Here is a 72089-nt window from a genome sequence, read left to right as displayed (position 1 = left end):
TGGCAACACATCATTGGATCATAACATGTGGCCTAAAGCACCATGTTCAAGTAGGGATTACAACGGGGTGCGGGAGAGCGGACCACATAAAAGAGACGAGGATCGTGATGATGATGGTGATGTTGATGAAGACGATCACCGCAGCGATGATTCCCCTCCCGATGGCACTTCGGCGCCACCGAGAGAGAGAGGAGGAAAGGTTCTCCCCCTTGTGCTTCCTCCTCCATGGCCTCCCCCCCTGGATGGGGAGAGGTTCTCCCTCTGGTCCTTGGCCTTCATAGTGATGATGGCCCCTCCGGGATCCTCCTCCATACCCTCTGGTGATGTTGGCCCCCTCCGACAGGGTGCCAGAGAGGGCCTAGATTGATTTCTCGTGGCTACAGAGGCTTGTGGCGGCAGAACTTCCAATCTAGGTTTCTTTCTGGAAGTTTGGGTATATATAAGTGGTATTGGAGTCGGGAACAAGTCAGGGGGTCCCCGAGGCGGCCACGAGATAGGGGGCGCGCCCCCACCCTCGTGGTGGCCTCGAGACTCCCCTGGTCCATCTCCGGTACTTCGTGGGCTTCTTCTGGTCCAAAAACAATCTCCGTGAATTTTTAGGTCAATTGGACTATGTTTGATTTTCCTTTTCTGTGATACTCAAAAACAAGGAAAAAAATAGAAACTGGCACTGGGCTCTAGGTTAATAGGTTAGTCCTAAAAATCATATAAAACAACATATAAAGGCCCATTAAACATCTAAGATGGATAATATAATAGCATGAATACTTCATAAATTATAGATACGTTGGAGACGTATCAGCATCCCCAAGCTCAATTCCTGCTCGTCCTCGAGTAGGTAAATGATAAAAGAAATAATTTATGAAGTGTGAATGCTAACAAGTGCATGAGTTTGATCAATGATAGTTCCAATCACTTTTTCTAGCATCATTATATATCATAACATTAGCTCAACTCATAAAACTTCTCATGATCAAATAACAAGCTATTCACATGTTAAAGTATAGATCATAAACTTTCTTGAAAACTAACAAACCATGCTCTTAGTCATCAAACAATTGCAATTCATCTTATTTTTGGGAAGGGTCTATGTAAGAGCTTTGGTTCAGCAAACTCCACATAGTCAACTATCATTTAGTCTTTCATAATTGCTAACACTCATGTGATATTTATGGGTTCAAAGTTTTAATCGGACACAGAGAAAGATAGGGTCTTATAGTTTCGCCTCCCAACCTTTTACCTCAAGGGTAATGTCAACAATAATAATTTATGAAAACCTACATCCAGGTGGATATATATATATATATATATATATATATATATATATATATACGGATCGCTCCAACACAAAGTGCTTGTCAAAGGAAAAAGTGTAAAAAGGAAAGGTGATGATCACCATGACTCTTGTATATAGTATAGGACAAAAATAAAAGATAGGCCCTTCGCAGAGGGAAGCAGAGGTTGTCATGTGTTTTTATGGTTGGACGCACAGAATCTTAGTGCAAAAGAACGTCACTTTACATTGCCACTTGTGATATGGACCTTTATTATGCAGTCCGTCGCTTTTATTTCTTCCACATCACAAGATCATATAAAGCTTATTTTCTCCACACTAATAGATCATACATATTTAGAGAGCAATTTTTATTGCTTGCAACAATGATAACTTACTTGAAGGATCTTACTAAATCCATAGGTAGATATGGTGGACTCTCATGGCAAAACTGAGTTTAAGGATATTCGGAAGCACAAGTAGTATCTCTACTTGGTGCAAAGAATTTGGCTAGCATGAGGGGGAAGGGCAAGCTCAACATGTTGGACGATCCAAGACAATATAACGTTTCGGATATAGGAAAACATAACCCATTAAGTTGTCTTCCTTTTCCAACATCAACTCTTTAGCATGTTATATTTTAATGAGTGCTCACAATTGCAAAAGATGTCCAAAATAGTATATTTATATGTGAAATCTCTCTTCCTTCAATATTCTTTCATGAATTTTTCAAGTGACCAATTATGCGTTTGCTAACTTTCAATGAGTTTACTACCTATACTTATTATGTGTGAAGTAATTACTCCGCATGTTATAAGCATATGAAACATATATAAATTCAGATTTATGATATTCAATTATTCAACCATTTACTCATAGGATATACATGAAGCGCGTGAGTAAATAACATACTACTCCAAAAAGATATAAGTGAAGAACGCTGAGTAGTCAAATAATTAGCTACCCATTTCACTCAAGATTTCAGATCCAATGATTTTATTCTAACAGCAAGTAAAATTTAAAATATGCTCCAAGCAAAACACATATCATGTGACGAATAAAAATATAGCTCCGAGTAAGGTATACCGATGGTTTTTGAAGACGAAAGAGGGGATGCCTTCCGGGGCATCCCCAAGCTTAGGCACTTGAGTCTTCCTTGAATATGACCTCGGGGTGCCTTGGGCATCCCCAAGCTTAGGGTCTTTCCACTTCTTATTCTCCTCATATCGATATCTCACCCAAAGCTTGAAAACTTCAATCACACAAAACTTAACGAAACTTTGTGAGATAGGTTAGTATGATAAAGAATAAACCATTCACTTTGGTACTGTAAAAGACAAGGTTCATAATTGTTATCACACAATGCCTACTTTACCATATCATTTATACAATTTATATTGAGAAATATAAGCCATAGAAAATAGAAAACAAGCAAACTATGTAATGAAACAGAACAATCTGTAATGATCTGAACACCAACCATACTTCTGCTACTCCAAAAATTGTGAAATAAATTGATGGACGTGAGGAATTTGTCTATTAATCTTCTTAAAAAATAATCAACTCAATCGCACCCTTCTGTAAAAAATGACAGCTAATCTCGTGAGCGCAAAGTTTCTGTTTTTTACAGCAAGATCACATTAACTTTCACCCAAGTCTTCCCAAAGGTCTTACTTGGCACTTTATTAAAACAAAAGCTATAAAACATGACTACTATAGTATCTTAATCATGTAAACACACAAAAATAGTAAGGGTAAATATTGGGTTGTCTCCCAACAAGCGCTTTTCTTTAATGCCTTTTAGCTAGACATGATGATTTCAATGATGCTCACATAAAAGATAAGAATTGAAACATAAAAAGAGCATCATGAAGAGTATGACTATCACATTTAAATCTAACCCACTTCCTATGCCTAGGGATTTTGTGAGCACATAATTTTTAGGAACAAGAATCAACTACATAAGAAGGAAAAACGAGTATAACTTCAAAACTTTAAGCATATAGAGAGGAAACTTGATATTATTGCAACTCCTACAAACATGTATTCCTCCCTCATAATAATTTTCTGTAGCATCACAAATGAGTTCAACAATATAACCATCACATAAAGCATTCTTTTCATGATCTACGAGCACAGAAATTTTACTACTCTCCACATAAGCAAAATTCTCCTAATTCGGAATAGTGGGAGCAAACTTCTTCTAAATCCACTTTAGATGATAGTATTATTCGTACTCCAAAAGATATAAGTGAATTTCATGGAGCATTCTACAATTAATATAGACTAACCAATATCCAAGCTCAAAATATATAAGTGAAGCACACGAAGCATTCTATAAAACCATACTCAAAAGATTTAAGTGAAGCACAAAGAGTAATTCTATAAGATCATACTTAAAAGATATAAGTGAAGCACATGAAGTATTATATAAATCAGTAAAGGGATATCTCATACTAGCATGGTTCTTAAAGGAAAAACAAAAACACAAAGGACACAAATTATGTGAACAAAACAAAAACCGAGGTATACCGATAATTGTTGAAGAAGAAGGATGGGATGCCAACCGGAGCATCCCCAAGCTTAGATGCTTGAGTATCCTTGAAATATATAATTGGGGTGACTTGGGCATCCCCAAGCTTGAGCTATTGCCTCTATTTATTCTTCTCATATCGATAGCTCCTCGATCTTCGAACACTTCATCCACACAAAACTTTAACAAAAATTTTGTGAGATCCGTTAGTGTAATAAAGCAAATCACTACCTTTAGGTATTGTTGCAAACTTATTAAAATTTAATATTAGAACTATATCTATTGTATTCCAACTTCACCATGGTTCATACCCTCCGATACTACCCATAGATTCATCAAAATAAGCGAACAACTCATAGAAAACAGAATCTGTCAAAAACAGGACAATCTGTAGTAATCTGGAAGTTTAGTAAACTTCTGTAGCTCCAAAAAATTATAAAAACATATGAAAATTTTAAAAAATTATACATAAGTAATGTGCAAAAAGTTTCATACCCATTTCACTTTCCAGTAAAAAATGTAAAATCACGCGCTACAGCCAAAGTTTCTGTTTTTGTACTGAACATAGTAAACAAGCAATCTAATCATCCTAAAACCAAAGCTTGGCACATTACTTTTATAATACAATGAATATATATATATAAGGGGATAATTATTTTCAGAGAAGCTTCCATGATTTTTTTTACATTATTTCCATGAGCATGAACACAAGTGCTCAAGGTCGACCCTCATTTCTTCAATGCATAATCTTCCAATCACTTCTCTTATTGAAAAACTTCTTAGGCATGAGAGGCAAGTAATTTTTTTGTATTTTCATTCTTTAAATTTTTTTGTACGTTTCACCCACAACTAAATAGAAACAAAAAAGGAAAAACAAAATCTACTTAGTGAAGAAAGCAAACAAGCACACACGAGAATATCAACCCCACGCTATTGCTCCCCGGCAACGGCGCATGAAAAGAGCTTGATAATCCCCAAGTGCAGGGAATCATCATAGCAATTCCCAAAGGTGGAAGTGATAAGTATGGAGTGTCGAACCCACAAGGATCTAAAGGTAGGATCAATATTCTCTCAAGTCCTATCTTCCACTGATACGACTCTACGTACACTGAACATTTGCTTCCAACTAGAAACGAGAAATAAAACTACATTGTGGGTATGACGAGGATAACTTTGCATGATATCGAAGAGCTAAAATATAAAAGTAGGTGTTGTTATCATAAAGTTAGAATATATTACTAAATATTGTAAATAGCGAGTGTGGAATAATGATGGGTCGGTGTGCGGAATTATGATATGCAATCGTTAACCAGACCGGTGGTCGTCATTGCAATTTCTTATGAGGGAGAGGCATAAGCTAACATACTTTCTCTTCTTGGGTCATATGCACTTATGATTGGAACTCTAGCAAGCATCCGCAACTACTAAAGATCATTAAGGTAAAACCCAACCATAGCATTAAAGCATCAAGTCCCCTTTATCGCATACGCAACAACCCCCTTACTCGGGTTTATGCTTCTGTTACTCAAGCAACCCACTATAAGCGAATCATGAATGTATTGCAACACCCTATAGCAAGAATCCCTCACGCTTGCACGACATGGAGGGCACAATAGGACAGCACCAAAATAAAACATACAACTCATACCAATCTAGATCATCAATCAACCCAAAGACAAAGACCAAGGACATCCACTCAAGACAACATAGGATGGTAACACATCATTGGATCATAATATGTGGCATAAATCAGCATGCTCAAGTAGGGATTACAGCAGGGTGCGGGAGAGTGGACCGCGTAAAAGAGATGAGGATGGTGATGATGATGGTGATGTTGATTAAGACGATCACCGCGGCGATGATTCCTCTCCCGATGGCACTCCGGCGCCACCGAGAGAGAGGAGGAAAGGTTCTCCCCCTTGTGCTTCCTCCTCCATGGCCTCCCCCCCTGGATGGGGAGAGGTTCTCCCTCTGGTCCTTGGCCTTCATGGTGATGATGGCCGGGATCCTCCTCCATAGCCTCCGGTGATGTTGGCCCCCTCCGGCAGGGTGCCAGAGAGGGCCTAGATTGATTTCTCGTGGCTACAGAGGCTTGCGGCGGCGGAACTTCCAATCTAGGTTTCTTTCTGGAAGTTTGGGTATATATAAGAGGTGTTGGAGTCGGGAAAAATTCAGGGTGGGTCCCCGAGGCGGCCATGAGATAGGGGGGCGCGCCCAGGGGGTAGGGCGCGCCCCACCCTCGTGGTGGCCTCGGGACTCCCCTGGTCCATCTCCGGTACTCTGTGGGCTTCTTGTGGTCCAAAAACAATCTCCGTGATTTTTTAGGTCAATTGGACTCCGTTTGATTTTCCTTTTCTGTGATACTCAAAAACAAGGAAAAACAGAAACTGGCACTGGGCTCTAAGTTAATAGGTTAGTCCCAAAAATCATATAAAATAGCATATAAAGACCCATTAAACATCTAAGATGGATAATATAATAGCATGAATACTTCATAAATTATAGATACGTTGGAGACGTATCCGTTTTCTTTTTCCTTTTGCATGTGTGAGTGAACACACACGGTTCACAGAGGCGACGGAGATGAATCATGTGCAATAGTAAATCACCGAGATTGAATGGGAATCCAATTTTCCTTTGTCCCTCATCCATGAGTTTTTTTCTATGATGAACATAAACCCTGCCAATCACCGTGTTCAAATTTGACACTTTTCCAGGTTCATTTACAATATTTAGGGGATTATGTGCATTTAGTAGGCATTAATGCACATAATTCAAATTCAAATAATTGGTGCTTGAAAAGGTGCACAAGAACGGTTTGAAAAACCATACTCGTGGTATTTAGTAATTTCTCAAGCCTTTTACAAGGAATGGGTAGAGATTTCAAGGGAATGCGTGGCAATAGTCAACCACAAACGTGTCATTTACTGGGTTATCAACTATAGAACAATGAAATACGTGCTTGAAAAAAGATGACGCCTGGCATGGTGCCATGGTATGGCCTCACCGTGCCCTGGTTAAAAGTTGAGAAGGTTTGATTTCTGTCGTCATGCACGCCCTTCATAAATCGAACCATCACTGATGAAGTTCAATGCTTTTGAGAGGGAAATCACCAAGATTGAAGGGGAATCCAAATTTCCATCCTAGTTTGTCATTCAATTTTTTTTCAACGATCAACATACCACCTCAAATGCAACGTGTTCAGATTTGACATTTTCCGGGATCATTTAACATATTTAGAGGATTATGTGCATTTTCTAGGTATTAATTATGCACATAATTCAAATTCAAACAATCGGTGCATGAAAAGGTGCACAAGAATGGTCTGGAAAACCATGCTCGTGCTATTTAGTACATTCTCATGCCTTTTACAAGGAATGGGTAGATATTTCAAGGAAATGTGTGGCAATAGTCAACCATAAACGCATCGTTTACTGGGTTAACAACTATACAAAAATGAAATACATGCTTGGAAAACATGACGCCTGGTGTGGTGCCATGGTATGGCCTCACCATTCCCTGGTAAAAATTCAAGAATGTTTTCCTTATGTCATCATGTACACCTTTCATAAATCGAACCATCACCGAGGAAGTTTCATGGTTTTGAGGGGGAAATCACCAAGATTGAAGGGGGATCCAAATTCCCTTTATCCTTTGTCCATGAGTTTTTTTTCTACGATGAACATACACCCTGCAAATTACCGTGTTCAAATTTGGCACTTTTCTGGGTTCATTTGCCATATTTAGGGGATTATGTGCATTTCCTAAGCATTAATGCACATAATTCAAGTTCAAACAATCGGTGCATGAAAGGGTGCATAAGAACGGCCTGGAAAACCATGCTCGTGCCATTTAGTAAATTCTCATGCCTTTTACAAGGAATGGACAAATATTTCGATGAAATGTGTGTCCATAGTCAACCACAAATGTTTGTTTGTTGGGTTTTCAACTATAGAAAAAAAATGAAATAAATGCTTGAAAAACATGACGCCTGGCATGGTGCCATGGTATGACCTCATCATGCCCTGGTAAAAATTTGAGGATGTTTGACTTATGTCGTCATGCACGCCCTTCATAAATCGAACCATCACCGAGGAAGTTCCATGCTTTCGAGAGGGAAATCACCAAGATTGAAGGGGAATCCAAATTTCCGTCCTAGTTTGTCATTTAGTTTTTTTCCAACGATCAACATACCGCCTCAAATGCAACATGTTAAAATTTGACATTTTTTTGGGCTCATTTACCATATTTATGGGATTATGTGCATTTTCTAGGCATTAATGCACACAATTCAAATTCGAACAATAGGTGCATGAAATTGTGCACAAGAATGGTCTAGAAAACCATGCTCGTGTTATTTAGTACATTCTCATGCCTTCTACAAGGAATGGGCAAATATTTCAAGGAAATGTGTGGCAATAGTCAACCATAAACGCGTCGTTTACTGGGTTACCAACTATGCAAAAAATGAAATACATGGTTGGAAAACATGATGCCTGGCGTGGTGCCATGGTATGGCCTCACTATGCCTTGGTAAAAATTGGAGAATGTTTTCCTTATGTCGTGATGCACGCCTTTCATAAATCGAACCATCATCGAGGAAGTTTCATGGTTTTGAGGGGGAAATCACCAAGATTGAAGGGGAATCCAAATTTCCTTTATCCTTTGTCCATGAATTTTTTATACGATGAACATACACCCTGCAAATTACTGTGTTCAAATTTGGCACTTTTCTGGGTTCATTTACCATATTTAGGGGATTATGTGCATTTCCTAGGCATTAATGCACATAATTCAAGTTCAAACAATCGGTGCATGAAAGGGTGCACAAGAATGGCCTAGAAAACCATGCTCGTGCCATTTAGTAAATTCTCATGCCTTTTACAAGGAATGGACAGATATTTGGATGAAATGTGTGGCAATAGTCAACCACAAACGTTTGTTTATTGGGTTTTCAACTATAGAAAAAATGAAATAAATGCTTGAAAAACATGACGCCTGGCATGGTGTGCCATGGTATGACCTCACCATGTCCTGGTAAAAAATCGAGAAGGTTTGGCTTATGTCGTCATGCACACCTTGCATAAATCGAATCATCACCAAAGAAGTTCCATGCTTTCGAGAGGGAAATCACCAAGATTGAAGGGGAATCCAAATTTTCTTCGTTCTTTGCCCTGGAATTCTTTTCTACGACGAACATACACCCTGCAAATCACCGTCTTCAAATTTGGCATTTTTCCGGGCTCATTTACCATATTTAGGGGATTATGTGCATTTTCTAGGCATTTAGCGCATATAAATCCAATCCAGCTACAGCTACACGGGTGTGATGTGAGGGACGTGGAATGCCATTCTATCATGGCGCATTCTACGGTGCACACGCGCGATCCGCGTGTCTGGGGTTCCGGCCAATCGTAACGCAACACACAATAGGCTCAGCTCACATTGTTTTCGGAAGCGACGGAGATGAACCGTGTGCGATAATGAACGAGCACAATTTTAAGGGAAGCCAAATTTCTGTTGTCGTTTGTTGTTGAGATCTTGAATACCACCGCACTGTACGGCTGCCCGGCCCCTCCGTCCCAGAGCTCTCTCTAGGCGTCGTCCATGGCACTGCGGCACAAAGTAACTGGTAAGAAAGCGATGGCATCCTGCCGCGCCGCGTTCCTCGCCGCCCGCGACCGCACACATGGTAAGGAAGCGATGGCATCTTGCCGCACCGAGTTCATCGCTGCCGGCGGGCACACAGTTACATGGGAGGACTTTGAGGCTGCCATGGCCGAATGGGTGGTGGATCTAGAGGCGGCCAAAGCCGCATAGAAGGAGCGGAAAAGGCAGAAAGCGGTCAAGAAAAGAGAGTCCTGCTGCCACAAGAAAGAAGAGGCTGCATGCCATGGTGAGGAGAGCTTGGCGGAGATCGAAGCACGGTGGGCTACCACCTACAAGGCCGGGAAGGAGAACGCCGGCATCTGGCCAGCATGCCTCGATGGCAGCATGTGAGAATTATTTTAAGTTTGTAGTATTAGAGCAAATTACCAGTAGTACTTTAAGTTTGTAGTATTAACGTATAATGTCGGTAAGAGCATCCTTTGAGGGCTTTTAGCGTTGATTAGCATGTGTGATCATGTGCGTTTTTTGCGTTAATCATTAGAAGATCACAAAACACATGGTTTCTATGTTGTACCCGTCTGCGTTTTTTTTGCGTTAATGATCCATAAGTCAGTTACCTGTGCGATGTTTCCTAATAAACCAGGCGCACCATTGACCGAAAAATCAACTACACGTGTACACTTTTTTGGAGACGGGATCTGCCAATTTTCTGTTTTCTCGCACACGACTATTTTACGCGCTTCGTCTGCGTTGTGTGTTTTCCTCAGTTTCAAGTTTTGCAGTGAAAATTTCATTAGGCACACGATTTTAGAATTTATTCCTCCAACCACATCCCCTCCCATCTAATTTACTCAGTATCTCCCCCCGCGCGCGCCTTCCCCAATCGGCATCACAAACTGCCGCCACCGCAACCACAACTTCAACCACATCTACGTTCTTCTCGGATCCAGTCAGGTAACCCACCGATATCTATCACGGCCCCGACCCGATTGCTTAAATGGCACTTGTGAAACATCCTCATGCCTCCAAATCCCCACCGCCAGGAGTTGATGGCGGTCCATGGCGCGATAGCCGTTGTGCGTGTTGACCCGGAGGAACACCTCGCCTCTGCTGCTGCCGACATGGTGCAGGCTGTGGCCCAGATGAAGTGCCGCAGCGACTACCCCCCAAGACTTAACATGTAAGATCTGACCAGCTAAATCTTACCAATACCACTTGCAACGACTATGATTTGTATGGTTGATGTATTAAGCATGTTTGTGCCTTATTTATTCCAGTACTGCACACTGTGTGATATTCAAATATTACCGTGTCCATCTCAATTTCACCAATATCAGCAACAAACTTACAATACATGAATCAGGATATCACTAGAGATGCTGCCCATTTTCTACTTTTAGTGATGCTAACCCTGTTGTACTTAACATGCATGTCCATGTACTTACGCAGGGTCATAACGGCAGAGCTGTTGTTTGCTGTCGAGGTTAGCTGCATCCCATGTCTTACAATATTTCACATCATTTGTGCAATTGCAATTTAACTTCTACCATTTACTGGTTGCCTATAGGTACACATGTTAGTGGCACTGATCCACGCTTCGACCCGGAGGAACAACTCGCCTCCGCCGTCGCGGACTTTGAGCGGGCTGTAGCCAAGATGAAGTGCCCCAGCAACTACGTCTCATGACTTACCAAGTATGTACTCACCAGTTCAATCTTACCAATACTAGTTGCAATTAATGGCTATGTTCCGTATGGTCGATGTATTAAGCATGTTGTAGTAAACATGTCTAACACGTTTTAGCTACTTTCCCTATCATTTTATAGACATCTGGGCCATTCTCTACTCTGGCAGCACCTGCCTTGTGATGTTTAACTATGCCAATTGCATTTTTATCAGTATCGGTTTCAATGGCTATTAAGCCTGTTGCAATTAACAGTTAAATCCATTTTTAAACAGTTGTATTTCAATGGCTACAAACTTACAAAACATGACTTAGGATGCTGTTAAGCCTGTTGCAATTAACATTTGTATCCATTTTTTAATCTGTCCATTTGCTACCATGCTACTCTCCGCAATGAAGATATACTGGAGATGCTGCCCATTTGCTATTTTTGGTGGATGCTAACCCTGTTGTACTTAACATGCCTATCCATGTACTTACGTAGGGTCATAACGGCCGATGCTGTTGTTTGCCGTCAAGGTTAGTTGCATCCCATGTCTTACAGTATTTCACATCATTTGTGCAATTGCAATTTAACTTCTACCATTTATTGGTTGCCTGTAGGTACACATGTCAGTGGCACTGATCCATGCTTCGACCCGAAGGAACAGCTCGCCTCTGCCACCGCTGACTTCGGGCGGGCTCTGGCTAAGATGAAGTGCCCCAACAACTACCTCTCAGGACTTACCAAGTATGTACTCACCAGTTCAATCTTACCAATACCAGTTGAAATTAATGGCTATGTTTTGTACGAACGATGTTGTTGGGGAACACAATAATTTCAAAAAAATTCCTACGCACATGCAAGATCATGGTGATGCATAGCAACGAGAGGGAAAAGTGTTATCCACGCACCCTCATAGATCGTAAGCGGAAGCGTTATGACAACGCGGTTGATGTGGTCGTACGTCTTCACATCGACCGATCCTAGCACCGAAGGTACGGCACCTCCGTGATCTGCACACGTTCGGCTCGGTGACGTCCCACGAACTCACGATCCAGTAGGGTGTCGAGGGAGAGCTTCCTCAGCACGACGGAGTGATGACGGTGATGATGATGCTACCGGAACAGGGCTTTGCCTAAGCACCGCTACGATATGACCAAGGTGGATTATGGTGGAGGGGGGCACCGCACACAGCTAAAAGATCAATGATCAACTTGCGTGTTCTAGGATGCCCCCTGCCCCCGTATATAAAGGAGCAAAGGGAGGGGGCCGGCGGCCTCATAGGATGCTCCCCAAGAGGGGAATCCTACTCATACTAGGAGTAGGTTCTCCCTTTCCTAGTCCAACTAGGAGGGGAAGGAAAGAGGGGGAGGGGAGAAGGAAAGAGGGGGCCGGCTCCCAAAGCCCTAAACCAATTCGGTTTGGGCCTAGGGGGGCGCACCCCACACTTCCTTTCTGCCCTCTCTCTCCACTAAGGCCCATGAAGGCCCATTGACCCCTCCGGCGAATTTCCATAACTCTCTGGTACTCCGAAAAATACCCGAATCATTCGGAACCTTTGCGATGTCTAAATATAGCCTTCCAATATATCGATCTTTACGTCTCGACCATTTCGAGACTCCTCGTCATGTCCGTGATCTCATCTGGGACTCCGAACAACCTTCGATACATCAAATCACATAAACTCATAATACCGATCGTCACCAAACGTTAAGCGTGCGGACCCTACGGGTTCGAGAACTATGTAGACATGACTGAGACTCATCTTCGGTCAATAACCAATAGTGGAAACTGGATACTCATATTGGTTCCTACATATTCTATGAAGATCTTTATTAGTCAAACCGCATAACAACATACTTTGTTCCCGTTGTCATCGGTATGTTACTTGCCCGAGATTCGATGGTCGGTATCATCATACCTAGTTCAATCTCGTTACCGGCAAAGTCTCTTTAGTCGTTCCATAATGCATCATCCCACAACTAACTCATTAGTCACATTGCTTGCAAGGCTTATAGTGATGTGTATTACCGAGAGGGCCCAGAGATACCTCTCCGATACTCGGAGTGACAAATCCTAATCTCGATCTATGCCAACTCAAAAAACACCATTGGAGACACCTATAGAGCGCCTTTATAATCACCCAATTACGTTGTGACGTTTGATAGCACACAAGGTGTTCCTTCGGTATTCGGGAGTTGCATAATCTCATAGTCAGAGGAACATGTATAAGTTATGAAGAAAGTAGTAGCAATAAAACTGAATGATCATTATGCTAAGCTAACGAATGGGTCTTGTCCATCACATCATTCTCTAATGATGTGATCCCGTTCATCAAATGACAACACATGTCCATGGCTAGGAAACTTAACCATCTTTGATTAACGAGCTAGTCGAGTAGAGGCATACTAGGGACACTCTGTTTGTCTATGTATTCACACATGTACTAAGTTTCCGGTTAATACAATTCTAGCATGAATAATAAACATTTATCATGATATAAGGAAATATAAATAACAACTTTATTGCCTCTAGGGCATATTTCCTTCAGTCTCCCACTTGCACTAGAGTGAATAATCTAGTTCACATCGTCATGTGATTTAACACCAATAGTTCACATATTTATGTGATTAGTTCACATCTCTATGCGACTAACACCCAAAGGGTTTACTAGAGTCAATAATCTAGTTCACATCGCTATATGATTAACACCCAAAGAGTGATCATGTTTTTCTTGTGAGAGAAATTTAGTCAACGGATCTGCCACATTCAGAGCCGTATGTATTTTGCAATTTTTCTATGTCTACAATGCTTTGCGCGGAGCTACTCTAGCTAATTGCTCCCACTTTCGATATGTATCTAGATTGAGACTTAGAGTCATCCAGATCGGTGTCAAAGCTTGCATCGACGTAACTCTTTATGACGAACTCTTTGTCACCTCCATAACCGAGAAACATTTCCTTATTCCACTAAGGATATTTTTTACCGTTGTCCAGTGATCCACTCCTGGATCACTATTGTACCCTCTTCCCAAACTTATGGTGAGGTACACAATAGGTCTGGTACATAGCATAGCATACTTTATAGAACCTATGACTGAGGCATAGGGAATGACTTTTCATTCTCTTTCTATTTTCTGCCGTGGTCGGGTTTTGAGTCTTTACTCAACTTCACACCTTGCAACACAGGCAAGAACTCCTTCTTTGACTTTTCCATTTTCAGCTACTTCAAAATCTTGTCAAGGTATGTACTCATTGCAAATATATCAAGCGTCTTGCTCTATCTCTATAGATCTTGATGCTCAATATGTAAGTAGCTTCATCGAGGTCTTTCTTTGAAAAACTCTTTGCAAACACTCCTTTATGCTTTTCAGAAAATTCTACATTATTTCCGATCAACAATATGTCATTCACATATACTTATCAGAAATGATGTAGTGCTCCCACTCACTTTCTTGTAAATACAAGCTTCACCGCAAGTGTGTATAAAACCATATGCTTTGATCACTTTATCACAACATATATTCCAACTCCGAGATGCTCGCACTAGTTCATAGATGGATCGTTGGAGCTTGCTCACTTTGTTAGCACCTTTAGGATTGACAAAACCTTCTGGTTGCATCATATACAACTCTTCTTTAAGAAATACATTAGGGAATACAGTTTTGGCATCCATTTGCTAGATTTCATAAAATGCGGCAACTGCTAACATGATTCGGACAGACTTTTAAGCATCGATACGAGTGAGAAAATCTCATCGTAGTCAACACCTTGATCTTGTCGAAAACGTTTTGTGACAATTCAATATTTATAGATAATAACACTACTATCATCGTCCGTCTTCCTCTTGAAGATCCATTTATTCTCAATGACTCACCGATCAACGGGCAAGTCAATCAAAGTCCATACTTTGTTCTCATACATGGACCCCCTCTCAGATTTCATGGCCTCAAGCCATTTTGCGGAATCTTGGCTCATCATCGCTTCCTCATCGTTCGTAGGTTCGTCATGGTCTAGTAACATGACTTCCAGAACAGGATTACCGTACTACTCTGGTGCGGACCGTACTCTCGTTGACCTACGAGGTTCAGTAGTAACTTGATGATCATCATCATTAGCTTCCTCACTAATTGGTGTAGGAATCACTGGGACTGATTTCTGTGATGAACCACTTTCCAATTCGGGAGAAGGTACAATTACCTCATCAAGTTCTACTTTCCTCCCACTCACTTCTTTCGAGAGAAACTTCTTCTCTAGAAAGGATCAACTCTTAGCAACAAAAGATCTTACCTTTCGGATCTGTGATAGAAGGTGGACCCAATAGTTTCTTATGGGTATCCTATGAAGATGCACTTTTCCATTTGGGTTTGAGCTTATCAGGCTGAAACATTTTCACATAAGCATCACAACCCCAAACTTTAAGAAACGACAGCTTAGGTTTCTTGCTAAACCACAGTTCATATGGTGTCGTCTCAACGGATTTAGATGGTGCCCTATTTAACGTGAATGCAGCTGTCTCTAATGCATAACCCCGAAACGATAGTGATAAATCGGTAAGAGACATCATAGATTGCACCATATCTAATAAAGTACGGTTATGACGTTCGGACACACCATTATGCTGTGGTGTTCTAGGTGGCGTGAGTTGTGAAACTATTCCGCATTGTTTCAAATGAAGACCAAACTCATAACTCAAATATTCTCCTCCACGATCAGATCGTAGAAACTTTACTTTCTTGTTACGATGATTTTCCACTTCACTCTGAAATTCTTTGAACTTTTCAAATGTTTCAGACTTATGTTTCATCAAGTAGATATACCCATATCTGCTCAAATCATCTGTGAAGAGCGGAAAATAATGATACCCGCCGCGAGCCTCAACACTCATCGAATTGCATACATTAGTATGTATTATTTCCAATAAGTTGGTTGCTTGCTCCATTGTTCCAGAGAACGGAGTTTTAGTCATCTTGCCCATGAGGCATGGTTCGCAAGCATTAAATGATTCATAATCCAGTGATTCCAAAAGCCCATCAGCATGGAGTTTCTTCATGCGCTTTACACCAATATGACCTAAACGGCAGTGCACATGTAAGTTGCACTATCATTATTAACTTTGCATCTTTTGGCTTCAATATTATTAATATGTGTATTTCTACGATCGAGATTCAATAAACCATTCACCTTGGGTGTATGACCTCAGAAGGTTTTATTCATGTAAACAGAATAACAATTATCCTTGACTTAAATGAATAACCGTATTGCAATAAACATGATCTAATCATATTATGCTTCACGCAAACACCAAATAACATTTATTTTAGGTTCAACACTAATCCCAAAGGTAAAGGGAGTGTGCGATGGTGATCTTATCAACCTTGGAATCACTTCCAACTCACATCATCACCTCGCCCTTAACTAGTCTCTGTTTATTTTGCAACTCCCGTTTCGAGTTACTATTCTTAGTAACTGAACCAGTATCAAATTCTGAGGTGTTGTTATAAACACTAGTAAGTACACATCAATAACATGTATATCAAATATATAATTTTGTTCACTTTGCCATCCTTCTTATCCGCCAAGTATCTAGGGCAGTTCCACTTCTAGTGACCATTTCCTTTGAAGTAGAAGCACTCAGTTCCAGGCTTGGGTCTAGCTTTGAGCTTCTTCATTGGAGTGGCAACTTGCTTGCCTTTCTTGTTTGAAGTTCCTCTTTTTTCCCTTAGCCCTTTTCTTGAAACTAGTGGTCTTGTTAACTATCAACACTTGATGCTATTTCTTGATTTCTACCTTCACCGATTTCAGCATCGCAAAGAGCTTGGGAATTACTTTCATCATCCCTTGCATATTATAGTTCATCACTAATGTGGCAACCCGACCCGAATGGATCAAGTCTACTGTGCTCCGGTGTCATCCCTGGATCAGTAATGCTGACACCACACAGTACATCGAAGGATTTATAGCAGAGTGGCAATCACACACTTATTACATCGTTGTCTCAAAGAGAACTTATTACAATAAATATGGCTTAAGGCCATCTAATAACGATAACAGCGGAAGACTCGGAAGATAAATGGGTCCATCAACTCCAACGGCATCACTGAGTATAGAACCACGACCTAAAAGCACCTTACTCGTCGTCTGAAAAGTCTGCAACATGAGAAGTTGCAGCCCGAAAATGGGTCAGCACATGGAATATGCTGGCAATGTAACACATAGAGAGTAATGGAATGAAACAGCTATACTATATGCATGTATGGCCGGTGGAAAGCTCTATGGTTTACAGTTTTGCGTAAAGCCAATTTTTCCCTACTGCAAAGGAATAAATTTATTTAACTATCATGTAGTTTTAAACATCGAGAATGGTTGACAGCATTCCGAATCCCAATTAAGTGAACAAGTTATAAACCCAACAACATTAATTAGAAGTAACATGATGAGATTCACATGATATTCAAGTACTAGATACTCAAGTTGTCCATAACCGGGGACACGGCTAATCATGATTAGTTTGTACACTCTGCAGAGGTTTGCGCACTTTTCCCCACAAGACTCGATCGCCTCCGTTTGGTTTCTCGCACTACAGGGTGTTTGAGAAGACGGATGACCGAGACACAGTCTTTCAGAAGCGCTAGCACCTTACATGTGGTAGACCGTACCACCTAACCCCTACATCTGCTAGTCTACCCGTTAAGAGTTCGCACGACTTAATCAACTATGCCAGAGCCCATAATGGCTTGTGGCTGCACATCGAAGTTTCTAGCATGAAAAGATCTTATGATCCCTTTGAGCCTGGGTGGCGGTCCAAAATAAAACAGGCAAGTCTTGATAGACATCAGGTGCCTCAATCCACCCAGATGTGTGTTTAAGTTGCCACCTTAGATAAACCATTAAAATTATCAACTCACATCTGTCATGGATATCACTCACCCAATCCACGTCTACTAGCATAGCATGGCATAATAAGCAAACGTAGAAGTAACTCCCAAAGGTTTCATAATAATACAGGTAATAGGTACTACCTCATCTACTTCCCATCCCACAATTTAATTAGATCCTAATCATGCAATGTGAGAGGATTGATCTAATGCAATAAAACTGGGTTGTAGAAAAGGTATGATCAAAGTGTTACTTGCCTTGCTGATGATCCGCGAGACCTAGAGATTCGCAGTAACAGGCGGTGCACTCCGGGTAATCTATCACAGACAAACAACAAGCATACAATAAGTACTCATCTAATGCACAGGTAAAACTCGAACAAGAAATCGAACCAGAAAGTTCAACTTAAGAACTCCGGTTGCAAAGAAAGAACGAACCGAACAAAGCAACGGAAAACAAACGGCGGAAGAAAACAACTCGGTTCTAGCAAGTTGAAACTAGGTCAAATTTTACTGTGGCAAAAACTTGTTTAAGTTGATTAGACGGAACGGCGGTTCGAACGAAAACTCCAGGCGCTTGAATCAACTGATTTCCGGATAAACGAGCGGAAGAAAGACTAGAACGAAGATCGGATCTGAGATCACGAATCGCCGGAAATAAATCGACAAAAAGGAAGAGACGAACGATTAAACGAACGACGTTCGTGAACCGGGAAAAACCGGTGATCATGTTCTTTAAGACGAACGGTCCGGCGGACGCTCGCTAAACAACTAAACCGAAGAAAACAAAAAGAAAACCGATCTAGGGTTTCGGGAAAGAAAACCGAAACAAAGAACCGGAAAAGAAAACGGAAAAGAAACGGAACGGTTCTTTTAAGAAAAACCGAACCGGGGCGAGGAGAAAGAGAGAGGCGCGACGCGGGGCTACCTCGACGAGGCTCCGGGGAGGGGCTCCGGCGGCGGCGGGATGCAAGGGCGGCGGCGGCAGCTAGGCGGCGGCTAGGGCGGCTAGGCGGCGGCAGCAGCTAGAGGCGGCGGGCCTAGCGCGCTGCTCGGGGCGGGAGGCGGCTGCGGCTTGGGAGGAGAGGGGGGGTGCTTGGGTATTTATACTAGGAAGGGGGGGGGGGTTTGCTTGGGGGAGGGGGCAAGCAAAAAGGAGGCGGCGGCGGCGGCCTAGAGTCCTTCTAGGACTCGGCCTGGGGCGGCGGGGCGGGCTGGCGCGCAAGGCGGCGGCGGCCGGGCCGGCCGGCTGGGCCTTGGCCCAGGCGGGCGCTGGCTCTTTTTTTTAAATAGTTCCGCGCGCAGAAAAACAAAACAAAAGAAAACTAAACGAACTCCAAAATTCCTAAAGTAAATTTTCCCCGACTCCTAAAAATGAGCCGAACAAAATGAACTTTTCTCCGGGCCTAAAATGCAATTTTTGAAAACGCGCATTTTTCCCTATCCAAAAAAAGCAAACAAAACTCCGGCCAAACCAAAATTTGATTTATTCATTAGATCTTCATTTTTCCTAAATTTGGGAAAGTCATATTATTCCCTCTCTTATTTTTGATATATTGGAAAAATAATTGAAGATGAAATAAATAAATCAAATGATCCTCTTTCCCAAAATTTGAGAGAACTCTCAAATATGAAAATGACGAAATCTCCAACTCTCTCCGAGGGTCCTTGAGTTGCGTGAAATTTCTAGGATCAACCAAAAATGCAAGAAAATATGCTATGCATGATGATCTAGTGTATAACATTCCAAATTGAAAATTTGGGATGTTACAAACCTACCCCCCTTAAGATGAATCTCGCCCTCGAGATTCGGGTTGGCTAGAAAATAGGTGAGGGTGGTCCTTGAGCAAATCTTCTTCCCTTTCCCAGGTGGCTTCATCCTCTGAGTGGTGGTTCCACTGAACTTTGCAAAACTTGATAACCTTGCTGCGGGTAACTCTGCTGGCATAATCGAGAATCTTGACTGGCTTCTCCTCATACGTTAAGTCGTCCTTCAACGGAATCGCATTAAGCGGTACTGTATCTCTTAGCGGTACCTCCGCCATCTCGGCGTGACATTTCTTCAGCTGAGAAACATGGAATACATCATGAACTCCTGACAGTCCCTCTGGTAATTCCAACTTATAAGCGACTTCTCCCATACGTTGCAAGATTTTATACGGTCCAACGAAACGCGGTGCTAATTTTCCCTTAACTCCAAAGCGCTTAACTCCTCGAAGTGGGGATACTCGAAGATAAACTCTGTCTCCGGTTTCGTAAACTGTCTCCTTGCGTTTAGAATCTGCGTAGCTCTTTTGCCTGGACTGGGCTACCCTGAGCCTATCACGAATCAACTTAACTTTCCATTCAGACTCCTTAATCAAATCTGGTCCAAAGAATTGACGGTCTCCAACTTCGTCCCATGACAACGGTGTCCTGCACCTCCTTCCGTATAAAGCTTCGAAAGGTGCCATCTTCAAACTGGTTTGGTAACTGTTGTTATAAGAAAACTCTGCATACGGCAAGTTATCGTCCCAACTAGATCCATAATCTAGTGCACAAGCTCTCAGCAAATCTTCCAAAATCTGATTGACTCTCTCGGTCTGTCCATCTGTCCGCGGATGAAAAGCTGTGCTGAACTCTAGTCTGGTTCCTAAAGTTTCATGCAACTGATTCCAAAACTTTGAGGTAAATTGGGTTCCTCTATCTGATACGATACTCCTCGGAACTCCATGCAAACAAATGATCCTAGTCATGTATATCTTCGCCAACTTAGCACTGGTGTAAGTGGTCTTAACTGGAATGAAATGTGCTACCTTCGTCAAACGATCAACTACTACCCATATTGAGTCATAGCCTGCTTTCGTCCTGGGTAGTCCTGTGATAAAATCCATGCCTATCTTATCCCACTTCCATTCGGGTATCGGCAATGGTTGTAACAATCCTGCTGGCTTCTGATGCTCTGCCTTTACTCTCTGACATACGTCACAAACTGCTACATATGCTGCAATATCCTTCTTCATTCCGGTCCACCAGAATGTTTCCTTCAAATCCAAATACATCTTGGTATTCCCTGGGTGAATCGAATACGGTGAATCATGTGCCTCTTGCAAAATCAACTTCCTGATCTCCGGGTCATTGGGCACATAAACACGGTCCTCAAACCATAGGGTATCGTGCTCATCCTCACGAAATCCCTTTGCTTTTCCTTGGCTCAATTTCTCCTTTATAGAAGCAATCTCCTTGTCAGATTTCTGAGCCTCTCTGATTTTATCCATCAATGTTGACTGAATCTCCAATGTTGCTACATAGCCTCTCGGAACTATTTCCAAACATAGCTCACGAAGGTTTTCTGCTAACTCCTTGGGTATTTTCCCCGTCATTAGAGTATTGACATGGCTCTTACGGCTCAATGCGTCAGCTACTACATTAGCTTTTCCGGGATGGTAATGCAATCTCATGTCATAATCCTTGATGAGCTCTAACCATCTCCTTTGTCTGAGGTTCAACTCCTTCTGCGTGAAAATGTACTTCAAACTCTTGTGATCCGTGTACACCTCACAATGATTTCCAATGAGGAAATGTCTCCATGTCTTCAGTGCATGCACTACGGCTGCTAACTCCAAATCATGTGTGGCATAATTCAACTCATGAGGCTTCAGTTGTTGTGAAGCATACGAAACAACTCTCCCTTCCTGCATAAGCACTGCTCCAAGTCCTCGACATGAAGCGTCGCAATACACCTCATAATCCTTGGTTTGATCTGGCAAAATCAATACTGGTGAGGTGACCAAGCGTTTCTTCAACTCCTGGAAACTAGCCTCACACTCCTCAGTCCATTTGAACTTAGTATCCTTCTTCAACAATTCAGTCATAGGCTTTGCAATCTTTGAAAAGTTCTCAATGAATCTCCGGTAGTATCCTGCGAGTCCAAGAAAACTCCGGATCTCTCCAACTGTCGTTGGTGATTCCCATTTGGTTACAGTCTCAACCTTAGTGGGGTCAACTGCTATACCTTCTCCGGATATAACGTGTCCGAGGAATCCAACTTCCTTCAACCAAAACTCACATTTGCTGAATTTGGCGTATAACTGATGTTCCCTTAGTTTCTCCAAAACCAAACGCAATTGTTCCTTATGCTCCTCTTCATCCTTTGAATAAACCAGGATGTCATCAATGAAAACCACGACAAACTTATCCAAAAACTCCATAAACACTTTGTTCATCAGGTTCATAAAATAGGCAGGTGCGTTAGTCAATCCAAATGACATAACGGTATACTCATACAGTCCATATCTCGTGGTGAATGCTGTCTTAGGTATGTCCTGCTCCCGAATCTTCAATTGATGGTACCCTGATCGCAAATCGATCTTGGAAAACACTTTAGCTCCTTGCAACCGATCAAACAGATCGTTGATCATTGGCAGTGGGTACTTGTTCTTGATGGTTACTTCATTCAATCCTCGATAATCTACAACCATCCTTAATGATCCATCCTTCTTTTCCACTAGAAGTACGGGTGATCCCCAAGGCGAAGAACTTGGGCGAATGTAACCTTTATCCAATAACTCCTTAATCTGATTCTTAATTTCTACCAAATCCTTTGCTGGCATCCGGTATGGTCGCTTCGATATTGGGCCGGTACCTGGCAAAAGCTCAATTAAGAACTCTATGTCTCTATCCGGTGGCATGCCTGGCAATTCCTCAGGAAATACATCAGGAAAATCCTTTACCACTGGTACTTCCTCCTTGCACAACTCCTATTAGGCAGTTTACTTGTGTCCTGTTTGGCACATGACGGGATACATACTTGATCCTTCTTCCTTCTGGTGTGGTAAGCAAAATTGTCTTACTGGCGCAATCGATGTTTCCTCCATACATCGACAGCCAATCCATACCAAGAATCACATCCAGACCTTGGGATTCCAATACTATTAGGTCTGAGGGAAACACATAGTTACCAATCCTTAATGGTAACCGATCACACCATTGTCTAGCCATAAACTCTGCTCCTGGCGAGCTTACTAGCATAGGCGTTTTAAGAATCCTAGTGGGCAGGCTATACTTTTCCACAAATCCCCTTGATATGTATGAATGCGATGCACCAGTATCAAAAAGAACGAGTGCGGTAAATGTCTTAACCAAAAACTTACCGATTACTGCATCAGGCTGATCTTCAACCTCCTCCATATTAACGTGGTTCACCTGTCCCCTATGGAAAGGGTTCGGCTTCTTCCCAGAGCTTCCATTGCCATTTCCATTCTGGCCTTCGGGACATTCATTGGCATAATGTCCGGTCTTGGAACACTTGAAACAAGTGACTTGACTCAGATCTCTCTTGGTTGGGGTCGATGAGGTGGTACGGTTCTGGCCGTTGCTTCCTCCATTCCCATTACCATTTTTGTGGCCATTATGGTTGTGCGAACTACCTCCTCCATGGGTATGCTGAAAATGCACTCCCAGTTTAGGGGTAAAACGGGGCTTCTGCTGGGCTCCAGAGTTATACTTCCCCTGTCCATACTTCCTCTTACGGTTCTCAATCTGCTGTTGCTTCCCTTCAATCATGATGGCACGATCTACCAACTCCTGGTAGTTGTTGAAACTTGCTACCATCAATTTCATGCTTAGCTCATCATTCAGTCCTTCCAGGAATTTCTCCTGCTTAGCTGCATCCGTAGCAACGTCATCTGGGGCATAACGTGCTAGCTTACTGAAATCATCAACGTACTAGCCAACTGTCCTTCCTCCTTGGCGTAAGTTGCGAAACTCACGCTTCTTCATGGCCATAGCTCCTGCTGAAACATGGGCAGTGCGGAAAGCTTGCTGAAACTGATCCCATGTGACAGTGTCAACTGGGTAAGTGGCTGTGAAATTCTCCCACCATGCTGCCGCGGGTCCGTCAAGCTGATGTGCGGCAAACTTCACTTTCTCACCATCCGTGCATCCTGCAGTGGTCAACTCCCTTCCTATCTTGCGGAGCCAATCGTCTGCTACTATTGGCTCGGTGCTACTGGAAAACACTGGCGGATTCAGTCTAAGGAAACGGGCTAAGTGGTCAACAGGTGGTGGTGGTGGTGGGTTGTTGTTGTTCTGCTGGTTCTGGACTAACATCTGCATCAATTGATTCTGCTGTTGGATCAACTGAGTGAGCTCCGGTGGGAATCCATTGTCACGTCTCGGAGGCATCTGAGGGTTTAGAAGAGACGAGAATTGAGAAGAGAGTGAGGTCTAAAGGGAAAACATTACCCCAATGCACATGAGCAAATGCACACAAAATCACTTCATTCAATCAAACAAGGGCTTACAAACGGTCTAACTATCGCAAAAGTGCTTGAACTATTGTGTTTACATGGGGGAAATACTACTACTATTTGGTGGTCATCTAGAAATTTGAACCGGTGGAAGACTCCATGATATCTGCTCCAGCTTCGTCTTCAAAGTCGGGTTCACTTGGATCTGAATCAGTGTCGTCGATGATGATGTAGTTGTCCGGACATGCGACGTACTCGTCTTCCTCCGTGGATGCTAACTTCCTCTTGAGTTCTTCAATCTCCTGCTTAAGATCGCCATTGTGCCTTGCTAGAGCTACGATCTCGTCCATGTAGTCCTTGCGTGTAGACTTCAGTTCTCCTTCTAGCTCGATGATCCTTGCCTTCGCATTCTTCAACTCTATCATATCATTGCACATTTGGTTCTCGTGGCGTCGAATATGCTGCTTTAACTCCTGGATGAAAGATGCAATGGATCTATCCTTCTTGGTGCTGACTAACTCCATTGTTCATCTCGGCATCCGCAAATCTGGTAGATAGTGTCCTTGAGGTCTTCTTGATAAACTTCTCCAATGCGTCCTATGGTGATATGAGCTGCCATGCTCCTTCCCAGACTCCAGGTTGGTGCATTGAAAACACTATCTATGGGCTTCGTGATTGGCGCGAATGTCCTTCCCGGAACGTGAGCTTGAATCTTCCAGCGCTCCTCTTCAGGCAGAGTGGCGTTGAAGGTTCCCGTGAAGCTTGGTAATCTAATGTTCAGGTACTTGGTGACTTCCTTCAGGTGAAATCCAAATGGTGTGCCTTCATCCGGTTGAGCGTACTTAATCTTCGCGTTCGTCATCCTAAAAGGGTAGAAAAGATGAGGAGTTAGAAAATGAGAAGAGAATGGTGATCTATGGTTTTAACTTAGTGGTCGTGTCCTACAGTCAGCGTGTGCTCTGATACCATCTCTGTGGCGACCCGACCCGAATGGATCAAGTCTACTGTGCTCCGGTGTCATCCCTGGATCAGTAATGCTGACACCACACGGTACATCGAAGGATTTATAGTAGAGTGGCAATCACACACTTATTACATCGTTGTCTCAAAGAGAACTTATTACAATAAATATGGCTTAAGGCCATCTAATAACGATAACAGCGGAAGACTCGGAAGATAAATGGGTCCATCAACTCCAACGACATCACTGAGTATAGAACCACGACCTAAAAGCACCTTACTCGTCGTCTGAAAAGTCTGCAACATGAGAAGTTGCAGCCCAAAAACGGGTCAGCACATGGAATATGCTGGCAATGTAACACATAGAGAGTAATGGAATGAAACAGCTATACTATATGCATGTATGGCCGGTGGAAAGCTCTATGGTTACAGTTTTGCGTAAAGCCAATTTTTCCCTACTGCAAAGGAATAAATTTATTTAACTATCATGGTAGTTGTTAAACATCGAGAATGGTTGACAGCATTCCGATCCCAATTAAGTGAACAATTATAACCCAACAACATTAATTAGAAGTAACGTGATGAGATTCACATGATATTCAAGTACTAGATACTCAAGTTGTCCATAACCGGGGACACGGCTAATCATGATTAGTTTGTACACTCTGCAGAGGTTTGCGCACTTTTCCCCACAAGACTCGATCGCCTCCGTTTGGTTTCTCGCACTACAGGGTGTTTGAGAAGACGGATGACCGAGACACAGTCTTTCAGAAGCGCTAGCACCTTACATGTGGGTAGACCGTACCACCTACAACCCATACATCTGCTAGTCTACCCGTAAGAGTTCGCATGACTTAATCAACTATGCCAGAGCCCATAATGGCTTGTGGCTGCACACGGAAGTTTCTAGCATGAAAGATCTTATGATCCCTTTGAGCCTGGGTGGCGGTCCGAAATAAAAACAGGCAAGTCCTGATAGACATCAGGTGCCTCAATCCACCCAGATGTGTGTTTAAGTTGCCACCTTAGATAAACCATTAAATTATCAATCTCACATCTGTCATGAATATCACTCACCCAATCCACGTCTACTAGCATAGCATGGCATAATAAGCAAACGTAGAAGTAACTCCCAAGGGTTTCATAATAATACAGGTAATAGGTACTACCTCATCTACTTCCCATCCCACAATTTAATTAGATCCTAATCATGCAATGTGAGAGGATTGATCTAATGCAATAAAACATGGGTTGTAGAAAAGGTATGATCAAAGTGTTACTTGCCTTGCTGATGATCCGCGAGACCTAGGGTTTCGACATAACAAGCGGCGCAATCCGGGTAATCTATCGCAGACAAACAACAAGCACACAATAAGTACTCATCTAATGCACAGGTAAAACTCGAACAAGAGAACGAACCAGAAATTTCAACTTAAGAACTCCGGTTGCAAAGAAAGAACGAACCGAACAAAGAAACGGAAAACAAACGGCGGAAGAAAACAACTCGGTTCTAGCAAGTTGAAACTAGATCAAATTTTACTGTAGCAAAGGCTTGTTCAAGTTGATTAGACGGAACGACGGTTTCGAAACGAAACTCCAGGCGCTTGAATCACCTGATTCCGATAAACGAGCGGGAAGAAAGACTAGAACGAAGATCGGATCTGAGATCACGATCGCGGAATAAATCCGACAAAAAGGAAGAGACGAACGATTAAACGAACGGACGTTCGTTAACCGGGAATAACCGGTGATCATGTTCTTTAAGACGAACGGTCCGGCGAACGCTCGCTAAACAACTAAACCGAAGAAAACAAAAAGAAAACCGATCTAGGGTTTCGGGAAAGAAAACCGAAACAAAGAACCGGAAAAGAAAACGGAAAAGAAACGGAACGGTTCTTTTAAGAAAAACCGAACCGGGGCGAGGAGAAAGAGAGAGGCGCGGTGCGGGGCTACCTCGACGAGGCTCCGGCGAGGGGCTCCGGCGGCGGCGGGATGCAAGGGCGGCGGCGGCAGCTAGGCGGCGGCGGCGGCGCTAGGGCGGCGGCTAGGGTGGCTAGGCGGCGGCGGCAGCAGCTAGAGGCGGCGGGGCTGGCGCGCTTCTCGGGGCGGGTGGCGGCTGCGGCTTGGGAGGAGAGGGGGGGTGCTTGGGTATTTATACTAGGAGGGGGGGGTTTGCTTGGGGGAGGGGGCAAGCAAAAAGGAGGCGGCGGCGGCGGCCTAGAGTCCTTCTAGGACTCGGCCTGGGGCGGTGGGGCAGGCTGGCGCGCAAGGCGGCGGCGGCCGGGCCGGCCGGCTGGGCCTTGGCCCAGGCGGGCGCTGGCTCTTTTTTTAAATAGTTCCGCGCGCAGAAAAACAAAAGAAAAGAAAACTAGACGAACTCCAAAATTCCTAAAGTAAATTTTCCCCGACTCCTAAAAATGAGCCGAACAAAATGAACTTTTCTCCGGGCCTAAAATGCAATTTTTGAAAACGCGCATTTTTCCCTATCCAAAAAAAGCAAACAAAACTCCGGCCAAACCAAAATTTGATTTATTCATTAGATCTTCATTTTTCCTAAATTTGGGAAAGTCATATTATTCCCTCTCTTATTTTTGATATATTGGAAAAATAATTGAAGATGAAATAAATAAATCAAATGATCCTCTTTCCCAAAATTTGAGAGAACTCTCAAATATGAAAATGACGAAATCTCCAACTCTCTCCGAGGGTCCTTGAGTTGCGTGAAATTTCTAGGATCAACCAAAAATGCAAGAAAATATGCTATGCATGATGATCTAGTGTATAACATTCCAAATTGAAAATTTGGGATGTTACAACTAAGTTCCAGTAACTTGGTGATAGTGACTAGATAACTTTATCAATTACTACCTTATCTAGAATATTAACTCCCACTTGATTCAAGCAATTGTAGTACTCAGACATTCTGAGCACATGCTCACTAGCTGAGCTATTCTCCTCCATCTTGTAGGCAAAGTACTGTCAGAGGTCTCATACCTCTCAACACGGGCATGAGTCTGAGATATTAATTTCAACTCTTGGAACATCTTATATGTTCCGTGGCGTTCAAAACGTTTTTGAAGTCCCAGTTCTGAGCCTAAAGAATGGTGCACTAAACTATCAAGTAGTCATCATACCGAGCTTTGCCAAACGTTCATAATGTCTGCATCTGCTCCTGCAATAGGTCCGTCACCTAGCGGTGCATCAAGGACATAATTCTTCTGTGCAGCAATGAGGATAATCCTCAGATCACGGACCTAGTCCGCATCATTGCTACTATCATCTTTCAACTTAGTTTTTCTCTGGGAACATATCAAAATAAACGGGGATCATCATCACGAGCTATTGATCTACAACATAGTTATGCAAATACTATCAGGACTAAGTTCATGATAAATTAAAGTTCAATTTAATCATATTACTTAAAAACTCCCACTTAGATAGACATCCCTATAGTCATCTAAATGATCATGTGATCCAAATCAACTAAACCATGTCCAATCATCATGTGAGATGGAGTAGTTTTCAATGGTGAACATCACTATGTTGATCATATCTACTATATGATTCACGCTCGACCTTTCGGTCTCCAGTGTTCCGAGGCCATATCTACATATGCTAGGCTTGTCAAGTTTAACCCGAGTATTCTGTGTGTGCAAAACTGGCTTGCACCTGCTGTATGTGAACGTAGAGCTTATCACACCCGATCATCACGTGGTGTCTCGGCACGAAGAACTGTCACAATGGTGCATACTCAGGGAGAACACTTGTACCTTGAAATTTAGTGAGAGATCATCTTATAATGCTACCGCCGAACTAAGCAAAATAAGATGCATAAAGGATAAACATCACATGCAATCAAATATAAGTGATATGATATGGCCATCATCATCTTGTGCCTTTGATCTCCATCTCCAAAGCACCGTCATGATCACCATCGTCACCGGCATGACACCATGATCTCCATCATCTTGATCTTTATCAACATGTCATCACATGGTTGTCTCGCCAACTATTGTTTTTGCAACTATTGCTATCGCGTAGCAATAAAGTAAAGCAATAATATGGTGCTTGCATCTTATGCAATAAAGAGACAACCATAAGGCTCCTGCCAGTTGCCGATAACTTTAACAAAACATGATCATCTCATACAACAATTTATATCTCATCATGTCTGGACCATATCACATCACAACATGCCCTGCAAAAACAAGTTAGACGTTCTCTACTTTGTTGTTGCAAGTTTTACGTGGCTGCTACGGGCTTTGCAAGAGCCGTTCTTACCTACGCATAAAAAAACACAACGAGGTATAGTGATTGCTTTTTGATCTTCAGAAAGAACCCTGTTCATTGAATCTGATTCAACTAAAGTTGGAGAAACTGACACCCACTAGCCACCTGTGTGCGAAGCACGTCGGTAGAACAAATCTCGCATAAGCGTACGCGTAATGTCGGTCTGGGCCGCTTCATCCAACAATGCCGCTGAATCAAGAATCAACTAGTGACGGCAAGCAATATGTATATACCCATGCCCACAACTCCTTTGTGTTCTACTCGTGCATATAACATCTACGCATAAACCTGGCTTGGATGCCACTGTTGGGGAACGCAGTAATTTCAAAAAATTCCTACGCACATGCAAGATCATGGTGATGCATAGCAACAAGAGGGAAGAGTATTGTCCATGCACCCTCGTAGACCTTAAGTGTAAGCGTTATGACAACGCGGTTTATGTAGTCGTACATCTTCACGATCGACCGATCCTATCACCGAAGGTACGACACCTCCGCGATCTTCACACGTCCGGCTCGGTGACGTCCCACGAACTCATGATCCAGCAGAGTGTCGAGGGAGAGCATCGTCAGCACGACGGCGTGATGACGGTGATGATGATGCTACCGGAATAGGGCTTCGCCTAAGGACCGCTACGATATGACCGAGGTGGATTATGGTGGAGGGGGGCACCGCACACGGCTAAAAGATCAATGATCAACTTGTGTGTTCTAGGGTTCCCCCTGCCCCTGTATATAAAGGAGCAAGGGGAGGGGGCTAGCAGCCTCATAAGATGCGCCCCAAGGGGGGAATCCTACTCCTACTAGGACTAGGTTCCCCCTTTCCTAGTCCAACTAGGAGGGGAAGGAAAGAGGAGGAGGGGAGAAGGAAAGAGGGGGCCGGCCCCCAAAGCCCTAAACCAATTCGGTTTGGTTCTTGGGAGGGCACACCCCACACTTCCTTGCTGCCCTCTCTTCCCACTAAGGCCCATGAAGGCCCATTGACCCCTTCGGCGAATTCCCGTAACTCTCCGGTACTCTGAAAAATACCTGAATCACTCGGAACCTTTCCGATGTCCGAATATAGCCTTCCAATATATCGATCTTTACGTCTCGACCATTTTGAGACTCCTCGTCACATCCGTGATCTCATCCGGGACTCCGAACAACCTTCGGTACATCAAATCACATAAACTCATAATACCGATCATTACCAAACGTTAAGCGTGCGGACCCTATGGGTTCGAGAACTATGTAGACATGACCGAGACTCATCTCCGGTCAATAACCAATAGTGGAACCTGGATGCTCATATTGGTTCCTACATATTCTATGAAGATCTTTATCAGTCAAACCGCATAACAACATACTTTGTTCCCTTTGTCATCGGTATGTTACTTGCCCGAGATTCGATCATCGGTATCATCATACCTAGTTCAATCTCGTTACCGGCAAAGTCTCTTTATTCGTTCTGTAATGCATCATCCCGCAACTAACTCATTAGTCACATTGCTTGCAAGTCTTATAGTGATGTGCATTACCGAGAGGGCCCAGAGATACCTCTCCGATACTCGGAGTGACAAATCCTAATATCGATCTATGCCAACTTAAAAAACACCATTGGAGACACCTGTAGAGCATCTTTATAATCACCCAGTTATGTTGTGACGTTTGATAGCACACAAGGTGTTCCTCCGGTATTCGGGAGTTGCATAATCTCATAGTCAGAGGAACATGTATAAGTTATGAAGAAAGTAGTAGCAATAAAACTGAACGATCATTATGCTAAGCTAACGTATGGGTCTTGTCCATCACATCATTCTCTAATGATGTGATCCCGTTCATCAAATGACAACACATGTCCATGGCTAGGAAACTTAACCATCTTTGATTAACGAGCTAGTCAAGTAGAGGCATACTAGGCACACTCTGTTTGTCTATGTATTCACACATGTACTAAGTTTCCAGTTAATACAATTCTAGCATGAATAATAAACATTTATCATGATATAAGGAAATATAAATAACAACTTTATTATTGCCTCTAGGGCATATTTCCTTCAGATGTATTAAGCATGTTTTAGTAAACATGCCTAACCCATTTTAGCTATTTTCCATACCTTTTTATAGACAACTGGGCCATTATCTACTCTGTCATCACCTGCCTTGTGATGTTTAACTCTGCCAATTGCATTTTTATCAATACCGGTTTTAATGGCCATTAAGCCTATTGCAATTAACAGTTGTATCCATTTTAAAGAGTTGTATTTCAATGGCTACAAACTTACAAAACATGAATTAGGATGATGTTAAGCATGTTGCAATTAACAGTTGTATCCATTTTTTAATCTGTGTTACTCTCTTGCAATGAAGATATCACTACAGATTCTTCCATTTTATTACCATTTGTTATTTTTGGTGGATGTTAACCCTGTTGTAGTTAACATTGGCTTTCCATGTACTTACACAAGGCAACAATGGGCGATGTTGTTGTTTGCCGTCGAGGTTAGCTGCATCCCATGTATTATACACCATCTATTCCTAAATATAAGTATTTTTAGAGATTTCAATATAGACTACATAAGGAGCAAAATGAGGGAATCTAGATTCTAATCTAAACTATATCTATAATTCTATATACATTTGTATGTAGTTCATATTGAAATCTCTAAAAAAACATACTTGTACTTAGGAACATAGGTAGTTGTATTTGACATCATTTGTGTAATCTCAGTTTAGCTTCTAACATTTACTGGTTGCTTGTAGGTACATATATGAGTGGTACTGATCCACGTTTCGATCCCTTTTGTGTATGGGTAATGAGATATTCATGAACAAGCGTCAAGTGAGGAAACTAAGAAAGATTATTAGGCAAAAGAAACGGGTGATTGGAATTAAGCTCTTTATTTACACTTTGTCCAAGACAACAGTGAACTTTAGGATGGTAAGTAATGTGCTGCCTTTTCCCCCTGCCCACAACAGATTACTCTATTAAACCTTCGTATCTGATATTTTTCTCTTTTCAGTGGTTTCTGAAGCTATTTACTGGTGATTACCTTGCAAACTACATGACCGGAGTGGAGGAAACTAAGGTTAAAGTATATAATTCATGCTACCATGATAATGCTCTAGAAGTCTTCCTGAAAGGCAATGAAGGATGGGCGGGCGATCGTCACAAGGGGTTGGACAAAAGTGGTTCGTGCCTATGACATGCAGGAAGGCACATTATGGGCATTCCGCTTCTTCAACACCATCGGCAGTCAAAATGATTTACACTTGTCTCTTCACCTTCAATTCATGAAAGAATTAATAAGGGAAGAGAAGATTCACATGCAAATACACTATCTTGGAAATCTTTTGTGATTTTGGGGCCCCATCAAAATATTATATGCCAAAATTGTTGACGTTGGACAAGTAAGACAACGTAATGATTTATGTTTGTTCATATTCACATAGAAGTTATATTGTCGTAGATCCTTGAACATGTGGTGCTTGCCCCCCATATTTGCTAGCCAAAACTTCCGCACCAAGTAGAGATACTACTTGTGCATCCAAAAACCCTTAAACCCGAATCTTATTTTCAAGAGTCCACCATACCTACCTAAGGATTGAGTAAGATACTTCAAGTAAGTTGTCATTGTTGCAATAAGGCAATAAAAATTGCTTCTAAAAGTGTAAGATCATTTAGTGTAAGAGAAAATTGAGCGTTGTGCGAACTTGTGATGGCAAAGAATAAAAGCGACAGACTGCATAATAAAGGTTGCTATCATAAGGGGCAATATAACATGACTTTCTATTGCACTAAGGGATTGAGCATACAAACAAGAAGCGCATGGCAACCTCTGCTTCCCTCTGCGAAGGGCCTATCTTTTACTTTTATGTATTTACTTTCATGCAAGAGTCAAAGTTTTTCTCCTTGTTCCTTCTTATTTTTCTCTTTTGGCAAGCATCATGTGGTGAGGAAAGATCTAGGCACATATATCCATTTGGATATGGGTAGCATGAGTTATTATTGTTGACATCACCCTTGAGGTGAATACGTTGGGAGGTGAATACGTTTCTATGTGTCCGGTTGATTTTTTTTGCTCATGTGTATGTGCTGAGTGTTAGCAATCATAGAAGACTATATGATGGTTGAGTATGTAGACTTTCCTAAAGGCTCCGATACGCGACCCTTCCTGAAAAGATGACGAATTGTAGTTGCAAAGTTGACTGAGAACATAGTTTGTTGGTTTCCAATAGAGTTTATGCTTTATACTTCGATGTTGTGGTGAATTGTTACTTATTCATGAGAAGTCTATGATAAAAGTTTTATGTTAAAGTTTGTTGTTGCTATAATAATTTACATGATGCTTCTATGTCCGTATTCTGTTTTTATCGACACCTCTCTCTCTAAGCATGTGGACATGTTTTTCAATTTTGGTTTTGCTTGAGGACAAACAAGGTCTAAGCTTGGGGGAGTTGATATGTCCATTTTGCATCATGTTTACCTACTCTTATTTACAATGTTTTTATGCATAATAATGCTTTTTGGAGCAATTCTAATGCCTTTTCTCTCATAATATGCAAGGTTCACACAAAGAGGGAGAATTTCGGCAGTTGGAAATCTGGACCTGAAAAAGCTACGTCAGGCTACCTATTCTGCACAACTCCAAATGAGCTAAAACTTCACAAGGAATTTTTATGGAATAAATAAGAATTATTGGAGCAAATAACAACCAAAGGGGCCCACCAGGTGGGCACAACCCACCTGGGCGCGCCAGGGAGCCCAAGCCCACCCTGGTGGGTTGTGCCCTCCTCGGCCCACCTCCGATGCCCATCTTCTGGTATAAGTCATTTTGACCTAGAAAAATAAGGAGAGGACTTTCGGGACGGAGCGCCGCCGTCTCGAGGCAGAACTTGGGCAGGAGCACTTTTGCCCTCCGGCGGAGCGATTCCGCTGGGGGAACTTCCCTCCCGGAGGGGAAATCATCGTCATCATCATCATCACCAACAAACCTCTCATCTTGGGGAGGCCAATCTTCATGGTGAAAGTGACCAGATGAAATTATCAAAGTAGTGAACACAAATCAAGCCAACATGGTGAAAGTGACTATATGAAATTCCTGTGTGCCCTCAAGAACACTTGCTTATTATACGAAACCGTTTTGGCCTGTCCTTTGCCACAAAAGGATTGGCCTATCTTGCTGCATATTATTTGACGTTATCGTTATGTGCTCATTACAAATTATCCTGCTACCAAATTATCTGTTACTTACAATTTTAGCGCTCGCCCTTGCTGAAAACCACTTGTCATTTCCTTCTGCTCCTTGTTGGGTTCGACACTCTGTAACGCCCTCGATGCGGCTATATCTCCCACGTGTCGAAGCACGACTTAGAGGCATAACCGCATTGAAAGCAATGTCGCAAGTGAGGTAATCTTCACACAACCCATGTAATATATAAGGGAAGGAGATAGATAGTTGGCTTACAATCGCCACTTCACACAAGTACATAAATAAAGCATTACATCAAACAGATACAATCAAGGTCCGACTACGGAACCAAAATAAAAGAAGAACCCCAAATGCGACAAGGTCCCCGATCGACCCCAACTGGGCTCCACTACTGATCAACTAGAACGAAACAACACAAAGGACAAGATCTTCATCAAGCTCCTCCTTGAGCTTGGTTGCGTCGTCTGCACGAACTCATCGGCACCTGCAAGATGGGTTTGGAAGTATCTGTGAGTCGCGGGGACTCAGCAATCTCGCACCCTCGCGATCAAGACTATTTAAGCTTATGGGTAAGGTAAAGGTAAGAGGTGGAACTGCAGCAAGCGACTAGCATATATGGTGGCCAACATACGCAAATGAGAGCGAGAAGAGAAGGCAAGGCACGGTCGATAAAAGTATGATCAAGAAGTGATCCTAAAACAACCTACGTCAAGCATAACTCCAACACCGTGTTCACTTCCCGGACTCCGCCGGAAAGAGACCATCACGGTAACACACGCTGTTGATTCATTTTAATTAAGGTTGACTTCAGGTTTTCTACAACCGGACGTTAACAAATTCCCATCTGCCCATAACCGCGGGCACGACTTTCAAAAGTTCAAATCCCTGCAGGGGTGTCCCAACTTAGCCCATGACAAGCTCTCACGGTCAACGAAGGAATAGACCTCCTCCCGAGACGTTCCGATCAGACTCGGTATCCCGGTACAACAAGACATTTCGACAGGGTAAAACTAAACCAGCAACACCGCCCGAATGTGCCGACAAATCCCGATAGGAGCTGCACATATCTCTTTCTCAGGGCACACTCAGATGAGACATCCTACGAGTAAAACCAACCCTCAAGTTGCCCCGAGGTGGCCCCGCAGTCTACTCGGTCGGACGGGGGGGGGGGGGGGGGGGGGGGGGGGGGGGTTAAAATAATGATGACCCTCGAGAGAGTGAATCCCAAGGGAAAAGTAGGTGGTGGTGAGGCAAATGGTAAAACCAAGGTTGGGCATCGCTGGAGGAGCTTTACTTAAGGCGAACTGTCAAGGGGTTCCCATTATTACCCAACCGCGTAAGGAACGCAAAATCTGGGAACATAACACCGATATGACGGAAACTAGGGCGGCAAGAGTGGAACAAAACACCAGGCATAAGGCCGAGCCTTCCACCCTTTACCAAGTACATAGATGCATTAATTAAATAAGATATATTGTGATATCCCAACAAGTAAAACATGTTCCAACAAGGAACAACATCTCCATGTCCCAACAAGGAACAAACTTCAATCTTCACCTGCAACTAGCAACGCTATAAGAGGGGCTGAGCAAAGCAGTAACATAGCCAATCAACGGTTTGCTAGGACAAGGTGGGTTAGAGGTTGGGTTCAATAATATGGGTGGCATGGTAAGCAAGTGGTAGGTTTCGCAACATAGGCATAGCAAAAGAGTGAGCAACTATCAAGCAAAGATAGAAGTGATTTCGAGGGTATGATCATCTTGCCTGAAATCCCGCAAGGAAGAAGAACGAGTCCATGAAGAAGATAAACGGACGTAGACGAACGGGCCCTCACAAACGCGACGTTATCGGAACCAACCCGAAGAAGCAACACCAGAAAAGAGCAAAAAACATAGTAAACAACCACCACATAGACATGGCATGATGCACAATCAAGTATGATGCATGTCCGGTTTAATGAAGCATGGCATGACAAAGTGCACAAACAATCCTACAAATTAAGTGGCGCTCAATATGCAACGAGTTGCATATTGATGGAGCACCACATCAATTATTTAGTTCGATCTCGTTTATGTACCCAACAATATTAAATGTTGTTAAACATGGCAAGAGGATGAAGCAAAAGAAAACTACCCATCTAGTCAAGTTTAAACGAGGCCGGGAACAACAAACAACAATTCCGGAAACTCCTCATGTGCATATATTAGGTTAGGTCCTGTTCTGCCCAAAACCATATTTTAGAGTTGTTAGGCAAGCAAAACAAAGTCACCATGATAAACTAGGCAAAATTCTACCCCATTTACATATAAAGTTTGTTAGGTTTGGAGCAACGGTTAAATAGTTATGAATTAAATCATTTTAGCATGGCATAGGAGCAAATTTACACAAACATCATTTTAGACATTTTAAACATGGATGAAAATTACATATTATGAAACTAGACACAATATTAAGCACGTTTCATATATAAAACATTTTAATCCGATGCACGGTTAGTGAGTTATTAAATGCATGAACCAGGGGGACTTTTCTGTAAAACTGCAGTCTCAGGATAAATGGCTAAAACGCAGATCTGAAAAAAAACAGGAACTGGGCCGAATCTGGACAGGAAGCCCAACAAAGGGAAAAAAAGGACGGGCGTTGGGGTGGCCTCACCATGGGCCTCGGCCCGGCTTGGCAGAGGAGGCCAGCGGCGCTGGGCCTTGCGCGGCACAGGGGAGCGGCTGGGCCGGCGGAGAGAAATCCGACCCACGCGGGAGTCAACGCGAGCGGGAGCGAAGCTCGTCTCCTCGAAGTAGGATGACGGCGGCGGCATAGCGCGGCTCCGGCGAGGGCGACGCACGGGGAAACAACGACAGGCGCGGCCGGCGATGTAGGGAACGGGCAGATCCAGGCGAGGGGTCCCGGATCCGGTGGAGGCGCGCCCAAGAGGTGACCGGCGTCAACGTATGGGCTTCGGGGTCGGGCGGCCATGGCGGATCCTGCAGGGCGAGGGAGAGATATGTGAGGTCTGGGAGAGAGATGAGAAGGAGAGGGAAAGGGAAGGGCACGGGGCGGCGAAGGGAGGTCCGGCCTGGGGTCGAGGTCACCGGCGGATGGTGCGGCATGCTCCGGCGAACGAGGTAGACGAGGCGACGGAGCACATGCGCTCGGGATCCTCCCCGCGGGAGGAAGACGGGGTGCTAGGGGCGGAGGCGCTTGGGCCCAGATCCAGCCCAAGGCGGGCCGGTTGCGGGCTCGGGCGGCCGCGCGGGGTGGAGGAGGCTGAGAGGCGACGTGGCGGGCTCCTAGTGGATGCAGGCGGCGGCGCTGGTGGCGGCTACCCACTCGAGCGGCGCCAAGTGGTGGCGGAGGGACGGCTGGGCGCGGAATCTGAGGAGGAGGAAGGCTAGAGGTAGGTGGAGGGGCTAGGCTGCCCAAAAATGGCAGGATGGGGCTATATATAGGGAAGGTTTAGGGTTAGGGGAAATTAGGAGGGGTTTTCTTCCGTTTTCGGGCATCGGATCTCGACCGGACGGTCCGGAGCGGAGGGGAAAGTAGGTGGGCTAGTGGGCTGAGAAGAGAGGAGAGAGAGAGGCCCAGCAGCAGCTTCCAGAGACCAAAAACGTCCGACGTTAGACCGGCTATAATGCCGCTATAGTTTAACGGTTGGGCTATCAAACGAGCTCCGAATGCGATGAAACTTGACAGGCAGTCTACTAACAACATAAAAAGACCACACGCCAACTTTCATCCCATTCCGAGAACATTTCCGGCCACTTAAAAATAATATTTCGGACATGCCGCGGGCGCGTGCAAGTGTTTCTGGGCTCAGAACGGACAACGGAAGAAACGAGGAGACCAGGACGGATGCAAGTTTTGAAAACATGATGATGCAATGCACATGATGACATGACAAGATGCAACACGCAAGCGGATGACATGGCAATGACAACGAATAACTGGAAGACACCTGGCACTTCGGTCTCGGGGCGTTACACACTCGTACTTATAAAAAAGACTACGATTGATCCTCTATACTTGTCGGTCATCATGTGCCTAGCTGCGATGCCCTGTTAACAGTACGCAAGCGCCGATGGATCTGCTCTTGCTATGTGGCGTGCCGCGCCTCTCGCTCTACGGCGCTCCAACGTCTCGATGTGTGGCGAGCCGCAACCTATCGATGTGGACACGCCTATCTTGCTCTGTGGCGCGCCATCAATCATGTTGTGTGGCGAGCTACAGCCTCTCGGCGCTGACATGCCTATCTTGATCCGCGACACTGAAGTGCCATGCGCCAAGGCTCTGCTCAACCCTAGTGATGACGCGCATGACGGCATCATCCATCGCGTTGCCGGGGAGCGCCTCAGCCTCGATGGGCTGTGGTGCCTTATAGTTTCCTCGTTGAGGAGGTTGATGGCAGAGGCGGTGCTTTGGTGGGTTGGCATGCTTGGAAAAAGTGGATGTGCTACAGGCTGTGCTTGTTGCCTCCATGCGTCGCACGCCACCTACGTTTGTGCACAATATCGCTGGCTAGCGGTAGGAAACCAGTGAGGAAATGGCGGGAAACAGTGGCGTGTTCATAAAACGCCATCAATTAATGGAAACTTAGCATGGAAGGAACATCGAGCTAGCACGATGCGTGCGGGCATATTGCTCGCCCAAGGCTATGATCCATATACTTGTGTGCCCAACAGAGCACACTATTCACAGTAAAGAATACAGATTCGTATGCCATATATCGCACATACCTTGATCTAGCTGGCTGTTCCTTTCGTGTTGCCTAATCACAAATAGTTCGTCCGAGTGAACTATGTGCTGTATATCGCACACACCTTCATCCGGTTTCCCATTTCTGTTGTTCCGCCTCATCACAAACATTTTATCAGAGTGAACTGTATGCAGTATATCGCACACGCCTTCATCTGGCTGCCCGTTTCTGTTGTTCTGCCTCATCACAAACAGTTCATTGAACTAAACCGTATGCCCGCATCGCACACGTAATTAAAATCTAAACCGTGTTTGATGTCTCCGCCATCGCAAATGTTTTGCATCTTTTTTGATGCTTTTTTACATCCCCGTTTGCGATTAATGCATCGCACATAGTTTCCGTCAAAGGGTCTCTGATCGTAGTGTCGCATTTGCAGTATCCTACAGTAGTGTTACCATTAACATGAAAAATGACATTGCCTTTGTGAAAATCAATAATAGTCCCTGCGGTATTCAAAAAGGGTCTACCAAGGATGATCGACATACTGTCATCCTCAGGAATATCAAGAATAACAAAGTCTGTTAAGATAGTAACGTTTGCAACCACAACAGGCACATCCTCGCAAATACCGATGGGTATTGCAGTTGATTTATCAGCCATTTGCAAGGAGATTTCAGTAGGTGTCAACTTATTCAAATCAAGTCAATGATACAAAGAGAAAGGCATAACACTAACACCAACTCCCAAATCACATAAAGCAGTTTTACCATAGTTCCTTTTAATGGAGCATGGTATAGTTGGTATTCCCGGATCTCCTAGTTTCTTTGGTATTCCACCCTTAAATGGATAATTAGCAAGGAAGGTGGAAATTTCAGCTTCCGGTATCTTTCTTTTATTTGTAACAATTTCTTTCATACACTTAGCATGAGAAGACATTTTCAAAATATCAGCCAAACGCAAGCGCAAAAAGACAGATCTAAGCATTTCAACAAAGCGCTCAAATTCTCCATCATCCTTTTTCTTGGATGGCTTAGGAGGAAAGGGCATGGGTTTCTGAACCCATGGTTCTATTTCTTTTCCTAGCAATGAAGTCTCACTTATCCTATCTTTTATTCTTGGGTTGTGAGTTATCAAGGTAAACAACAGGTTCTATCTCCACATCATTATCAGTACTAGGTTGAGCATCATCATGAACATCACCATTAACATTATCACTAGGCTCATGTTCATCACCAGACTGTGTTTCAGCATCAGAAATAGAAATATCATTTGGATTCTCAGGTGTGTCTATAACAGACTCACTAGAAGCATGCAAATTCCTATCACTTTCCTTTTTCTTTTTATTATTAGAAGGACTAGGTGCATCAGTGTTAATTCTCCGAGAGTCTTCCTCAACTCTCTTAGGATGGCTGATTGCGGCTTGAACTACGTCTGTATTTCCCCAAAGAGGAAGGGATGATGCAGCACAACAACGGTAGGTATTTCCCTCAGTGATGAGACCAAGGTTATCGAACCAGTAGGAGAGTCGCGCAACACTACATAAACAGTACCTGCACACAAAGGACAAATACTTGCAACCCGACTTGTTAAAGGGGTTGTCAATCCCTTTCGGGTAATGGTGCCAGAAATTGTCAAGTTGACGAGATAAAAATATATCGTGAATAAATGCAAAATAAAATAGATCGTGAATAAATGCAAAATAAAATAAAGTGCAGCAAGGTATTTTTGGGGTTTTGGAAATATAGATCTGAAAATAAAAGCACATAAAAATAGATCTCGAAGGCAAATATAATGAAGAAGAGACCCGAGGGCCGTAGATTTCACTAGCGGCTTCTCTCGAGAAAAATAGCATACGTGGGTAAACAAATTACTGTTGGGAAATTGATAGAACTTCAAATTATCATGACGATATCCAGGCAATGATCATTATATAGGCATCACGTACAAGATTAGTAGACCAGATCCTGCCTACATCTACTATTATTACTCTACACATCGACCACTATCCAGCATGCATCTAGTGTCACTACAAAAAAAGACACATCCATGACATTTTGGGCCGAACGAATTTTTTTCTGTCATGCTTATGACACTTCTATGACGATAATTGTGACAAAACACGGTATCATCATAGATGTGGTGGGGTCCTACTTCTATGACAAAAAAATCATGACTGAAAATGGGCTTTTCATCCTGGGCGGGCCGGAGACGCAGCTGCATGACATTATTTGGGCCGTCCATGATGGAAAAAACTTTGGTAGAAGCGAGGACGAGTAAACTATTGGGGAGTTCCCGATTACGGTGGGAGGTCGGGGGCCGAGCGATGCGCGTTTCTCTCATACGTGTGTGCGAGGCGTTGGGCTCTAATTGAACCCGAGCGAGGCATTGGGCTCTAACTAAATCGGAGTGATTGCACTGCAGGCTACGCGTTATTGAACCCGAGCGATCGATCGATCCCTTGCTGTTAACTGAACCCGAGTGATTCCTTCGCTACTGCTGCTAACTGAAGCCAATCGAACACTGCTGCCTCCTTCCCTTGATGAACAGTGAGTGTTTTTGAGGGGGTTTGGATGAACAGTTCCCGATGGGGGGTTGGATGAACAGGACCCCGTGGTAGTAGAGGCCATTGCCACTGGATGAACAGTACCCCGATCGATCGAGACGGTGGATGAACAGGACCCCGTGGAGGGCTGGACGAACATGACCCCGTGGAGGGCTGGTTGAACAGTAGCCGGTGGAGGGTTGGTTGAACAATAGCCGATGGAGGGCTGGATGAACAGTAGCCCGTGGAGGGGTGGTTGAACAGGACCCCGTGGAGAGGGCTGGCTAAATAGTAGTCGGTTGATACGTCTCCAACGAATCTATAATTTTTGATTTTTCCATGCTATTATATATTCTGTTTTGGATGTTTAATGGGCTTATTTATACACTTTTATATTATTTTTGGGACTAACCTATTAACCGGAGGCCCAACCCAAATTGCTGTTTTTTTGCCTATTTCAGTGTTTCATAGAAAAAGAATATCAAACGGAGTCCAAACGGAATGAAACCTTCGGGAGCGTGATTTTTGGAACAAACGTGATCTAGAGGACTTGGAGTGGACGTCAAGCAACCAACAAGGAAGCCACAAGGCAGGGGCGCGCCCTCCACCCTAGTGGGCCCCTTGTGGCTCCACCGACCTACTTCTTCCTCCTATATATACCTACATACCCTGGAAACATCGGAGAGCACCACGAAAACCTAATTCCACCGCCGCAACCTTCTGTTCCCGTGAGATCCCATCTTGGGTCCTTTTCCGGCGCTCCGTCGGAGGTGGCATTGATCACGGAGGGCTTCTACATCAACACCATAGCCTCTCTGATGATGTGTGAGTAGTTTACCTCAGACCTTCGGGTCCATAGTTATTAGCTAGATGGCTTCTTCTCTCTCTTTGGATCTCAATACAAAGTTCTCCTCGATCTTCTTGGAGATCTATTCGATGTAACTCTTTTTGCGGTGTGTTTGTCGAGATCCGATGAATTGTGGGTTTATGATCAAGATTATCTATGAACAATATTTGAATCTTCTCTGAATTCTTTTATGTATGATTGGTTATCTTTGCAAGTCTCTTCGAATTATCAGTTTGGTTTGGCCTACTAGATTGATCTTTCTTGCAATGGGAGAAGTGCTTAGCTTTGGGTTCAATCTTGCGGTGTCCTTTCCCAATGACAGTAGGGGCAGCAAGGCACGTATTGTATTGTTGCCATCGAGGATAACAAGATGGGGTTTTCATCATACTGCATGAGTTTATCCCTCTACATCATGTCATCTTGCTTAAAGCGTTACTCTATTCTCTTGAACTTAATACTCTAGATGCATGCTGGATAGCGGTCGATGTGTGGAGTAATAGTAGTAGATGCAGGAAGGAGTCGGTCTACTTGTCACGGACGTGATGCCTATACACAAGATCATACCTAGATATTCTCATAACTATGCTCAATTCTATCAATTGCTCGACAGTAATTTGTTCACCCACCGTAATACTTATGCTATCTTGAGAGAAACCACTAGTGAAACATATGGCCCCCGGGTCTATTTTCCATCATACAAGTTTCCAATCTATTTTATTTTGCAATCTTTACTTTCAATTTATATCATAAAAATACCAAAAATATTTATCTTATTATTATTATCTCTATCAGATCTCACTCTTACAAGTGGCTATGAAGGGATTGACAACCCCTTTATCGCGTTGGTTACGAGGTTCTTATTTGTTTGTGTAGGTACGAGGTGACTCGCACGTGGTCTCCTACTGGATTGATACCTTGGTTCTCAAAAAATGAGGGAAATACTTATGCTGCTTTGCTGCATCACCCTTTCCTCTTCAAGGGAAAACCAACGAATGCTCAAGAGGTAGCAAGAAGGATTTTTGGCGCCGTTGCCGGGGAGATCTACGCCAAGTCAAGACATACCAAGTATCCATCACAACTCTTACCATTCGCATTGAATTATTTGCCATTTGCCTCTCGTTTTCCTCTCCCCCACTTCACCCTTGCCGTTTTATTCACCCTCTTTTCCTTTCGCCCTCTCTTTTCGTTAGCTTTTTCTTCGCTTGTTTGCTTGTGTGTTGGATTGCTTGCTTGTCACGATGGCTCAAGATAATACCAAATTGTGTGACTTTGCCAGTACCAACAATAATGATTTTATTAGCACTCCGATTGCTCCTCTTATCGATGCTGAATCTTGTGAAATTAATACTGCTTTGCTGAATCTTGTCATGAAAGATCCGTTTTCTGGCCTTCCTAGTGAAGATGCCACTACCCATCTAAACAACTTTGTTGATTTGTGTGATATGCAAAAGAACAAAGGTGTGGATAATGATATTGTTAAACTTAAGCTATTTCCATTTTCGCTTAGAGATCGTGCTAAAGCTTGGTTTTCATCTTTGCCTAAAAATAGTATTGATTCATGGAATAAGTGCAAAGATGCTTTTATCTCTAAGTATTTTCCTCCTGCTAAGATCATCTCTCTTAGAAACGATATTATGAATTTTAAGCAACTTGATCACGAGCATGTTGCACAATCTTGGGAGAGGATGAAATTAATGATACGTAATTGCCCTACACATGGTTTGAATTTATGGATGATTATACTAAAATTTTATGCCGGATTGAATTTTGCTTCTAGAAATCTTTTAGATTCGGCCCGCTGGAGGCACTTTTATGGAAATCACTTTAGGAGAAGCTACCAAACTCCTAGATAATATTATGGTTAATTATTCTCAATGACACACTGAAAGATCTACTAGTACAAAGGTGCATGCAATTGAAGAGATTAATGTTTTGAGTGGAAAGATGGATGGACTTATGAAATTGTTTTTTAATAAGAGTACTCCTACTGATCCCAATGATATGCCTTTGTCTACCTGAATTGAGAATAATAATGAATCTATGGATGTGAATTTTGTTGGTAGGAACAATTTTGGTAACAACGCGTATATAGGTAATTTTAATTCCAGGCCGTTTCCTAGTAATTCCTCTAATAGTTATGGTAATTCCTACAACAATTCTTATGGAAATTATAATAAGATGCCCTCTGATTTTGAATCTAGTATTAAAGAATTTATTAGTTCGCAAAAGAGTTTCAATGCTTTGATTGAAGAAAAATTGCTTAAGATTGATGAGTTGGCTAGGAACGTGGATATAATTTCTCTTGATGTTGATTCTTTGAAACTTAGATCTATTCCACCTAAGCATGATATCAATGAGTCTCTCAAAGCCATGAGAATTTCCATTGATGAGTGCAAGGAAAGAACCGCTAGGATGCATGCAAAAAAGGCTTTCTTTGTGAAAGCATGTTCTTCTAGTTTTCATGATAATAAGGATGAAGATCTAAAAGTGAATGATGTGTCCCCTATTAAATCCTTGTTTTGCAATATTAATCTTGATAATGATGGGACTGGAGATGAGTCAACTTTAGTTAGAAGGCATCCCAAAAATTCGGAGTTTTTAGATCTTGATGCAAAAATTGGTAAACGTGGGATTGAAGGGGTTAAAACTTTAGATAGCAACGAACCCACTATCTTGGATTTCAAGGAATTTAATTATGATAATTGCTCTTTGATAGACTGTATTTCCTTGTTGCAATCCGTGCTAAATTCTCCTCATGCTTGTAGTCAAAATAAAGCTTTTACTAAACAAATCGTTGATGCTTTAATGCAATCTTACGAAGAAAAACTTGAGTTGGAAGTTTCTATACCTACAAAACTTTGTGATGACTGGGAACCTACAATTAAAATAAAATTTAAATATCATGAATGCTATGCTTTGTGTGGTTTGGGTGCTAGCATTTCCACGATCCCAAAAACTTTGTGTGATTTGCTAGGTTTCTATGAATTTGATGATTGTTCTTTAAACTTGCACCTTGCGGATTCCACTATTAAGAAACCTATGGGAAGAATTAATGATGTTCTTATTATTGCAAATAGGAATTATGTGCCCGTAGATTTCATTGTTCTTGATATAGATTGCAATTCTTCATGTCCTATTATTCTTGGTAGACATTTCCTTAGAACGATTGGTGCAATCATTGATATGAAGGAAGGGAATATTAGATTCCAATTCCATTAAGGAAAGGCATGGAACACTTCCCTAGAAAGAAAATTAAATTACCATATGAATCTATTATGAGAGCCACCTATGGATTGCCTACCAAAGATGGCAATACCTAGATTTATCCTTGCTTTTATGCCTAGCTAGGGGCGTTAGACGATAGCGCTTGTTGGGAGGCAACCCAATTTTATTTTCATTCCTTGATTTTTGTTACTGTTTAGTAATATTTTGGTTGTGTTTTTTGTGCTTAATTAGTGTTTGTGTCAAGTAGAACCGTTGGGAAGACTTGGGGAAAGTCTTTTTGATCTTGCTGTAAAAAACCGAAACTTTAGCGCTCATGAGATTAGCTATAACTATTTACTGGAGAGTGATATTTAGTTAATTCTTTTTGCACATGATTAATAGATAAATTCCTCACGTCCAGCAGTTTATTTTAGAATTTTTGGGGTTCCATAAGTATGCGTCGGATACAGATTACTACAGACTGTTCTATTTTTGAAAGATTCTGTTTTTCGTGTGTTGTTTGCTTATTTTGATGAATCTATGGCTAGTAATGGAGTTTATAAACCATAGAAAAGTTGGAATACATTAGGTTTAAAACCAATATAAATAAATAATGAGTTCATTATAGTAACTTGAAGTGGTTTTTGTTTTCTTTCGCTAAGGGAGCTCACGAGATTTTCTGTTAAGTTTTGTGTTGTGAAGTTTTCAAGTTTTGGGTAAAGATTTGATGGATTGTGGAACAAGGAGTTGCAAGAGCCTACGCTTGGGGATGCCCAAGGCACCCCAAGGTAAAATCGAAGGATACCAAAAAGCCTAAGCTTGGGGATGCCCTGGACGGCATCCCCTCTTTTGTCTTCGTTCATCGGTAACTTTACTTGGAGCTATATTTTTATTCACCACATGATATGTGTTTTGCTTGGAGCGTCCTGTATGATTTGAGTCTTTGTTTTTTTAGTATACCACAATCATCCTTGCTGTAGACACCTTTTGAGAGACACACACATGAATCGGAATTTATTAGAATACTCTATGTGCTTCACTTATATCTTTTGAGCTATATAGTTTTTGCTCTAGTGCTTCACTTATATCTTTTGGAGCACGGTGGTGGTTTTATTTTACAGAAATAATTGATCTCTCATGCTTCACTTATATTATTTTGGGAGTCCTTTAGAACATCATGGTAATTTGCTTTTAGACATAATAAAAACTTTCATATAAGTGCATTGAATACTATGAGAAGTTTGATACTTGATAGTTGTTTTGAGATATGGAGATGGTGATATTAGAGTCATGCTAGTTGAGTAGTTGTGAATTAGAGAAATACTTGTGTTGAATTTTGTGATTCCCGTAGCATGCACGTATGGTGAACCGTTACACTACAAAAAAAGACACATCCGTGACATTTTGGGCCGAACGAAAACAATTTTTGTCATACATATGACACTTCTATGACGATAATTGTGACAAAACCCGCTATCATCATAGATGTGGTGGGCTCCTACTTCTATGACAAAAAATCATGATAGAAAATGGGCTTTTCATCCTGGGCGGGCCGGAGACGCAGCTGCATGACATTCTTTGGGCCGTCCATGACGGAAAAAACCGTGGTAGAAGCGAGGGGGAGGAAAATTTCAGGGAGTTCCCGGTTTCGGTGGGAGGTCGGGGGCCGAGCGATGCACGCTTCTCTCGTACATGTACGCACGTGTGTGCGAGGCGTTGGCTCTAACTGAACCCGAGCGAGGCGTTGGGCTCTAACTGAACCCGAGCGATTGCACTGCAGGCTATGCATTACTGAACCCGAGCGATCGATCGATGGCTGTTAACTGAACCCGTTCGAGCGATTCCATCGCTACCGCTGCTAACTGAAGCCGATCGATGCTGCCTCTGGATGAACAGTGAGCATTGCGGGGGGGGGGGGGGGGGGGGGAGGTTGGATGAACAGTTCTCGGTGGGGGTCGATGAACAGGACCCCGTGGTGTTGCCTCTGGATGAACAGGACCCCGATCGATCGAGCCGGTTGGGGCTGGATGAACAGGACCCCGTGGAGGGCTGGATGAACAGGACCACCCCGTGGAGGGCAGGATGAACAGTAGACGGTGGAGGGTAGGATGAACAGTAGCCCGTGGAGGGGTGGTTGAACAGGAGCCCGTGGAGAGGGCTGGTTGAACAGTAGCCGGTGGAGTAGCATGCGGTGGAGGCTGGATGAACAGGAGCCCGTGGATGAACGGTCGCAGGTGGAGGCTGGAGGAGGTCGACGGTGGATGAACAGTAGCTCATGGAGGCTAGAGAGGGTCGACGGTGGAGATGAACAGTATCCCGTGGAGTCCCGTTTTGCGGTACGCCACACCCCTCCCGATGAACAGGGCCCCCGTTTCGACCATAGCGCTCCAACACAAGTCCGTTTCCTCCGTTTTGCGGTACGCCACACCCCTCCCGATGAACAGGACCCCCGTTTCGACCGTAGGAGGTCCGTTTCCTCCGTTTCACGGTACGCCAGACCCCTCCCGATCAATAGGATCCCGTTTCGAACGTGGCCGGTCGAACACAAGGCCGTTTCCTCCGTTCGACGGTATGCCAGGCCTCGTTTCCATCGCCTGTTCCGTCCAAGCCCTCCCGATGAACACGACGCATTCTGTTGCCTCCCCATGAACATGACGCATTCCGTTGCCTCCCCATGAACACGACGACGATGCTGTTTCTCCGTTCCGACCCAGCCATGTACACGAGCCTTGGCCGTACGTATGCGCGAGTAGGCGTTCGAGACCCCGCTCATATGTACACATACGTGGTCGTATTTTCTTTCTTGCACCCTGCCCGCTGTATGTACATGTACATGCTACGTGCGCGCCTCTACTACGACACGTGCGCGCCTCTACTATGACACGTGCGCGCCTCTACATCCACCAGTATATATGTACGTACACGTTCGCGACCAGAATGACAACGCTACGTACGCTTCGACCAGGTGGGTCCCGACTGTTAGGCACTTCCTTGCATGCGAAGATGTAGCTGGTGGGTCCCAGCAGTCAGGGGCAAACGTTTTTTTCGTGAAATACGGTGGCCCGTCCGGTGGGTCCCCGCTGTTAGGTGGAGGAATAATTATTTTGCACGTAATAAGGAGGCACTTCCTTGCTGCGGCCGTGGACCCAGCTGTCAGCCTCTCCACGTACAGTCCACGTCCGATGGAAGCCGTTCCTTGACCACATTGACCACGCCGCGTCGAGAGCACCAGGGCGGTGGACGACGGCGAGGCCTAGTAGGGGGACGACGCGGAGCCGGGGAAGACGCGGCAGTGGATGCCCACGCGTAGAGGAGTACGAGGGTTCACTGGTTCGCTGCGGTGTGAGGCTGCCATCGCCGCAGAATAACAGGGGGTGTGGGTGAGTAGAGGGATGGCCTGGCTAGCGGTGGGAGTAGTAGGGGGCGGTGAGGCCTCCGCCGCATCGCAGCCGGCCACGGGAGGCAGGAGCATGAGGCACGACCGGCGCTGGTTTGGGTGGCTGGAGCAAGAAGACCAGAGGTTGAAGAAGCACTACGGCCGTTGGATGGACATCCTACGGTCACTGGAGCTAGAATCATGCATATTGACTAAGTTGACAAAGCCCTCCGTCTCCGTCAATTTAGTAGGCCCACAAGTCAGCCTCCCACCAAGGTGGGTCCCAGCTAGCAGGGGGGTATTCATTTTTTTGTGCATAATAAGGAGGCATTTCCGGTGGGTCCGAGCTGACAGCAGGGGGAATGTTTTTTTCGCGAAATACGGTGGCCTGTCGGGTGGATCCCAGCAGTCAGGGGCAAACGTTTTTTTCGTGATATACTGATGGGCATCCGGTGGGTCCCTGCTGTCAGGTGGAGGAGTAATTATTTTCCGTGTAATAAGGAGGCACTTCCTTGCGGCTGCCGTGGACCTAGCTGTCAGCCTCTCCACGTACAATATTCTTCTGATGGAATTCGGTCGTTGACCACATTGACCATGCCGCGCCAGCAGCACCACGGCGGTGGATGACGGCGAGGCCTAGGAAGGGGACGACGCGGAGCTGGGGAAGACGCGGAAGTGGATGCCCACGCGGAGAGGAGTACGAGGGTTCACTGGTTCGGTTGCGCTGCCGTCGCCGCAGAATAATAGGGGGTGTGGGTGAGTGGATTGGAGGGATGGCCTGGCCAGCGGTGGGAGTAGTATGGGGGCGGTGAGGCCTCCGCGGCAGCACAGCCGGCCACGGGAGGCAGGAGCAGGCGGCACGACCGGCACTGCTTTGGGAGGCTGGAGCAAGAAGACCAGAGGTTGAAGAAGCACTACGGGCGTTGGATGGACATCGTACGGTCAGTCGAGCTAGAATCGTGCATATTGACTAAGTTGACAAAGCCCTTCATCCCCGCCAACTTAGTAGGTCCACTATACTAGGTCCCAACTAGCAGGGGGAGTATTCATTTTTTTGTGCGTAATAAGGAGGCACTTCCTTGCGTGCGAAGATATAGCTAGTGGGTCCGAGCTGTCAGCGGCGGAAACATTTTTTTCGTGAAATACAGAGGCCGTTTCGGTGGGTCCCAGATGTCTGGTGGAGGAAATCATTATTTTGCGCGTAATAAGGAGGCATTTCCTTGCGTGCGGCCATGGACCCAGCTGTCAGCCTCTCCACGTACAGTCCACTTCAGATGCATGTCGGTCGTTGACCATGCTGACCACACCACGCCGAGAGCACCAGGGCGGTGGACGACGGCGAGGCCTAGGAAGGGAACGACACGGAGGCAGGGAAGACTCGGCCGTTGTTTTTGTTTCCCATGCGGAGGGGAGTACGACTGTACGAGGGTTTACTGGTTCGTCTGCCGTCGCCAGAGAATAACAGCAGGTGTGGGTGAGTAGAGGGATGGCTATGCCAGCGATGGGAGTACGGTGGGACGGTGAGGCATGCGCGGCAGCACAACCAGCCGCGGGGAGGAGGGAGCAGGCAGTCCCGCCGGCGCTTGTTTGAGCGGCTGGAGCAGGAAGAGCAGAGATTGAAGAAGCACGACGGCCGTTGGATGGACATCCAACAGTATACAGGCCATCTGTGGAAAGCCTCAAATCTGTGGAAAACAATATACATCCCATCTGCCATTATTTCAAATAATTTACAGCCCATTTGCTAATTCATACGGGTTTTTTTGGAGCCCATATTCTTTATGTTAGCATTACAGCTCATATTGTGGCCACGGTTAAAAAATTATACGAAATTTTGCATATGCCGGTGCGGTCTGAACTGTTTTTAATCCCAAAATCGAGTCGCATTCAGACTGATTTTAAAAATAAATGTATATCAATATAAAATCCAATAAATTGTCCACGCATAAAAATCAATGCAATTTAAAATCTCGAAATGACAAAAAGATATTTGAAAATAATTGCTGGTTTGATGTGTTTTAAAAATGTACAACCCATTTCTCATTACTGATAGGCCATTTTCTCGGCCAGCCGAATGAAGCTCTCCTCGTCTTGAAAGATTTGCAGCCTAACAGGCCTGATAAAGCGACTTACTTGACAAATCACAAAAGAACTGGGCTAGCCATTTCCAGAAAGAAAAAAAAAACTACTGGGCTGGTCTGTGGTAAACATAAAAGAAAAGGCTGTCTAGACAGGCCAGAGTGTCCCGCACAGCCCGGTTGACACCCTGCTTCCGTCTCAAAAACAAATTAGATAAATGCCACTCCAATTATGGCGATTCATAAAAATGCCACTGCAATTTCCAAACTTTGAAAAATGCCACTGCAATTTTTGCAAACTTTGAAAAATGCCACTACAGTATGCAAACTTTGAAAAACGCCACTCCAGACTTCGAAAAATGCCACTAGAAATGGCATGAAATGGCATTTTTCAAAGTTTGGAAATTGCAGTGGCATTTCTCGGATACACCAGATTTGGAGTGGCATTTATCAAATTAACCCAAAACAAAAATAACTGGGCGAGCTGCTGGGTCCCTGGTGTCAGCCGCTCGTTGTGCACTTCTCTCATTTATTGACTACATTGACAATGGCATGGGACCCAGATGTCAGAAATCCACTAGGAGGAGCCATTTTTTTATTGGCTTGAAATAAGGAGGCACTTGCTTGCGTACTGCCATGACCTTGGCGGGTCCCTGCTGTCATCCTCTCCACGTACAATCATCTCCTTATTGTGTACGCGTCAACTTGCTAGGCCCAAAAGTCAGCCTCTAAACTATGGAGGACAAATACAACCCATTTAAAAAAATAACAGCCCATTCCATACGTTCAAACGGAAAGTTCAACATTCAGAGCAAAGTAACAGGTCTGATCCACATATAGAGTACTGAACTCTCACGTTGACAACCATCATAGCCATGTTAACTATCTACTCCCACTAACACTCTAGTAGCGTACAAGTACTAACTTACTCTTAGCTAACTAGACGATGCCGGCCGCCATCTGCTGTCCATGCTAAATGCCAGCACCGGTGTCCTCTGCCTCGCCTCGGACTTTCCAGAGGTGCGATAGGGCGCGTTGCTCGCGTGTGTTGGCCCTTTCCATGCCGGCATGGTCCACCGAAGCTTCGGCTTCCAAGCGGGAAACCCACTTGACGAGCTGGTATTAAAAATCGGCGTCGCGAACGCGTGCGTGCCCGACAGCCTCCAGGGCGTTCTGCTCGCGACTCAGAGCGTCGGTGCGCTGCTGCTCCATGTCCCGCTGGCAGTGCAAATCGGCGATACGCTGCTCCTCCGCCAGGCGGTCGCGCTCCAACAACTCCTGCTCCTCCGCCATGCGGTCGCGCTCCAACAACTCCTCGATCTCCACATTGCCATCTAAAGACAGATAGAATGCCTCCTCCCTTCGTCTGCCTTCCGGTGAAAACCCAAACACTAGTTCCGGCGGTGACCGCCTCCGGCGTCGCCTACCGCGGACGGGCGGGGGCATGGCGGACGTGGTGAGCGACGTCGGGCCGGTGGGGGCTTATGAGGATATGGCGAGTTGGGTCACGGTGGCACCTGAGAAGGCCAGGAAACAGTACTTATAGGCGGAAGGTAGCGCGACGGTCATCGGAATTCAATTCATAATGGCTTAGCGCGCCAGCTTGCCGTGGAAAACTAGAGAAACTGAAATTATGACTGTGCCGTCCCGTCCCGTCTGGGCTGCATGCCGGCATGGCGGTCAAACGAGTGCACTCGAATCATCTCCCTCCTTGTCAATAATGATTGCACGGATTTAAAGTGTATCTTTTTTCGCATCAGTTAGTTGGCTTAATTACGGCCGGCTGCATGCAGGCACTCAGAATCGCTCGCAGGCAGTACGTGAAGCAGCATGCAATGAGTCGCAGCCGATGACACGCATGCAACCACTTAAATCGCTGGAATTAATTAGGCTTAAAATTCTGCATGCCGTTAATTATTGCCATGCCTTGGTCTTGCTGCTTTGCTCACGGGACTAATAAATCCCGGACGGAGGGAGTACCTTGGTTGGTGAGAGGTTTGAATTAAGCCCTGCAAACCGGAAAGGAGGTACTAGTACGTGCGTGATCCACTATTTATTCATGTAGGATTGAGTAGGTCGTTTCTTGAATTGAGCCCTACAAACCGGAAAGGAGGTACTACATGCGTGATCAGCTATTTATCCGTGTAGGATCAATGGTGTAGCTTGTCAGTTTCTTCAGAGGTAGGCATTTTTATCCGTGTAGGATCGATAGTGTAGCCTGTCAGTTTCTTCAGAGGAAGGCATTTTTTTTCAAAAAACTGTCACTTCGCATCTTGCGTCGCAAATAAAACTGCCAGGAGCGCATTTCTAGGCTAGCTAGTGTTCGATCAGTAACTTGTAAACACTGAGCGAACAAAAATAAGAACTGTTAATGCATCTCAATGATTCACAGATCATATACAAATATGTAGCTCCAAAAGCAAAGATCAGCCACTTCAGATCTCGCGTCGCAACTAAAACTAACTAGTATGATTCCCATACATAAGATCAACATGTTAATGCATCTCAATGATTCACAGATCATATACAAATATGTAGCTCCAAAAGAAGAGATGTAGAAAAAACATCTGTTCTTCCTACTAACATGGATGCTTCTCTTGGCCAACATTCAGTACAGACTGAAAGACAAATTTGTTTGTGAAGTCTACAATTCCTCTTGCAAACATAAGTGGTTTCACCAACAGCTGGAACCATGAGAATGAACCACACATGATGGAGGAACATCCACTGCAATATGATTTGGTCTTCTCTCGATTACACCGCGAGACTATTTTTGGAATACAAACTTTAACTTAGGCAAAATGATGCCCATTGTATAATCAGACCAAAGCAATGAAGCACCTAGTGTTGGCCAATAAATAGTACAGTACTACTTTTCTGCAGTCCATGAAGTGACTATCCAATCTTTCTGTGTCTATTTTCAAATGGCACTGCATGTAGTGACTATACTATTCTCTTGTGTAGTTCAACCAAAATTGCGGACACTTTGTTTGTTTGCCAAATAGCAACGGGCAGACATCTCTGTCTGCACAAATATCAAGCAGCTAGTAAATATATACCACACCTTGTATTTTCAGTTTAAACATGTCTCTTCCGCTTAGCATCTGTCATGTTCTGCACTGGACAATCTGATACAATTATGTTTTGCCCTGGACAATTTCATATTGAATTGATTTGCTGGTTCAGAGCAGAAATATAGTGCCTATTCTTCATCAGACCAAGGATATCCATGTTTGCAGTGATGGAAGAGGTGAAATCAATACAACCGAAATTGAGCATCCAATCATTGAATCCTGTCCTGCACCTCCAATGTAGGTCCACCCTGCCAATAAATTCACATGCAAACCACTAGTATTACTATCTAATGACAGTACAAAAAGAGTAGCAAGATAGTAGAAAACCATGTACCTTCGTAATGAACAGCTCATAGTGCCACCAATTGGATATAAAGGTTTGGAAAAAAACATGCTCCTAATGTTGAACCAGTTGGACTTTTTGTGCAGTTCTACTAAAATCGAGCATCCCTGTTTGCATAGATATTGAAAGTGTGATTAATCTAAAAGTGGCACTATTTGAAGCATAGACTCACAAATATAAGCATTCCAATTTCATAATGGGAAAAGGTAGCGAGACTATTTCTAACCACCTGTTTGAAGGAATAAATAAAGCAACAACGACTGATGTCAGGAAGGCATACATAGTTTTTTCTGAAAAACCGAGCCATTCCTGACCTTTCCTCTTCTTTTAAGCAAATTTTGTGCAGTTCTACTAAAATAAAATGCCATCACCGCCTTGACAATTCAGTGACACTGTACAAAAGGAAATGACTTAACATTACATCATGATGTCAGGTATGTAGTCGACAGGCATTAGAGACAAACATACAGACCTCCTCCGATAACATAATGAACATTAATTCCAACAAAGGTGTGACTAGCTTTACCGGGATAATTTGAGTGAACTCCACACCCTTTATTCCTTAATATAAGACGTTTTCGCGGTTCAATTTGAAGTACCCAAATGTCTAGTATTTAGAAAAACAGGTAGTAGTTTTCTTGAGCACATATCTGGGAAAGCTTGCCACACTTTATTTATGTCCATACGCTAATGCAACACCATTCGAATACTACAAATATACACTAATCCAGTGGCTAGTGCAACAGTAGAGTAGTTAGTTTATTACAGGGTACAATACAATGGTTTTACTGAACAGATTTCAATAAGCTCTAGCACTGGAAGGTTTCTATAAGAATTAACAATACAAAATGTAAAGGTAACAAGTTTCAACATTGGTATACTAGCTCTGCATGAGCATTAAACCAAATACAAAAGTCTGAAGGTAACTAGCATTATTAACTAATGACAGTATAAAAAAATTGCAAACCATGTACCTCCAAGGTAAATATCATTTCGAACTCAGGGGACCTTAAAAATTGCTATCCCAATCTTGATAATCGATCAAACATAAAAACTTGATCGAACAAATCAAGAGAACAGCCGGAGGAGGAGGAGCCCACTCTTGACCATTCCTCTTGTCTTCATAATTGTCTATGCAGTTTAACCAAAATAAAATGACATCAGCGCCTTGGCATTTTGGTGACACTGTACAAAAAAAATAACTTATCTCATGAAAGTGAGGTATGTAATCTATAAGCATTAATAGTGCAAAAATCTGAAGGTAGTAACAAGTTTCATCGTTGGTATACTGGCTGTGCAACAGCATTAGAATGCCTTAGCTGAAAAATCTTTAATACATACACAATCAACAGCTAACCCTAAAATAATCCAGTGACACTAAATGACATTGCTTAAATTTATCAGTGGCATTAGACTAAGAGCGGCATTAGTTAAATGTGGCATCACTTTAGCAGTAGCATTGCTTGACTTGACTGCTGGCGTTATACTAGCAGCAAAAAAAGTGGCAATAAGAGCATGGGAGGCCCATTCGGACAGTGGGCGCACCAGTACAATGTACCTCCACGGACGCAGAGTGGTGAGGGAGGTATGGTTGCCCTGAGCAACAAATATCCAGGCAGCATATGTGGATTACGTCCCATTTTTGCTCTCTTTAGCCACCTTTTTCCTATGCGAGGACAACAAACCGATCGACCTGGTCATTCTCTTTTGCGTTGTCATGCCTTTCTACCCTTCTTCAACCAAGAGACACGAGACTCGTTCCTTAGCTATTGATTTTCCCCTTTTCAACCTAGATGCGGGTTCGATGCCTACTCTCTTGGATAGTACAGTCTCCCTTCCTTTCCTTATTCAACCCAGACATGGATTAGTCTGCATGAAGTAGGGTTTCCTTTAATAGTGAAAATTATGGTTTTCGTCTGCGTGGCCAGTAGAGCAGAGGATAGCAAATTGGGAAGATGTTGGAGTGGAAAAAGATCCACATGCAACGACGTGGCAGATGGGGTAATAGAACAAGGTTATGGTTCGAAAAGAGGTAGCATACCTGAGGGTCGGTGGGAAGTGGCTTCGCTCGTGGTCGTCGTCCTCCGCACACACTACGGCATCGAGCTAGGTGATGGAGGCCATCCCGCGCGGGCGCTAGGTCTGAGAGGACGGCCTTGTCGTCAGTGCGTGACCTCGCTCGCCGACGACGAGTGCGTCAATGCTGCACGTCCTTTTCTTCCCCAGCGGATCTGTGACCACCGGTGAGGAGGGAGAGAGGGGCCGTCTTTTTTAGATCTGGAGAGAGGGTGGTAGTGTGAGAAGCAAGTGGGCAGCCCTTAGCAAGAAAGTGCTCAAGCTCCAGCCTATATATCGTTTTTATACTACTAGTACTGGAGGTGGAGTAGTGGTAGAGTAGTTTATATTTTCTCTGCGTACAGTACCAGTTACTCGTGCTTCAAAACTGATTGGCACACCATTAAAAAAATAAAGGTCGATAACTAATGCGGCACCTCGGGCCAACGCGGCCAGATCGCATTTTGCACGAGAAATTACACACCATGTTTTGTTGACATGTGGTCCCATTCCAACATATCAGTGAGACGACGACGAGTAGTAGGAGTATTTCCGAATGGACGTGTAGGCCGGGGCGCCTCTTCGTGAACCGTGGCAAACTCGCAACCGTCCACTGACTCTTCGCCTTTCCCTCTCGATTTGGAACTGCTGTCGCACGCTCTTCCTCTCCCTCCTCCATTTTCCTTCAGCCCTTCACCCTTTCTTCTGCCATTGTTTGATCGTCTTCTCCATGGAGGGAACAGGCCAGAAACGACCCCGTTATTCTTGCCCCAATCTGAAAGATGACGTGGTGGAGGAACTCATTGATTGGTGCGACGTCATCACCTCGGCTAGCATGGCAGGTTCGTTCAAGCCCATTCTCGACTCAACTAATAACATCATTACAAAGAACCCTAGAGTCAAGGAGCGGTTTGATCTCCCCTATCTTCTTCGCCGTGACCCTGATGATGACTGGCGCCGGCACGACGGAGGCCTCGCCCTGTGCAAGTTGATGCCGTTTGATAATGATACGTATGATGTTAAGATGCCATCGCTTGAGGGCAAGGCTTGGGCGGGCGCAAATGGAGACTGGGTTGTTTACATTGGGTACAACTGCGAGTGGGAACTTGGGAATGTGTACACTCGTCACCGGGTTCCACTTCCAAAAATCTCAGCACACTGCCCAGAGGTTGAGCACACCGGTAATGTACACACGTTCAAATATGATCATGGTGACTGTATTCTACGAAAGATAGCAATTTGTCGGGTTCCCAACCGCTCTTGGAATTACAACAACTATGATGTTGTTGCTATCTTCGACAAGCTTGTTGCCGTCCTTGATGGTTTCACTCGATGGATATTGCTCAAAAATCAGTTTCTATACACGGATGAGTACTGTGATGCAATTCAATACGAGGGCCTTGTGTTTGCTGCCACCACTCGTGGAACTATTTTTGCATGGCATCCTCATAGTTTCGGTACGTTTGTCTTCCATCGTAATTATAATTTTTTCATCCACATGCATGCGGGTTAGCAAGTTTCCCTTTACTAATTAACCTTCTTCTTGTGTTTCCAAGGTCCTGTGAACATCCCACCACCTATACTTGAAAAATTTTATAACCAAGGGGGAGATGACGATGGTGATGATCACGAGCATGAGGACGAGCAGCGCCCATATACTCTGTGGCGCCTGGCAACTAATTCCGATGGATCACCTCTTCTTGTGTGTATACAGCCCACTGATGATGTTACTGCTAAGGAAGCAGGTGTCTCCCATGGTCGCACTCTCCGGACCTATTCCAACACCCATTGCATGGTATTCGGGATGGATACTAGTGTGCTAGTGCCAACTCCTTCTCCCTGGTACATAATTGATAGTCTTGGAGAAAACTCGCTCTTCCTTGGACAAAACTATCCGATGATGGTGAAAGGCGATCCAACTGCTGTTGACACATTTATGAAAAGCAACTGTGTCTATACCTCGGACATTTGTGTGGTTCCCTACCCTGGTAGGGATATAGTAGGCCGCTTCAGCCTGGATGATCAGCCATGCGTTGGTTTCCAGATCGACAATCGATGGCCCGTCCCAGAGAATCACTTGTGGTTCAAAGCAAGCGTTTCCAACGCCGAGGAATGGTTGAGTTGAATTTCATTTCATTGCTTGCTATTTGTTGTGTGGTGAAAACTTTAGTATTTATAATGGATCCTCATTGTTGATGTGGGTTGATGACCTGTTGTATGTAATAAAATGATATGCCTGCGATAAACTTACTAAATTTATGAATGGCTTTCGAGTCGCTTCTCTAAATTTGTACTAGCTTCACATGCTTCACGCGTCGGGCGGGTGTTTTTACTGTAGCCATATGTTAATGTGTTCGTTGTACGTAACCAACACCTCGAATCCTTGATACTAGTATATTATATACTAGTAGGAGTAAGTAGTAGGAGTAGTAGGGTGGCATGGGTCAGAACAAGCATTCACGTCCAGGAGTACGGCACACGCCACCACCACGACATCCATCTAACACCATATTATTTCTTGGAGTCCGTGCTAGAGCAATCTCTTCAACCTCGTCGTTTCTCTAACTTCAGCCATCGCGCGGCGGGCGAGGTGGGGGTTTGCCGATGGTCGGTTTCCTTAACTGCGGTCCCACTTGTAAGGCCAACTCCAACGCACGACCCCAAACGCACCTCCGTTTTGCAGGAACTCCAACGATAATTTTGACTAGAAAAGCAAGACCAAAGAAAACAAGAACCACAAGAATACATTTTACTACTCCTGTAAGTTGGATTAGTGCCTTCTTGATGCATTCATTGTTGATCTGCGGAGGCTCGATCTTGCGTGCTTCTTTCTTCTTCGAGTGTAAAGAAGTATACGTTGCTTCCTCGCATCTAGTTTCATGTCTAGCCTCTATTCTAGTAGGAGTGTCAACAAGTGCACTAATCTCATCTCTAGCCTCTGTGCTAGCTAAAAGTGATAGAACATCTACTAAATTGCGCTCTATCAATATATGGATGTACTCTTCTTCCCAATACAAAAACTTGCATCCATTCTACTCCCCCCGTTGCACAATACATGCCTTCTATTTGTCAAAATATATATGTATCTAGACATGTCTTAGTATATAGGTACATCCATTTTTGGACAAATGGAAGTCAAGTATTTTGGAACGGAGGGAGTACACAATAAAAAATTTAAGTTAGCACAACTAGTCTAATCCGAGAGCAAAACCGAAGATTTGGTCTGGTTCTTCCTCCTTTTGCTGACACGTCGGACATCCAGCATCCAGGTCGTGTCATGAAAGAAAATAGAGTGGTAGTTGAAGCCACGAGATGTGCATCTTGGGTTAAACTGTAAATAGAATCTTACTACTCTTGAGTAACTCCAAAAGCGGCCACCGAAGATCTTTATTGGATTTGTTTTTCATCACCAGCACGTCGAGGTGAAAGATGTGCAGGTTCAGTGGGTCCTCTTGCGTTTTCACTAACATGTGGGGCCGCATGTGAGCAAACATATGATGGTCTCCCCGCGTCCGTTGGCTGGCTGAGAAGAGAGATAGAGGAGGGCTGAGCACGGACTGCAAGAAATTTGTTCTACGTACCTCGATATAGGCTCGATATAGTGGGGTGACATGGGCCATAACTAGCATTCACGTCTAGCAGTACGGCACACGCCACCCACACAAGTCCCATCCGACACCAATTTTCTTGGAGTCCATGCTACAACCATCTCTTCTCCCTCCTGTTTTCTCAGCCATCGAGCGGTGGGCGGGGTGGGGGTTTGCCGATAGTCGGTTTGCTCAACTGCGGTCAAATGCTAAAATCCAGAGTCCATGTATTTATTTACAAAGGGACTAGTACATTTTTGGTGACATGCATTACTAGATATTGCAAGTCAAATACTAAAATCCAGATGGACGTGGTAGTACTCCTAAATCCAGACGGTGGTGCTACTAGTACTAGTAGTAGTACTACCAATGTAGGAGTAGTAGTAGGAGTACTAGCACTGTACTATCCGTTGGTCAAATTATTACGTGCTGCTCCTCATAGTGAAGTGACAAGACCCTGCGCCGGAGATGACACCTGAGTATAGGCGCCGTGTTCGGCATACCATAGTCAGCCTCACCGTCTGCAGTCACTATCATCATGGCTGTAGAGCTAGCCTACTTACAACTAGCCCTATTCGACATAATTTCCTGTGCGTAGATGCCCGTGCATTGCACGGAACACCAAGATTGGGGGTGGATGGCTCCGGCAGCGGCCATCGCGCCAGATTTTTCCACGGCTTTCTACTCCTAGATGTGGTGGGGAGGAGATGAGGCTGATTGTGAGAGATAAGGAGTTGTTTGTAAATAGGGAACAAGTGCGGGCATCTTTTTGCAAAAATGAAGAAGCTTGGTTTGTATGCGTCAGATCTAGATCCGACGGCTATTGGTGAAAGATGGGAGGCACAACATCATCACCAACTCAGGACCTGTTTGATTCGCAGGATTTTGAAAACGCGGGAATAGGACACGACAATATTACAAGTTTCAAACTGATATTACAAATGTTAGGAGTAATGCTGCACCTACGAAGAGGGAATTACTAGGAAGTTTACGTAAGAACTTTCGTTACTTTAGGTGGATGCAACATTATCGTACAAACTAAAATCCACCACCCTGACAAGTCACTAATGGGCAAATAAGTTCTCGAGTCTCTGGCCACTTGATGTTTCAAAAACAAATTCAGCTTCTGCACAGACTTTGTCATTTAGGCTTAGACGCTTGCGGTGATCAGCACGCCATTCATTGTTGCGCTAGAGAATGCCAAACCTCATTACCTTGAGCACACTTGCCTCCAGAACAAAGAACCTGGCCAATTTAATCTCAGATGTGCTGCCTCGGTAGTCGATCAAATCAATTTCTGTAAGATGGAGATCAAGGCATTCGATGAGATTGTTATAGTGCATCACATTTTTCACTTTCGGGTCTTTTTTATCTGCAAAAGAAGAGAACATATTAGAGCAGCTGGCTGCATAAGATTGCCGTGTCATCAAGAGGTACCAATATCATTCGCTCATACGATAGGGTTGGCTGGCTAGTGATATTTTTTCACTCTCTCTCTCTCTCTCTCTGTTTCCTCTCATTTAACTAGGAGCACGTGAAGAGCTTGGGCATTTGTTGCCTTCCACTATGTGGCCGATGCCATATTTCGCAAAAGTATGCCACATAACATGCATCGATGTCAAATCAAAAGATTTTGGCACCGCTCTCGCGATGTGAGAGAGTTGGCACCGCTGTGCACACAGACCCACATGTATAAACAAATCAATCAAACCAACTACACCAGCCTCTCACTCTCCCAAACAAGTGTTTTTTTATTGCCTCGGTCCTCTCTCTCTCCCACGCAGTGTTTTTTCATTGTGTGAGTTAATTTGGCACCGGAGCAAAGTAGGTGATCCAGATTGGGACACCAGGTGAGCAATGGAGGGGCATCGATGCCAAATGCATCACAAGTGAATTTGGCACATGTTTTGGCCTACATAGCCCACTTTTGTAATACTGCCTCGTATTTAGTATAAAATTTTGACCATAGATTTACCTAAGAAAATGCCAATGCATGTCACTAAAAATTACACCATTTGAAATTATGTTCCAATACAAATCCAACGATATAGTTCTTAGTGACACGCATTAACATTTTGTCAGTTAAATCTATGGTCAAATTTTGATACTACAAAATTGGAAGAGTAAACCAGGAGAATTTGGCAGACGAGTACACCAACGCTGTCAATTTCGACGCGTCAATGACCCTGATTTTTGTTGGACCTTCCAGATCCGATACAAGCAATCTCTCAAGGAAAGGCGCATTCTCAATGACCATAACGTGGAACAGCTGGAGTGATCTCTTCCCAATTGATGTCTTGTTGCGGGGCCAGCAAGACACATAAATCCATCGGAGATTCGTCGAGGCGATGTGGAGGCTAATGAACCCGTGGATCTGCTCAAGACGAAGGTATACAAGCGCAGTACAGCTGCGGACCAGGTGCTCCATAGCCTTCTTCGAGATGACAACGTCGAAGAGGTCGAGTTGCTTGAGTTGAGGGAGAAGAAGAGCGGGCGCGGCATGAATCTGGGGAAGATAGCAGGAGCTGAAGCTGGCGCGGCGCAGCGTTGGCGTGAGGCGGAGCGCGGACGGCGGCAGAGAGTGACATCGTCCAGCTTCAAAGCCGAGCTCCTCGACCTGATCTAGGGCGGGGGATAAGAACCACTCGTCGAACTTCTGTGCTGGTGTGTGTTGTGTGTTGGGTGTGCGCGAGTGCGTCCTTCTGTGCATGCCACCGCGCAGTGGTGAATTGTGCGCGAGTGCGTCCTTCGCGCGCAAGAAGTTTGTCCTCAATGCACCCTCAATTTACTAGCGTGCGGGGTGCTACCCCGAGTGGTTTCAACTTTGTTTACTTCACCGCGTGTCAGATGGGCCTCTAGTTTACTTATTTTAACCTACTACCACATGGGCCAGCACACGAAGATACAGAACACGAGCTGACAAGGCAGCATGTGGATTGGTTGACGGTCAACTAAACAATATACGGAGCTATACGCTGACACAGTGAGCGTATAATCCGTCGGTATAGAGAGTTCGAGTGAGAGGGGAGGCCCGTGAGAGATAGCAGAGAGAGAGAGAGAGAGAGAAAGAAAGAGCTACTCCCTCCGTTCGATAATGTAGTTCCAACATTTTTTTAAGTCAAACTTTTGAAACTTTGAACAAGTTTATAAAGAAATTAATTATATCTACAATACCAAAGATAAATGATAGTATGAAGTAAGTACATGTTGTGATGAATCTAATGATTGTTCTAGATGTAAATGTTTTTATCCACATATACCTGGTCAAACGTTTCTGAGGTTTGACTTTTCAAAACATCCATATGCTTATGGACGTGACAGAGTCCCTAACAAGAGAGAGAGAGAGTGAAAAAAGTGTGTGTGCGTGTGTGAAAGAGACATGGATAACACACGATAAAAGTAGAGAAAAAGCATGCGTGTCATATGCAAACATATCACACATGCGTCTTCGACAATGGAGGCAAGGTGAGAAGATAGTGTGTGGTTGTTTGGAACCGAGAGAGCAAGACCCCTAGCACGTGGCCAAGAGGGGTCTGACAAACAAGGGAGAGAGGTCGAGAGAGAAGTACGGAGAAAATGCAGACATGGGGAGGAGAGAGTGTATGTTTGTCATAGAGAGATCCCCTGGAGATCGTGATGGGACTACATGGGTGGGAGATCGAGTGACAAGGTGTGTGCGCGATAGAAGATGCCCTGAGAGATATCGAGATAGATGTATGGATGGAAGGAGACAATATGTGTGTTCCTGTTGGCTAGTAAGAGATAATCATACTTAAGAGGGGGGGGGGAGTGCTTATGCCTATGATGGATTGAGGGATTATGGTACTTAGGGGGGGGGGTGCGTGTCACATGGAGAGAGAACAAGGGCGGAGAGTGTTGGATGGGTCTATATGTATAGCGCGAGCGAGACATGTGTATGTGTGAACCAGGTATAAGGCCAGTTGGCTTGCGTCCTGAGCATCTTTTTCTTGGCCTGGGGTTGTGGCTTGATTTCATGCACGCTTGTTTGGTTGCTACCCTGTGAAAAAGAAAGCCCGCCTGGCCTGGGTTCCCTTGCACTTTAATTAGCCTGGCTGAACTCTAGACACTGCAAGTAGCCTAGCCCAGGCGACCAATTTCGAATGCCTGGTCATGCCTGGTCGTGTGGCCACGAGGCTAACAACAACATGGATGGATATTAGCATTAAATAATTGATGCATGGATTGATTGATGGGACATTGATGCTTTGCCTGGCCCGGGCATGAACCAAACGCTTCAGCACCACACAAGCCTGGCCAGGCAGAAATATTTTACATCTCACGTCCACACTAGGCAGTACCGGCCATCAAGGCATGAGGGTCAGGTCATGAACCAAATTGACCAATAAAGTTTGAGAGAGATTGAGGAGCCCTGATAAGGCTGAGTGGTGCGTCAGATAGCTGCGAGGGGGAAAGAGATATTCCATCCACTCGATAATGCAGTGCATGTAAATTTTTTAGAAGTCAAACTTTGGAAACTTTGATCAAGTTTACGCAAATGTTATTTATATCTACAATACCAAAGATACATCATACAAAACTACATCTCATGGTGAATCTAATGGTATATGTTTGCCGTACTAGATGTAATTCTTTTTCTCCACGCACATGGTCAAACTTTGTGATGTTTGACTTTTCAATAAATCTTTATGCTATGGACCGAGGAGAGTGCCTCAGTCGAGACAGATCAAGTGCGTGTGAAGGAGAATGGGTAAGTGTGCAAAAAGAGTATGTGTGTGAAGCGAGGCGAGGAGATACACGAAGATAGCTAGTGTGTGATTGTTTGCAACGGAGAGAGACACCCCTATAGCACATGTCCAATAGAGATGTGGCCAACAAGGAACAAAGGTCGAGAGGGACACATGGATGGCATGGACGCATGGGGAGGGAGAGAGGGTGTGTTTGTGATAGAGAGATCCCGTCGAGATCGTGAGGGGACTATATGGGTGGGAGATCGAGGGAGTGCGTGCGCGATAGAAACATGCCCCGAGAGAAATCGAGATAGACCATGCACATGTTTGTGATGGAGACTAAGATTAGCTAGTCATATATATATAGGGGGGACTGCGTGTTCCTACAATTGAGTGAGAGACCATCATACTTGGCTAGCTGGGCATGAGATTGTGTGTGTGCGCGTGTGAGATGGAGAGAGAATGAGGGGGAGAGATAGAGTTTTAGATGGGCCTATCGAGTGCGAGTGAGATATGCATGTGTATGTGTGACCCAGGTGGATGGAGAGTTTGAGAGAGGGGGGAAGAGCTCCGAGACGACATAGTGGTGCATGAGAGAGTTACAGGCAAAGAGCCAAGGAATCTGTGTGCGTACGATGAGTGCACCCAAGATATCTAGCTTGGACTAGCTAGAGTATCATACATAGTGTGCGAGAGAGACCTATAGATGGTGTATATATGCATGCGAACTACAAAGACCCCCCCCCCCACACACACACACAAAGAGAGAGAGATGGAGAGAAAGGGAGAGGGACGAACAAGGTTTTTGTGTCGGATGCGTGCGACAGAATTGAAGATTTTCGGCGAGAGAGAGAGAGAGAACATGAGTCCGGGAGAGGGGGAGGTCGCGTTTTATGCATCAAAGACTGATATAAACCATGTTTCGATATAAACTTGCATTCAAATATTTAAATTGGAGAACATGTCGTCTGCAATCCACACATGAACGGATATATGCGTATATCAAACAAGTTCATTAATTTGACTTTCAACATGTTCATGGAGTACTATAATACTGTACAACATGCTACTCGATTGAGGTGTCTAATTTTGGATTTAGTTCACTATTTTGACCTACTGAACGAGCTATTTCATTGAATCGAGATATTTCATTTTGGGTTTGATTCGTGTTTTTGAGTGGTTCAACTATTTGTCATATAGTAAATCGCTAGCAACGAGCATGTAAAAACACATTACTCCCGAGCATCATCTCTCCATCTAAAAAAGAAGTGGCAAGCTAATATTTCAAAATTTGATCCGAATCGACTTGGTAAGGTAGACGTGGATGCTCGTTCTCCCAAAATTTGAACGAACCGTTAAACATCCTCTCTGCTTGGTGGAATTCGCCCGAGCAAATAAATGGGAGACGCGAAATTACTGTCCTATGTGGGACACGCACTAATTGGCCCGTTGTACATCGAGGGTAGGTTTGTAACTTCATCCAAGCGCGCCTTCTCCTCGACCGAAATGACATGTGCCGAATAATTCATAAACCATGGTCGGCAAAACATGCTCTCCTCGCCCGAAATAGCTCGCGCCCACTATTTCAAAACACATTCTCCTTGCCCGAAATCGCTCGCGCCCACTATAGTTCAAAACACGCCCTCCTCGCCCGAAATCGCTCCCGCCCAGAGAAGCAAAGTTACTCTACTATCCCCGACCCTTAGTACACAGACCCAAGCCGAGAAGCCTATAGGCAAGGGTAGAACTGTAACTCCCCCTCACATTTCAGACAAATGCGTCCGTAAGACATGGTTCCACTCCCCTCCCAACTTCCCCCGCCCGCCCCCATTCATACCTCATGGGCGCCAAATCACCTTCTCCCCGGGAAGCTCCCTTCTCCCGAGCCACGAAACCTCAGCCCCACCTCCATGGAGCCCCCACCGCACCAATTTCATAGCTGCCCTCCTCCCTAATGCCGGAGACGCTGTCCATTTGCCATCGTGCACTGGGCCATGTGCCTCTTACTTCGTGCTGCTGGTGCTGCCTCGACGACGGCCGCGTGAACCGTACCGGAGCCGATTCACCCCCGCCGTTGTTCACAGCGCCAGAGCGGCTCCAACTTCGGATCCGTCCAGAGTCCTGGCGCTGCTTCGACGTAGCCGTCGACCGTCGTGACATCGCTCTTTCCCTGCCGCCGGTCGCCACCGCAACCATGCCGGCCTCATCGACTCGGCAGCTGGACCTGCCTACTTCACCATGCCGCCAGATAGGTCGCACCCTCATCACAAATCACTTTATTTAGGCGTCAGTTGTCTGAATTTTTATTCTGAGCCAATCGATTTGCAATGGGAAGCAGCACCCCTCGAGGCGGCGGAGCTCCTAGGCTGCCGGTTGGCTGATGTCTAACGTAAGGGTGCGGGGCCGCAAAGTTCGCCGCGGAAGAAGCATTTAGATGGCTATCTTTTAGAGTTGCGTGGGTTGAAGGTACTGCCGCCGCCGGATCTGGATGACGGGGAGTCTTTATGGATTGGCCCGGGGGCGGCGCAACCACAACAGTGCGGTGGGGCGGGGAGCGGGGTTTTGGCCGGGGCCACGGACGGCGGAGGCAGGCTGCTCTGCCGTTGGTCGCTGGCTCTTTGGGGAAGATTCCAAACAGTGTCAGCTGGGAGGCACAAGACGGCCAGCCATCCGGCGTAGATCGGACAGTACCAAAATAAAATAAAATCGTGTGACCCCAATTTAGTCTTCAGTCAACAGACGTGTGACCACTCTCGTACCTTGCTGTTGATCTCTTAGTGTATTTCCTCAGATCAAAGCGATATGTCGTTCTTAACATTATGTGTTATCTGCATCTTCAGACACACTGTCTTCCGACTCACCGTAGCTGCTCCAACAAGGAAAGCATACACCAGAAGGGAGCTATAGTCCCCACTCAACAGTTCCCTACATCGAATGCGCGTGCCCGACATGCACAACCACAACAACTGCAGGGCCATCGACAAGTCAGCACATGATGCTCACTCCTATGGATGGCAGCCAGATAGGTTGTACCCTCATCTTACTTGTGTGCAACATTTATGGCTTTGTTATTCATCTAAGCATGGAAAATAGATCATCACATTTCACTGTATATTCATGCTGATCTCTTACGGGTCTTGTTCAGGAGTTAACACTGTTCCATAGTTTAGCTAAGATACTTGTTCTTTAGGTAACACTGTTCCATAGTTATCATCCATCAGCCAATGCTATCCCACAAGCTGGTGATTATAGTATTATACCACTTCTAGTATTTCCTATGTTGTTCTTTAATACTTTTGTGTGCCATCTAGTTAATCTCGAGTACAAACGATACATATTCTGTAGCTTTCATCTATGTTCTCCCTTTAGTTTATGAGACCTGTTGCTGCTAGTTAACCCCAGTCCTACTATTTATGTCGTATCCTACAGGCACTCATTACATAAATCTAACTACTAGTTGTCTTCCATGCATGTCAGATATAATTGCACACACTGATATATCCATAAGAACCTCACGGAGCAATGTAAAGGCCAATAAACTTGATGTCAATGATACCCAATGTGATGGAACATATAAAGGCAGTTCTTCAGAAGAATTGCAGAAAGATGATGAATCCTCTTCACCCCACAAGGTCCTTGCTCTAACTTGGCCTGTGATATGGGTACAACTTGCATATAATGTCCTGGAGTGTATCTACTCTGTTGCAATGCCATGTGCTTAGCATGCTGATCATGCATGTAAATATGTCATGCCTTCTTGTTTTTCAGTACCTAGTCCATTCATGATAACATGTTTTCAAATTCAAGTACTGTCATTCTACTCTATCGCAATGCCATCTTCTTAATTTGGACATCATGCTTCTGAATATCTTATGCATTGTTATTCATCAGTATGTACTTCATCTGTCTACCATACCATGTTTTTTACATTGAAGTGTTGTTCTAGTGCTCTGTTGCAATGCCATCTTATTTTCACAATCATACACGTGTATGTTGCCTTAGTTATTTCTGTACGTATTCCGCTAGCATACAATTTTACATTCAACTAGTGTTTTTTTTGCTATGTTGTCCTGTCGTATCCCTAGCTCTTACACCATACTCCCTCCATCTGGATTACATGTTGCTGAAATGGATAAAAAAGGATGTATCTAGAACTGAAATACGCCTAGACCCATCCATTTTTTCCGGATGGAGGGAATACATGTCAATATGTCATGCCTTTCTATTCTTCAGTACCTATTCCATCTCTCTGCTGCCGCATGTTTTATAATTAAAGCACCATTCTTATATACAAGGCATGCAAGGGGAAGACGACTATGTTAGAATCTGAAGGGTTACAAACAAGGCCTTTGCAAAAGATCCAAATGCCAGGAGATAATAAACCAACTCCAGTTTTTATATATACTGCTCCAGCACAGAGAAACCCAACTCCTACTGATAATAAGCAGATTCCAGTGGCCAAAGAACTAGTCTGCTCCAGTCCAGCAAAAATATGTCAACTCAATTCTAAGAAGCGTGTGCGTATCCTTGCATCATGAAATTTTATAGCAAGCTGATCATATTTTCTACATGTTTCTTACCCATCTCTCTTTTAGAAAATAAGCTTAACAGATAGAAGATTTTCTGCAATGGTATCATTTATGAGGAAAGATTCTTGCAGGAATTCTCTGTGCTCCAATGTAGATGTAAGTACTTGTTGTATATCACTATATTTTTACATCAGCATGTATTTTGTTAATCGGCGTGAATCCAACCTTTATCTGATCTAAATTTAGTTGTAGCAAAATGTATGATTAAAGGCCACAATGTTGATTTTTGCAAGGAAAATTGCCTGGTAGTTTTGCATCCTGAGCTGCATGAGTGTACTATCTCATATCAGTGGGTTTTTCAGTGTTTTTTTTTACTGTGTTGTCCTGTCGTATCCCTAGCTCTTACATCATACTCCCTCTGTCCGGATTAAATGTCGCAGAAATGGATAAAACTGGATGTATCTAGAACTGAAATACGCCTAGACCCATCCATTTATTTTCGGATGGAGTGAATACATGTCAATATGTCATGCCTTTCTATTCTTCAGTACCTGTTCCATCTCTGCTATAGCATGTTTTATAACTGAATCACCATTCTTCTATATAAGGCATGCAAGCGGAAGATGTCTATGTTAGAATCTGAAGGGTTACAAACCAGGTCTTTGCAAAAGATCCAAACGCCAGGAGATAATAAACCAACTCCATTTTTCATAGATACTGCTCCAGCACAGAGAAATCCAACTCCCACTGATAATAAGCAGCTTTCAGTGGCCAAAGAACTAGTCCGCTCCAGTCCAGCAAAAGAATGTCAACTCCATTCTAAGAAGCGTGTGTGTATCCTCGCATCATGAAATTTTATAGCATCCTGATCATATTTTCTACATGTTTCTTACCCGTCTCTCTTTTAGAAAATAAGGTTAAACGATACAAGACTTCCTCCATTGGGATCATATTCGAGGAAAATATCTTGCGGGAATTCTCTGTGCTCCAGTGCTGATGTAAGTACCTGCTGTATATCACTATATTTTTACATTAGCATGTATTTTGTTAATCGGCCTGAATCTAACCTTTATCTGATCTAAAATTAGTTGTAGCAAAATGTTAAAGGCGCCAATGTTGATTTTTGTAAGGAAAACTGCCTGGTAGTTTTGCGTACTGAGCTGGATGAATGTGCTATCTCATATCACGCACATTACTGAATTGTAGTGCTTCTCTGGTTGCCCATTCATTCATTGTGTCAATGTTGCTTTCGTATTACCTTACCTGGCTGATGATAGCTGTGCCATATTTTGTTAATTTGGTGTAGGCTAGTTACCCAAACGTTCGTTGTGTCAATGTTGCTTTCCTATTATCTGACTTGGCCAATGATAGCAAGCTAGTGTGTTAATTTTGTGCAGGCTGCTGAAGATAAGAAGACAAACTCTGAAAACAGCAAGGCAACCCCATTGTTTCTTTCCAGTAAATCTAGGCCAGGTAATATGGCAATAACTCATGATTAATCTGTTTGGTTCCCGTCCTAATTTATGTTATGATGCAGTGGTCAAGACACTCTCCACTATCAATAATACAAGCCTGCCAAAATCGCCATCTGAATCTGTTCAGTATCCTCTGTCTCGAATGCGACGGAATAAATGTATGTTTGTGAACCAATTAATGGCTGAAGCAATGATGGAAATGGTGGATGAATCAGAGGTGCAGAGTCGTGCGACACAACAACTGATCAATGTTTTCAGAGACAGTGTGGCAAAGCAGCAAGAACTTGCCCACATGCTTATGGGCGTCATCTGTGCTGAGGTTGCAGATTGTGATGTTCTGCTCATTTATTTGCACTGGCATCAATCTTTGATTGCCCAGTGTATGTAATTTCCTGTAATATATTCTGGATGTGCAACGTTATTCCCTGTATGCCGTACCTTTGCTCATCGTAATGGGCTCAAATTATCTAATTTGGCCTAAAGACATGAACGAACTTTAGTGGGCCCATTAAGTTAATGGGCCGTTACTAGGCCGAAAGTTAATGGTCGGCCCTCTTACCTCCTGGGTCATTAATAGGCCGACATTGAAGCGGGCAACATGTGGCCCCAATTTATTTCATGGGCCGTTAACATGCCATTACTAAGTTTGGGCTACATATGGCCCAACTATACTGTAGGCCTTTAGCAGGCCGAAAGAGACAACGGGCTTGTATTGGACCATGAAGAGCATGGGCCGCTAAGAGGCCGAAAGTCAGGTCGTATTGTAAACGGCCCAACTGTGTTGTGGGCCTTTAGCAGGCTGAAAGAGAAACCGGGCTGGTATTGAACCATGAAGGGCATGGGCTGTTAAGAGGCCAAAACTAAGGTCCGACTACAAATGGCCCAACTCATTTATGGTCCGTTAACAGGCCGAAAGGCACACAGGGCCGGGAATTGGCCCAACACT

The sequence above is a fragment of the Triticum urartu genome, chromosome 2 (assembly GCF_003073215.2).
Source record: "Triticum urartu cultivar G1812 chromosome 2, Tu2.1, whole genome shotgun sequence".
Taxonomy (NCBI): domain Eukaryota; kingdom Viridiplantae; phylum Streptophyta; class Magnoliopsida; order Poales; family Poaceae; genus Triticum; species Triticum urartu.
This window is presented reverse-complemented; position numbering follows the sequence as displayed.